Source organism: Helicoverpa zea, chromosome 16 (assembly GCF_022581195.2).
Source record: "Helicoverpa zea isolate HzStark_Cry1AcR chromosome 16, ilHelZeax1.1, whole genome shotgun sequence".
Classification (NCBI taxonomy): domain Eukaryota; kingdom Metazoa; phylum Arthropoda; class Insecta; order Lepidoptera; family Noctuidae; genus Helicoverpa; species Helicoverpa zea.
The window spans coordinates 8,753,273-8,825,361 of NC_061467.1; the positions used below are offsets into that span (position 1 = coordinate 8,753,273).

The 72,089-nt window shown below is 36.2% G+C and overlaps 10 protein-coding genes and 1 pseudogene across 10 annotated transcripts; 3 read left to right on the forward strand and 8 right to left on the reverse strand.

The window, feature by feature from the left end:
• Nucleotides 1–5,116: 5,116 nt before the first annotated feature.
• On the reverse strand, nt 5,117–6,059 carry LOC124637775 (17-beta-hydroxysteroid dehydrogenase 14-like). Its single transcript, XM_047174419.1, has one exon. It carries the CDS (start codon nt 6,004–6,006, stop codon nt 5,218–5,220), a length of 789 nt encoding a protein of 262 aa, XP_047030375.1. The 5' UTR covers nt 6,007–6,059; the 3' UTR covers nt 5,117–5,217.
• Nucleotides 6,060–11,459: 5,400 nt separating this feature from the next.
• LOC124637461 (17-beta-hydroxysteroid dehydrogenase 14-like) lies at nt 11,460–12,381 on the reverse strand. Its single transcript, XM_047173960.1, has one exon. The coding sequence runs from the start codon at nt 12,338–12,340 to the stop codon at nt 11,549–11,551; it is 792 nt and encodes a 263-aa protein (XP_047029916.1). The 5' UTR covers nt 12,341–12,381; the 3' UTR covers nt 11,460–11,548.
• Nucleotides 12,382–14,066: 1,685 nt separating this feature from the next.
• Nucleotides 14,067–15,188, reverse strand: LOC124637523 (uncharacterized oxidoreductase YxbG-like). The gene is made up of 2 exons (XM_047174039.1): nt 15,151–15,188; nt 14,067–14,873 (listed from the first exon to the last, which is right to left on the reverse strand). The coding sequence occupies exons 1-2, from the start codon at nt 15,186–15,188 to the stop codon at nt 14,225–14,227; spliced, it is 687 nt and encodes a 228-aa protein (XP_047029995.1). The 3' UTR covers nt 14,067–14,224.
• Nucleotides 15,189–17,180: 1,992 nt separating this feature from the next.
• Nucleotides 17,181–18,106, reverse strand: LOC124637788 (17-beta-hydroxysteroid dehydrogenase 14-like). Its single transcript, XM_047174441.1, has one exon. It carries the CDS (start codon nt 18,060–18,062, stop codon nt 17,274–17,276), a length of 789 nt encoding a protein of 262 aa, XP_047030397.1. The 5' UTR covers nt 18,063–18,106; the 3' UTR covers nt 17,181–17,273.
• Nucleotides 18,107–21,566: 3,460 nt separating this feature from the next.
• Nucleotides 21,567–22,392, reverse strand: LOC124637512 (annotated as a pseudogene).
• Nucleotides 22,393–22,497: 105 nt separating this feature from the next.
• On the forward strand, nt 22,498–23,531 carry LOC124637513. The gene has a single exon (XM_047174027.1). The coding sequence runs from the start codon at nt 22,639–22,641 to the stop codon at nt 23,377–23,379; it is 741 nt and encodes a 246-aa protein (XP_047029983.1). The 5' UTR covers nt 22,498–22,638; the 3' UTR covers nt 23,380–23,531.
• Nucleotides 23,532–28,267: 4,736 nt separating this feature from the next.
• On the forward strand, nt 28,268–29,231 carry LOC124637510 (17-beta-hydroxysteroid dehydrogenase 14-like). The gene has a single exon (XM_047174025.1). The coding sequence runs from the start codon at nt 28,346–28,348 to the stop codon at nt 29,117–29,119; it is 774 nt and encodes a 257-aa protein (XP_047029981.1). The 5' UTR covers nt 28,268–28,345; the 3' UTR covers nt 29,120–29,231.
• An 897-nt stretch (nt 29,232–30,128) lies between these two features.
• Nucleotides 30,129–31,076, reverse strand: LOC124637511 (17-beta-hydroxysteroid dehydrogenase 14-like). The gene has a single exon (XM_047174026.1). The coding sequence runs from the start codon at nt 31,012–31,014 to the stop codon at nt 30,247–30,249; it is 768 nt and encodes a 255-aa protein (XP_047029982.1). The 5' UTR covers nt 31,015–31,076; the 3' UTR covers nt 30,129–30,246.
• A 940-nt stretch (nt 31,077–32,016) lies between these two features.
• LOC124637402 (17-beta-hydroxysteroid dehydrogenase 14-like) lies at nt 32,017–32,851 on the reverse strand. The gene has a single exon (XM_047173835.1). The coding sequence runs from the start codon at nt 32,797–32,799 to the stop codon at nt 32,032–32,034; it is 768 nt and encodes a 255-aa protein (XP_047029791.1). The 5' UTR covers nt 32,800–32,851; the 3' UTR covers nt 32,017–32,031.
• Nucleotides 32,017–34,377, reverse strand: LOC124637403 (uncharacterized oxidoreductase TM_0325-like). The gene has a single exon (XM_047173836.1). It carries the CDS (start codon nt 34,323–34,325, stop codon nt 33,576–33,578), a length of 750 nt encoding a protein of 249 aa, XP_047029792.1. The 5' UTR covers nt 34,326–34,377; the 3' UTR covers nt 32,017–33,575.
• A 295-nt stretch (nt 34,378–34,672) lies between these two features.
• Nucleotides 34,673–37,299, forward strand: LOC124637404 (uncharacterized oxidoreductase TM_0325-like). The gene has a single exon (XM_047173837.1). The coding sequence runs from the start codon at nt 34,931–34,933 to the stop codon at nt 35,678–35,680; it is 750 nt and encodes a 249-aa protein (XP_047029793.1). The 5' UTR covers nt 34,673–34,930; the 3' UTR covers nt 35,681–37,299.
• The last annotated feature ends 34,790 nt before the right edge of the window (nt 37,300–72,089 follow it).

Genomic DNA, 72,089 nt, shown 5'->3' on the forward strand with positions numbered 1-72,089 from the left:
TTCCAAGCAATATAAACTCCATGGTACAGTATAGCGTGCGGATTGCAATCACTGATTGATCTCAACTCCATGCACCAGATATTTCTGGTTGACTAAGTACACACATATTAACTTAGTTGTATTAGTTTCGTAAAGTTCTGCTCTGCGAAACTTCAATGTGAATTCCTGGGGAACCTTGAGTGAGAATGCTGGTATGGATTTGAAAGCAAATTATAGTGCGGTTGACGAAAGTAAATGGGATAGGTACGGTGGGTGACTTTTGGTACGGTGGGTAGGGTCGAATGGTCATATTTAAAGAGTTCATTTGAGTAAAAGTAAAATTGTTTCTAAGATAGAGAATGAAACGACCCCTAGGTAAAATTTTATTGCTATCTGGATGACATCAAGCATTTAAAAATCTAGTGACGAATATTTTGAAACCAGTCATGAGTGAGACTGCGGAAAACAGCTCTTACAATCATAAAATAAAACCAGCGCAAGGAGAAACTTGTAAAAAAATAACAAGAGGCTACACAAAACATTTTAACAATTCACCTCAGCACGAACCAAGTCTACAGTTCTCAAACAAACTGATTAAATTATTTTCTGCAAACATTTGTTTCAGCAAAAATAAAATACATTTTTAACGAATCAGACGGATAATGAATTTGTCATTTCAAAGCCCTACGGACACTTTAATTGGGCTGTATAAAACTTGAGCAAAGTTTTTATTGCGTCTCTCCTAATCAAAATTTTGCCACCCAAAGCCGAGTTTTATTAGAGCGAATCTTCAGCTATCTTTAAGACTCATGACTTTTTGTAATTCTGGTGTTATAATATTAAAAACTTCGCCTTTGATTTAAACTTTCTCAGTTTCGTTAATAAAGGTGGAGGGTTTTTTATTTTTTTTTAAGTTGAAGTTCGAGTCTGTTCTGCGTAATCCGGGACAGGTGCCCGGATTCAGTTTGTGTTAAGCTGACGTTACTTTATTTGATCCTAGATTTTGTAGTAAACTTTATTCTTGTAGTCTAATCCTGGCCACCTGGGATTCAAAGTAAGTACGTTACTTACGACACTTCCCTGTTCATAAAGTTCTGCTTCTGCTTTCAACTGCGTTAGTATTTTATGCCCATAAACAGAGTCTTCAATATTATGTCTAGTAATGTCAGAATTTACATATTAATTGTTTTTTTATATGTATAAAGTACCGTTACTTTATGTAGGTACATAAAAATAGAGACTTTTACACATGGACGAACAAAAATAAGTAAAACGACTAGCTCCATGAGAACAAGAATAAATGAACTTTTGTACATTTATTTACCAAAATAACTTAATTTTATTTACTGGCAACGTCAAGTTGCCCTTTAATTGTTTCGCGAAAAAACTTAACTACGCGCCTTTTATCTTTTGCGGTTCATAAAGATTTAACCAAAAAAGTTACTGCATACATTTAGACACCCAAATTACTTGAGTCTGGAAAATATAAATAAAAATTACGTTGTTCAAAAAGTGTTACTTTGTATAATGTTCTTTGGTAGTAATTAAGTGTATGAATATTTTTTATTAAGAAAAGTATTGAATAGTTATGTAAAATAGAAGTATTGAACTTTTTTGTACAAAAACATATACCAATGTTAGTGTAGAATGTTACCGTTGTTTTGACGAAAAACCCATTTTACTCTTTGACAGGCAAATATTTTGCAGTTACAGAATTTTCGCGAGTTCGGTTATGCTAGACATATTCTAGTTTCGAGGTAATTGGCACGACCTGAAATCCTTTTTTTATTGTTACTTTTGCTGTAGTAGTTTTTACACAAACCTGTGTTACGTTAACTGTTATTCATTTATTTTATTTGCCTCGCGGTTTCAGCCAGCCATATACGTACCCAAAAGCTTCGTATAATCATTTTCATCATTGACCTATAGTTTTTTTCGGTGGTTAAGGCGCGAGAATTTTGTCAAATAGTCTATGATACATAATAGTACAATTAAATAACGAGCAAAATAACAATTTATTTTTATTTGTTAACCATCACTTTATTCTGGGAAAAAACAATAGTTCCCAGTTTCACAGGATTACAGACAAACGTTAGAATATGCATTGTGTGATCACCAGAGACTGCGTTGTGAGGTTCGTATGTTTTCGATAGGGGATTTTCGTCGAAACACCGTTTGGCACACAGGGAGGTAAAATCAAACGAACTGGGCTCGGATCTGCCGTTTGATTTTGTGGAACTCAAAAAACCACCGCCATTGTGCAACGTTGTGTGAAATTGTGGGATTCGTGTGGGTTTGTTAATTTATACGATAGGTACTGTCGGTTATACCTTTGCGAGAAAGACTGCTGAAAAAAGGTGCGTAATTTTTTTACTGGATAATGCATGTGCATTATTGTGCATGCTGTATGTATAATATGATGTCACGTTTTCATTCTCCAACTATTTCAAAAAAGGTACGGACTTATATAGTAGGTATGCAATGGGTACCAATCATTTACAATGCTTATAAAGTTCAATAGCACAAAAACAAATTGTATTTCGAAAGCCCTTTTCGTTTGAATTTCTAAACAAATTTTATTTGATTATTCCATAAACATAACAAACAAAATCCATTTTAATTAACTTCAATGCAGCGAGGTCATTCGCAAGCTATTGTAAGTTCTACAATTATTTGTATTACAAAAGCATTTCAAACCTAAAACGTTCTTTTCACAATTTCAATCGGAATTTAGGAAATTAGATAGACTTACTTTACTTAATAAATTACGTTTCCAAATCATTGGGTAGGTAGATCGATTATCATAATCGAGTGATTAGCTGGAATCGATACCTATACCTAGTTATACGTGGTGCGAAATAATTTTGGTATAGGTTTAGGTATTACCTTAATTAATACCTTGATGAGTCAGTGTTGGACTTATGTTTTAGTTATATTTTTTGGTGGATGGGCAGGAAGACAAGACGAAATGGCTGAAAATAATGTTACTTGTGAGATGACGTCTTGAAGAGAAGTATGGAAGAAAACCAGATCTATAATAGACGTTGGGCTAAAGACAGAAGAATTATGATAGCATGTAGGTAGTAGTTAAGTATCTCGCAAATACGACAAAGTTACAAATACATTATATACATACACGACATGTAAAGTTCGTAAGTAGTTATAGGAAAAGGGATAAATATCTGTCACCTCTTCCGCGATAACTACTTACAAAAAGTGGTGAAATAGGGCAAATAAATTCATCATGATTTGCATTTTTTGTCGATTTCCTTCTGTAACATTACCAAGTGTATCACAGTACCAAAAATTATGTTACAATTTACTAACAACGGGCAACATGTGACCAATCCCCCAAATATAATGTGCAATAATCATTAATTTCGTAACCAACGTCTTAACCATAACAGTAAGTAATATCTTAGATAGTACACTATCCGATAATAGGACATTTGTATCAAATTAATGTTCTGTTTCAACCCTTTATGGGGGTAGAAGCCATATATTGGTTTATGGGCACATTATCGTAAGGAGATTTCATTCTGGCCTTTAGCCTAATGCCAATATGGAAAGGAATTTGCTTGAGTAATTTTTTTATTGCGTATTAATGTGGCAAATTGGTAGAGTTGAATGAGATATTTATGATACATTTGATATTTTCTAGAAACATTATCAGGAAATAGGATTCTTTGAATTATTAAAAACGAGCGTAATTGTTGCATTATTCTGATCAATTATCTCTTAGGTAAATAGAAAATCGATTAAAAATAACAATCTCGGCTTCATTATGGTAATTTAAAAAGTGAAATTATCCTCATATGGATATACTTTTTACATCAAAGTCTAAAACAAATGCCAACGAAAAATACTCACAAGCGAATAAATGACCCAAACAAAGTAAATTAACTCTATACTCCTATCCTTATACACATGGGCTCTAAATTAATTGTTCCCAAATGATCCTATTTTCCTTGCCTTTAAAATTACCCGACTGAAATTCCCATCTTGGGGCTCACGAGACCCAATTTTTGTTGCCAAGGGTTCCCAAGAGCCTACTGAAGGTCAAACCATTGAATTGGCCACAAAGGGTTGTGGGCTAAAATTAGAATTGGTATACCTACTTAAATTAAGCAGAAATATTTTTGTTAAATTCTTTAAGTTAAACTTTATATTCTAAACTCCAGAAAAAAATCTTCTGCCTAGTCTTTTCCCAACTTAGTTGAGGTCGGCTTCCAGTCTAAAGAAATGCAGCTGAGAATCAGTGTTCTATAAGGAGCGTCTGCCTATCTGACCTCCGCAACCCAGTACTTCGGGCAACACAATTCCTCTATGTAAAACTGGTGGTCAGTCTCCAGAAAAAAATTACTTCCTATAAAAAAAAATACGACTTGTACAGTGACTGTTACCATGTTACACAGCTAACAAAATAATAGGTGCAGTCGTGAAGAGCAATCTCAACTGTGGCTGCAAACAACGCATCAAAGTTGTGACGACTTTTATTTGCAACGCATAAAAGTTATGCAATATTATAGCGTTGCCAGGTTGTGAGCACTTGTGTACGCGACTGTATTCCGTTTAATGATCATTTTTTACTAGATGTTACCGTAATTATACATGTTTTTAATACCTGTCTAGGTAAAAATTTGAATCGCTCTCCGTAATGTCTACTAATGTTTTGTTTCTCTAATCGGGTATTCAGGTCAATCATGTACTTGTGAATAAGTCAAAGCCGGACCGATCGTTCATGAGATTAAACAAAGCTTGGCAAATCGGTTGTGGATGACCATCTTTTCATGACAAGTTCTTCCGTGTTTAGGAAGGCACGATAAACTGGCGAATCCAGGCTGCAATTAGAACATCTTTGTCAGTCGTTACAAATAGTCAGAAGCTAGAAAGTCTGACAACCAATCTTCCCAGGAGCCGACCGCACGTGCAGCGACTACATGGATCCCGGATAAAAAAAAATATTTTAATATTTTTAAACATACTATAAATGCAGATAATAGTATATACTCTTACTGAATCTGAATCACACATTTTCTTTTCGCACTGCTTAAAAAATATCCTGTTTAAATGGCTCACGTGGACGACTTCATGGGTGAATAATAACTCGAGGAAGAAGAAAACGAAAAACACTCAATTAACGGAAACTTAATTTATTTATTATAAAAATAAAGCCCAATTTGATGCAGCCGTTCGTTCTAAAGTCATCGTTATTTTGTAAAAAAATATTCAGCCTTGCTAGTTAGAACTAGGATCTAACTTTTCAAACGGTATAGATCCTAGCAAAGCACCGTTGTCACTCACATAACTAGAACCAGTAATCGCTCTAGCTTTGTCACTCGCCAAAAATAACACTATATCACCAATTTCTTCAGGAATCGAAATCCTTTTGAGAGGCATCGTTTGCCCCATTTGTTCGTACATAGCTGCTTGCTGTTCCTTCGTTGCGCCCAAGTTTTCGATTATATCAGTCGCAACAGGTCCTGGGTTGACGGTATTTACGCGTACACCGCTTGATGCCAGCTCAAGTGCCACAGCTCTAGTAAAGTGATCCAGACCCGCCTTCGCTGCGCAGTATGCAAACATGTCCTTCGAAAACGCTTTGAAGGCAGCAACGCTTGATATGTTCACGATATTCCCTTTTGTCTTCACAAGGTGAGGAGCAGCAAGATGAGTTAAGTAAACCACTGAGCGGAGGTTTGTAGTCATTACCTTGTCAAATACAGCCATTGCGTCTTCAGATTGAATACCGGCTGGATTTGCGATGCCAGCATTGTTCACTAAAATATCGATTTTGCCAAATACTCTCAAAGTCTCATCAATAATTCTTTTAACGTCTTCTTCTTTAGTAACGTCAGCTGCGAGTACTAATGGTTTGCCACATTTCTTAGCGACGTTGTTCAGTTTCTCCTGGTTTCTTCCTACTAAAGTGACCTTAGCACCTTCTTCTGCGAATTGAACAGCAATGGCTGCTCCAATACCAGAGCTGCTGCCAGTCACAATAACAACCTTGTTTTGAAAACTCATGTTGATAATTTAGTTACTGAGTCAGTACTGTTATATTGTGATTCTTGTGCAGGATTATATAGCATTATTTGTTATCTAGATAGACAATCACTGACAACAAAAGTCACAGTCATGAATGTTAGGCATGTTATATCTATGACATGAGTATTTCTAAGATAATATTAGATAAGTATGTTAGTACAGAATCGGTTTTGTGCCCAGAGGATTCCGTAAGTTTACTCACTCTTTTACGATATACATCAATATGAAGTTAATATTATATATTCTCATGTAAGTATGTACCAAAGTGAGACAGATTTTTCCTTTTTGTTTTGTTTCACATGATTCAAGTCTAGTTGACGATTAGTGGACACAATGTGAGCAAGGATCTCTAACAGTGAAATGGTTATCGTAAGTAGTTCATTATTTTGTGTAGGTACTCTTATCTAATCTATGAATTTATGATTTGTTTTTGTCTAAACTCAATAAGATACTTGAATTGTCACAACTGAAGCTTCAATACTACATAGATCGTATTATTTAACCGTTGTTTTATAATTTGTATTAAATCATAACATTTAACTGCCTCGTTGGTCTTGTCGGTATGGTATGGTAGTTGGTGATTGATACGTTCGTTCATCGAGCACGTAAATGTCGGTCCTGCGCCTGATCTCTTTCCGATGATGTCGGATTTCTATCCCATCAGGCTTTGAGAGTAAAGGAATAGAGCTTGCACTTGTGTCTGCGTTAATGCTTGTTTACTATAATTTGTGTCGCAGCTGGCTGATCTCAATCAAATGGTGATGAAAAATCCGCTAGAACGGAATTATTTTGTAAGATTTATCTATATCAGAAGAATTTTATTTGCCTGCACAGCTTGAATGGTGGTAGTGCGAGGGCCTTGAGCCCATTTATCGTGTATTAACTATAACTAACCCTAACATCCTCGGCAGTACCTAACTACGGGTAGTCAGATGTCAGAAAGTCAGAGACTAGTCTTAGTAAAGAGTATTGGGTTTCCCGGGTTGAGGACCTCAGATAGGCAGTCGCTCCTTGTAAAACACTGGAACTCAGTTGCATCCGGTGAGACTGGAAGCCGACCCCAACATAGTTGGGAAAATGCTGTTGAGAGGATGATGATTCAAGTCTTGTTGACGAGTGGCGGACATACATATGTGGACAAGGATCTCTAAAACTGTGGAATGGTTATCGTAAGTAGTGCATTATTTTGTGTAGGTACATAAAATATGTATATCTAATCTATGATGAGCTAAATCATAATTGATATTAATTACCTATCTATACTATACCAAATGCCAACAAATATTATATGTATATGTACCTTAAGCAAGAATAAACTTGAATTTTGACACATCCCTAAATAAAATATAATACCAAAATCTTTAGATATGAAATTATGTATTTTATATCAAAAGAGACTGAAAGTGACACCTGGGTTTGCCTAACCTTTAACTTTAAAAGAGGCTTCTAAAATTATAATTAAATTACACTTTAAAGTATTTTGAGGCATTTAAAATGAGTTTCACTTTATCCAATAAGTATGCTTTTAGGTCTTCTAAGTACGTAATTAGGTAATCAAGCAAAAGTCAAGTGCTAAGGTCATTAGGGTATAAAATGTCAAAGGTTTCGATCCTTTAAGTAATTAAACCTATAGCTTATGATTAATTTGCAGCCACACGCTGTTGGAATGATATCCCTCCACCATTGCGACGCCTGAAATCAAAGTTACCATTCAAATACCTACTTAAAAAACATTTATTAAGGGAACAAACTGGCTGATACGCATGGTAACTGTTTGTATTGTCACTTACCTACGGGGTCATGGCGTACATGCGCTGGTGTAGGGATTTCCTGAGGCGTGGGATGCATTGGAGGCACACTTGTAGCAGAAGCGTGGCTCCTGATCGTTGAGCAATCTTGGAGGAGGGGCTGTGTCGGCTCATATTGCTCCAAATATCCTTCATCTGTGTTCTTTGTTATGTCCTCATATATTTTTATGTACCTGTGATATCAATTCATTACGATTTTAATGTTAATTCTAAATTTAATTAAATCATTATTATTCCTTACTTTTTATATTCCCTAATTTAACTAAAATGTTGTTTTTTAATTAAAGTTGAATGCTGCTTACTACGTACTATTCGCAATCCACGTGTAACTTCTACTCACCCACCGTCATGACAAAGCATATTTTATAACACCTCGCACGATCCCAAACTGGGATAAGATAAAACTTAGTCACTCGTTGCTCAAGATACTTATCTCGTATGATACATACACACTATACAATATTTTGTAAAGCATATTACCCTCTTATAATAAAGTACGAAAGCGTCGGTCGCCATTAAAAATACATTTTTATTTTCAGTAGCTGAAATAGTTTTTGACAGATGTTTAAGTTACAGCACTGACCTCTATGGTTTACAGGCATAGATAATTAATGGCGCGACCACATGTATTTTGATCATATGGAGTAAACTAATTATATTCTATTATATTCTTCAAAGAAACACTATTTATTTAATATATATTTAAACACAATTTATTTAACACATATTCGCATAATCACCCGTTGGACGCCATAACGTTAGTTTCGGCTGTCGCTGAAAATCAGCGCTGGGACTTTGTCTCGCACGGGGTCGCAGCATCATGCTGAGCGAGGGCCGTATTGCGTGGTTGTGACGCATACTACCCCCTCATGTTTGTTTTCTTTCTATTTTAGCCCTTTTTTGTTTTATTTATTATATTGATTGTTTATGTAGGTACTTATGTATGCGTCCTCAATTACGTAATTAAATGTATTTTCTTTCTTTCTTTCTTTCTTTCTATCATAATGTCTACTGAAATTACTATTAAATTATTTGCTGTTTAGGTATTTATGTAGATAATAGTTATAAATGGTTCTATCACTTGAGTTTCATTACAGTTTTCCTTCATTTGACAGCTCATATATTAACAAAAATTAAGGCTTGATAGTAGTGGTAGTTTGTTTAATATAGGCATGATAAAAGTATTAGACTTTTGTTTAGGGTCGGCGCAACATGTCTTCTTTTTCCATAATTCTCTGTTTGATGTCATCTCACTATACTTCGGCCGTTCAGAGAATGCGTTCCTGACACCTATCAGTTAGTCACGACTAGTGATGGGCACAACATAACACTGAGTTCGTTACCGTTCCTTCAAAATGAACCGCCGCATTATTTTAAGATTATTTTCGTTTTAAATTGGCGGAATCATTTGTTTTATATTTTAGTTATTTAAGTGGAAACCAAAAAAAGGTAATATTCATATAATAAAATTGTTTTATTTATTCTTTGTTACAAGTACATTGAATTGAATGTGCGAACAGAATATTAATCAGACTCCGATTTGCTTGAGGAGGTGGTGTCTTCATCATCATCTTCGCCTACATGTATAATTATATTATTATCAATAACAGAATCAATCCTGATATCTCGGTCTAACAAAAGCCGGGTAATCAAATAAAAACAGATCGAAAACACTTGAAAAACGTGGTCTATGCGCACGAAACGACAACGGACGACTGTTTTAGCGTCACAAAATGGCGGCCCATAACGCCATTTGGGGTTACCATTTTTAATCTAAGTATAAAAATGCGGTTTGGTCATAGTTTTATTTTTATATTTCATAAAAGTTATAATTAAGTCTTATAGTCCATTATTTTCCAATTCTTAAAAAGAAAATCAAAACGTATTATTTTATATTATAACTGTATAAGAACAGATTACGATACTTGCCTGTTATTTTTAGCACAGCACTACAAAATATAAACCGCTGACATAACCTTGTAATAGCGCAGTATAGATTTAGAAAAATATTGTTTACCAAGTTATTTGACACTCAGTTTGGCACAAAATTATAACATTCATTGATTATTGATATAATAATGTTGTTTTAATGCTCCTCAATTATTAAAACGGTAAACAACCAGCAAAAATATTTTTATCGTAACTGCAACGCCATTGCAAAGTTACGTCGTCAGTTCAATCGCGACGTGTCAGGAACGCATTCTCTGAATGGCCGAACTATAATAACATTATTTTCAGCTATAGGTAGGTATTGTTTTTTACACAATCCGTCCTACAGGTGATGTCAAAAAGTGTAGTACCTAAGCAAAAGAGAACTATATAATATTTTGAAGGGCCGTCAATCGTTAATTTTGAAGACACGAAAAATTTTTTTTTCAAAGTAAGTATGCATTTAATAATCCTTAGCATTTTTTTCCTAATATTTTTATCTGACAACTCGAAGCCATCGCTTCCAGTCGATTAGAAATCTGCGTGCATTCAGGTCAGAGAACACTCAGGTACAGTCGAGCACAAAACCAGATCGTGCTCGAATTGTTATTAAATGGCAAGCTTTCATTGTTTGTTCGTTAGTTTGCAGAAGTTTAGAAAACAGACTCGGTTACATTTCTCTGATTTCTATAGTATAGTGATTTGTAATTAAACGACGATAATAAATAGCTTGTGTAGCTAATTGTTGTTGTTTCACATACATAAAATATAAAGAATTCTTTTTTTTATGTATAAAAATTCTACATGTTTTCTCGGCTTTTGCTATTTTTTCTTATACTTAACTCTATGTTCAAGAAACTTTAACACTCAATCAAAATGAGCTATAACTTCTAACTGTACTACATAAAAACTTATTTAGACTTTAAGTACTTATTTGATATTTTGTGACTGATTCTATAAACTTATTAGAGTGCATTCTTTTAACACAATGTAATGTAAAATAGTGATTGCTTTTAAGCCCAGATACCTACATAATACATACCTACCATTTCTTTTCCAAAGAGCTCATTATATTATTATGGACAGATTGCCTCGACTTTTTTATTAACTCTATTCATTATTATTTTCGAATATAATATTGTAAGAGATCGATTTTCTGTTCTCATTAATAAAACAGACATACTTCTTGAATACAAAATATGACACTGAGAGCGAAATAATAATATAAACTCAATCAACACCTACAAAGTATATTTGTAGAACTAAAGCAAGCTATCATTTCCAGTCGATTTAAAATCTACGTGGATCCAGGTCACTGTGTTCAGGTACAGTCGAGTCCTAACCTAGAGCGCCGTGAACATGATTACCATTAACGTTTTGTCGTGAATTGTACCACCTCTTTTCATTTTTAAGGCAAAATTAATAGAGGTAGATGAACCAGTGGGGATGGTGTTTAGAACTGGACCATTTGTTATATATTTTTTTAAAGACTAAAACTAAAAAGTCGTTAAGGGCAGTCAGAAAGCAAAAAGTCTGACATAAAGTCCTACCAAGGAGGTTGCCTGGATAACTGCGTTATCGAGATCAGATAGGGAGCCGCTCCATGTAAAACACTGGTTCTCAACTGCCTGCAGTTAGACTGGCATCCGACCCCAAATTTATTGGGAAAACGAACGAAAAAAAAAACCAAAAACACTCGATCAACGGAAATATAATTTATTTATCATAAAAACAAAGCCCGATTTCGTGAAGTCGTTCTAAAGTCATAGTGATTCTGTGAAAAATTAGTTAGCCTTGTTAAGCTCTAAGGTTTCCACCCCCGCAGATCCTAGCATGGCACCATTGTCACTCACAAAATTAGAACCAGTAATCGCTCTAGCCTTCTCACTCGCCAAAAATAGCACTAGATCACCAATTTCTTCTGGAATCGAGACCCTTTTGAGAGGCATCGTTTGTCCCACTCCTTTGAAAAAAGCTGCTTGCTGTTCCCTTGTTGCTCCCATGTTTTCGAATACATCAGTCAGAACAGGTCCTGGATTGATGGTATTTACGCGAACACCGCTTGATGCTAGCTCAAGTGCCGCAGCTCTAGTAAAGTGATCCAGAGCCGCCTTCGATGCACAGTATGCAAACGCGTCCTTTGAAATTGCTTTGAAGGCAGCAACGCTTGATATATTCACGATATTCCCTTTTGTCTTCACAAGGTGAGGAGCAGCAAGATGAGTTAAGTAAACCGCTGAGCGGAGGTTTGTAGTCATTACCTTGTCAAATACTGCCATTGCGTGTTCAGATTGAATACTGGCCGGATCTCCGATGCCAGCATTATTTACTAGAATATCGATTTTGCCAAATGCTCTCAAAGTCTCGTCCACAATTCTTTTAGCGTCTTCATCTTTAGAAACGTCAGCAACGAGCACTAATGGTTTTCCACATTTCTTAGCGACATTGTTCAGTTTTTCCTGTTTTCTTCCCACTATAGCGACCTTAGCGCCTTCTTCTGCGAATTGGACAGCGATGGCTGCTCCAATACCAGAGCTGCTGCCAGTCACAATAACCACTTTGTCTTGGAAACTCATGTTGATAATTCACCAGTTACTAATCCAGTACTGTTATATTGCCATTCTTATACGGGATTAAATAGCATTGATTGTTATCTTAAATGACAATCACTTAGCCCAAAAGTCAGAGTCATGAAAGTTAGGCAAGTTATATCTCTATGATTTAATTGTTTTAAGATAGCATTAAATATGCCAGCTACTACAGAATCGTTTTTGTGCCGAGGATTCCGTAATATCACACATTCTGTTACCATGTCGTTTTATCTTTTCATTTCTATGTATCAAAGATAGACAATACTTATTTCATATTGTATTACATCACATGATTCAATTCTACTTGAAAAGAAAGTCGTGGTGGTCTAGTGGTTAAAGAACTACCTCTCAAGTATGAGCGCGTGAGTTCCATTCCAAGTCAAGCAAGTACCAATGCAACATTTCCAAGTTTGTATTTCCTTTCTAAGTACATCTTGGACACCAGTGACTGTGTTTCTTAAAACATACTTGGCAGTAGCTACTTGTAGTCAGAAGCCCGAAAATCTGATAACCTGTCTTAAATTGCTCGGGAAACTGGGTTGAGGAGGTCAGATAGGCAGTCGTTCCTTGTAAAACACTGCCACTTAGTTGCATCCGGTTAAACTGGAAGCCGATCCCAACATAGTTGGGAAAGGGTTCTTGAAAAAAGGGCAATTCAAGTCTTGTTGACGAGTGGCGGCGCAATGTGGACAAGGATCTCTAAAACCGTGAAATGGTTATCGTAAGTAGCGCATTATTGTGTGTAAGCAAAAATCTAATCTATGATGATCTAATTCATAATTTATTTGTACTTAAACTCAATTGAATAGTCACAATTAAAGCATCAATATTTATATTATCATATATCATCTTTAGTTGCTGTTTGATAGTAAGTATCTATTTAAGTGCCTCGTTGGTCTTGATGTCGCATATTGTGACTGCTGTGCGCGGGTCAATCGGACCGTATTTCGGTCCGATTTGCGGGGTTCAGAAACTTTCACAAGGCAGCCCGGAACCTGGAAGTTGGTGATTGATACACCCGTGCATCGGAGAGCACGTTAATCATAGTCCTGCACCTGATCTCTCTTTGGTCGTGTAGGATTGTCGTCTCATCAACTATGAGAGTGTAGGAATAGAGAGCAGTGTCTGCGCAATTGCTTATGTCGTCCTTAACCTTCCTAAAAATGTATTTTATTCAATTATTAAGTACTTATGAACAAAATACATTTTTGCTAGATGATGATAGCAAGTAGCAAGTTGCAAGGTTTACCTTCAATCAAAAGATTGAAGATGACACTGACCATATCTTGAAAGTAAAATACCTGTACCTCTAATAATAATCGTTTAAATATAACTGCTTTCGCCTGCATAGCATAATGATAGTACGAGGACCAGAGAGAAGTTTTTTTTTGTGTATGAGCTATACAAGGTAAGGCTGACGCATGGAGAACAATATGTCTAGCGGAGATGCCATAACACAAAATCACCTAAGTATCGCGCGAAAATTAGGGTGTTCGGGGGATGAGGAACCAGACCATAAAAAAAACAATCAACCAAGACCATTCTTTGTTAGATTGGTTTTGATTTGACTTTAACTGATTACGCCTACCGTACATTACCAGACCTACATAATATAGTCTATTCATCATCATCACCTTAGCCATAGAACGTCTCAGCCATAGTCTACAAAGCAACGGATAGTAAATTATTATGAGGTTAATCAATAAGTAAATGCATTTTTTAATTATCGTTTATTATAAAAATAATGTTAAGAGAGAACACACAACATGACCCAGCCGAGTGCAAACATAAAATATTAATACAAACATTGTTTGGTTTGAAAACGTGTAGACTGACTTTAATTGAAAATTGAAAGAATTTCTGCTTTATTCATTCATTCTTTAAAGAATCTCCTCCGCCTGATGATGACATGCCATTGTCACTCACAAAATTAGAGCCAGTTATTGCTACAGATTTTTCACTCGCCAAAAATAACACAAGATCAGCAATTTCTTCAGGAACCGAAACCCTTTTAAGAGGCGTTGAATCTCCTAGCTGTTTGAAAAAAACCTCTTGTTCTTCTTTTGTTCGTCCCATGTTTTGAACAATATCAGTCAGGACTGGTCCTGGATTAATGACATTAACGCGAACACCGCTTGATGCCAGTTCAAGCGCAACAGCTCTAGTGAAATGATCCAGACCAGCTTTTGCTGTGCTGTATGCGAAAGCCTCCTTAGACAAAATTCGAATTGCGGCAATGCTTGAGATGTTCACAATATTCCCCTTTGTCTTGATAAGGTGTGGAGTAGCTAGATGACTTAAGTAAACCACTGAACGAAGGTTCGTAGACATAATCTTGTCAAAAAGTACCATCGGTTGCTTAGATTGAATCCCTTCAAATCCACCGACACCAGCGTTATTTACTAATACATCAATTTTGCTATAAACTTTGACAGTCTCATCAACGATTCTTTTGGCCTCTTCATCTTTAGTGACGTCAGCAACGAGCACTAATGGTTTGCCACATTTCTTACTAAACCTTATGATTAATTTATTTAAAGATCATAATGTCTACTGTAAATAAGTATTATAAAATCGGCTGTTTAGATATTTATGTACAGCCAAATAATAACACAAATATAAACTCAATCAACACCTACAAAGTACATATATTTGTAGAACTAAAGCAAGCCATCATTTCCAGTCGATTTAAAATCTACGTGGATCCAGGTCACCGTATTCAGGTAACAGTCGAGTACAAATCTAGAGCGGCGTGAACATGATTGCCATTAACGTTTTGTCGTGAATTGTACTACCTCTTGTACTGCTGGCTGGCTGGTGCTGCTGGCTCCATCGATCAGCGCCCTCAAAACGCTATTGTCGGTGTGTGAGCGTTATGCGGAGGCCCATGGACTTAGATATAATGCAAAGAAGAGCGAGTGTCTGCTGTTCAAGGCAGGCACTAAAAGCTGTGATGTACCACCTATTACACTTGTAGGGACTGCTTTAGAGTGGGTCACTTCTTTTAAATATCTGCGGCACTGGGTCACTGCTACGCAGACTGATAATAATGACATTGAAAGGGAACGTAGGGCGCTGTCAGTCAGGAGCAATATGTTGATCCGTAGGTTTGCAAAGTGCTCAAGGGATGTCAAGAATACTCTGTTCAGAGCGTACTGCACATCTCTCTACACTTGCAGCCTATGGGTCGACTATACGCAGAGGGCCTACAGCGCCTTACGAATCCAATTCAATAACGCATACAGGGCACTATTGAGATTGCCGCGACACTGCAGTGCATCAGGGATGTTTGCGGAGGCGCGTATTGATGACTTTCACGCTATCATCCGAAAGAGAATCGCATCCCTGATGTGTCGGGTGCGGGGCAGCGCTAACAGTCTCTTGAGGACTGTGGCAGATCGGACTGATGGCCTCATATTAAAACACTGGACAAAGACGCAAGTGTTGTCTACAAACCGTGCCCAGAAGTAGTGTTGAGTTGTGTACGTTTTAATGAATTGTATTTTGTGTATTTGTTATGACATGATTATATAAAATTTTAATTAATGTGTTGCCTAAATGTATGTGTGTATGTACTAATACTAGATTATAAGCTGTGCATGTCTTAACTAACAATAATGGATTGTTTTTATCTGAATTAAAATTGATTATTATTATTATTTTTGGGTATACATTTTTGTATCTCGGTATAAACTACCGGGTTTTTAGATTAGCACGGGCCGAAGCCAAGTACTAACCTATGTGAATGATGAAGGGAGATGTGCTGGATTGTTAGGTGTGTTTTGAAGTCTTTGTTGTGTGTCTGTTGGGATTGATATAGTTGTCTGGGTTTCACTGTCATTTTGTAAACATTTTATAACGATTCGGCAAGTGTTCAAGATGGCAGCCTTCTGGAGGGTTCGATAGGTGGTCGGTGCTAAGTCCAGTGTTTTCAGCGACTGATGCAGTTGCTTTGGAATTACACCAGTCGTTGAAAGCACTATGGGAATAATTGAGACACTGCCCAATCGCCACATACGGCACATTTCAATTTTAAGGTCGGTGTATTTTGATAGTTTTTCTGAAATGGTGTGTTGCAGGTTATGTGTGTTCGGTACAGCAATATCTATGATTTGAGCGGTTTTGTTAATTTTATCTAGCAAGGTGATGTCCGGTCTGTTATAATGTACTGTCCTATCAGTGAGGATGGCGCGATCGAAGTATAATTTATGGGTGTTGTTTTCAAGAACTATTTGGGGATTGTATTTATAGTAGGGTACTGATGGTGGGGGAATTAATTTGTATTTTATTGCAAGTTTTTGATGTATGATGTTAGCAATCTGATCGTGTCTGTGTTTATAGTCGGTCTGCACTATTGCTTTGCATGCTCCGGTAATGTGCTGGATATTTTCAGAGGCACTGCTGCATTTTCTACAGATATCAGTCGGGATGGCGGCTCGCATGATATGCTTCTGATAGTTGCGTGTTTCGATAACTTGGTCCTGGATGGCTAACATGAACCCTTCAGTCTCAGGGAAGAGTTAGTCTCAGTTTTGCTGGTAACAAATATTATTATTTTCATTTTTAAGGCAAAATGAATAGAGGTAGATGAACCAGTGGAGATGATGATGATTAGAAGAAGATTTTTTTAAAGACTAAAACTAAAACGTCGTTAAGGGTAGTGAGAAGGCAAAAAGACAGACATAAAGTCCTACCAAGGAGGTTGCCTGGATAACTGCGTTGTGGAGGTCTGATAGGCAGAACACTGGTTCCCAGCTGCCTGCAGTTAGGCTAGCATCCGACCCCAAATATATTGGGAAAACGAACAAAAAAAAAAACAAAAACACTCGATCAACGGAAATATAATTTATTTATTATAAAAACAAAGCCCGATTTCGTGCAGTCGTTCTTAAGTCATAGTAATTCTGTGAAAAATTATTTACGCTTGCTTAGGCTCTAACATTTCCAGAAGTACAGCTGATAGCATAGCACCATTGTCACACACAAAATTAGAACCAGTAATCGCTCTAGCTTTGTCACTCGCCAAAAATAACACTAGATCACCAATTTCTTCTGGGATTGAGACCCTTTTGAGAGGCATTGTATTCTCAAATTCTTTGAAAAAAGCTGCTCGCTGTTCCTTCGTTTTTCCAATGTTTTCCATTAAGTCAGTCACAACAGGTCCTGGATTGATGGTATTTACGCGAACACCGCTTGATGCTAGCTCAAGTGCCACAGCTCTAGTAAAGTGATCCAGACCCGCCTTCGCTGCACTGTATGCAAACATGTCCTTCGAAAATATTCGGCAGGCAGCAACGCTTGATATGTTCACAATATTCCCTTTTGTCTTCACAAGGTGAGGAGCAGCAAGATGAGTTAAGTAAACCGCTGAGCGGAGGTTTGTAGTCATTACCTTGTCAAATACTGCCATTGCGTCTTCAGATTGAATACGGGCTGGATTTGCGATGCCAGCATTGTTCACTAGAATATCGAGTTTGCCAAATACTCTCAAAGTCTCATCAATAATTCTTTTAATGTCTTCTTCTTTAGTAACGTCAGCTACGAGTACTAAAGGTTTGCCACATTTCTTAGCGACATTGTTCAGTTTCTCCTGGTTTCTTCCTACTATAGCGACCTTAGCGCCTTCTTCTGCGAATTTGATGGCGATGGCTGCTCCAATACCAGAGCTGCTGCCAGTCACAATAACAACCTTGTTTTGAAAACTCATGTTGATAATTTAGTTACTGAGTCAGTAATGTTATATTGTCATTCTTGTGCAGGATTATATATAGCATTATTTGCTATCTAGATAGACAGTCACTTACAACAAAAGTCACACAATGTCAAGAGTATTTTTAAGATAACAATAAATATGTTACTACAGAATCGTTTTTGTGCCCAGAGGATTCCGTAACTTCACTCACTCTTTTACGATATACATCGATATGCAGTTAATATTACATATTCTCGTATTATTATGTACCAAAGTAAGACAGTTTATTTCGTTCATTGACGATTGGTGGACACAATGTGGACAAGGATCTCTAAAAACAGTGATAAGTTGTTCATTATATTGTGTAGGTACTCAGACTCATAATCTTATCTATGAATTTATGATTGTATTTATCTAAACTCAATAAGATATATCTGGATAAATATGAGAACAGCCACCGTGGCTATGTATAAAATATGTTTTCATCCCACCACCGGAAAGAGTAGTTTTACCCTTTGATATCTGAGCGCAAAAGCCGTTTTTATCCTCTAGAGCGGCAAAGTGATATGAATTTAGCATAACATTGTGTGCAAATACTCCATTTGTGACAATCTTGATAAGACTTTTCAAACAAATACTGCTTAAAATAATTATACAATTAATTAAGTAATTTTTATTATTGTTTTTACATAGATTGTTAACCTCGTTTCATTTTTAAACTGAGTTTTCAAATAAATGAACCTTAATAGGTACTTCTTTTTAATTTGATACTTATATGCATGTGCGCGCCATTTTGTTTTTTTTGCAATTAGTAATTTCTTCGATGAAGTGGGAAGAAATTATTATTTTTTATTGTTTTGCGGTCGATTTCTTTTTAATTTTATATTTTACGGATGTAATTGTTGCCATTACACAACGTTTTGATGACAAATATTTTTTTAAGCTACCAACATTCAGGTAGTGCTGAGAAATTAGTATGTTTTTTATGTCATTATCTGTTCATTACTTAAGCAACGTTTATAGATATAAAAAATATTAATCACTACTTAAGGCTTAAGTAGTAATTAGTTAAAACAATGCTTAGAAGATGATTACTTGATTTTTGTAAGTAAGGCTGTTAATTCATAATTTATTTGTACTCAATTGAATAGTCACAATTAAAGCATCAATATTTATATTATCGTACATCATATTTAGTTGCTGTTTGATAAATAAGTTTCTATTTAAGTGCCTCGTTGGTCATGATTTCGTATATTGTGACTGCTGTGCGCGGGTCAATCGGACTGAAATAGCTTTGTGGGGTTTAGAAACTTTCACAAGGCAGCCCGGAGCCTGGAAGTTGGTGAATCAATCACCCGTGCATTTGAGAGCACGTTTATGATTGTCCTGCACCTGATGTGTCGGATTGTCGTCCCATCAACTATGAGAGTAAAGGAATAGAGAGCACACTCGTGTCTGCGCAATAAAATTGCTTATGCACTATATTATGTTCTTTCCCATTATTAAGATCTTATGAATAAAATTATTTTTTGCTAGATACATATATAGCAAGTTGCAACGCGTACCATCGATTGCTTAGATTGAATTCCTTCAAATCCACCGACACCAGCGTTATTTACCAATACATCAATTTTGCCATAAACTTTGACCGTCTCATCAACGATTCTTTTGGCGTCTTCGTCTTTCGTGACGTCAGCAACGAGCACTAATGGTTTGCCACATTTCTTAGCGACGTTGTTCAGTTTCTCTTGGTTTCTTCCTACTAAAGTGACCTTAGCGCCTTCTTCTGCGAATTTAATGGCAATGGCTGCTCCAATACCAGAGCTGCAGCCAGTCACAATAACCACTTTGCCTTTAAAACTCATGTTGAATTACCTTAAACCCTATTCTTGTACCACTAATAAGACAATACTGTAATATATTTTTTCTTGGATCAGCATATAAATAGGCTTACACAGACAATCTTATCTTCATAATATTGATCGGGGATGACAAAAATAATAATTAAGATAATGCAAAAACGTCATTCATTTGCAAACCAGCCACACACGAAGGATTCCGTACCTCCTTTTATCCATACCTATTTTTGATTAGTTAGGCTATCGTCTGTTGTACTTGAAAGAACGTGTGGAAATCTTGATTCCTTATTTATTAATTGCACCCTTCGGCGGGATGTGGGTGAATACAGTGAAAATTCTCCGTGCCCTAACAAAATATAACCTTTCTCATCAAGCGATAGTATTGCATGCTAACAGTGAAATATTTATCACAACTTAATTAGTTCAATAGTTTGGGAGCATTTAGGGAAAACAATCAAATAAATAATATCAGTCTAGGTTATCAAAAATGGGTCTGGTTGGAAAAAATATTCCCATAGTGATGAAAAGAACCTTTTAATACATATCTCTAACAAAGGAACAAATTAAAAGTCATCCTTCCGTTTGCTTGATTTTATCAGCTGTTGTTATATAACTAATTATTATCTATCGCTTGTGGGTTTTCCACTGCAAGACAGGTATATAGTTGTAGATTTTCATACCAATCTCATTCGACGCCAGTAACGGTAATAAGTCCTAGTAGCCAAGTAGTCGCATCTCTGTCTCGCATAAATAACTTTTTGAGTCAGGGAAGTAACAATTTATGTTTAAAATCTACAGTACCTAATATAAAAAAGGAAATATTTATTGTTTGCTTGTAAAGGACTCCCAAAGGTACCGGGTTGAATTTTTTTCACTATTAAGTCGTGGTGGCCTATTGGGTAAAGAGCCACCTCTCAAGTATGTGTGCGTGGGTTCGATTTGAGGTCAGGCAAGTACGAATGCAATTATTCTAAGTTTGTATGTACTTTATGAGTATATCTTGGGCACCAAGGACTGTGTTTCGGATGGCAAGTTAAACTGTAGGTCCCGGCTGTCATTGAACATCCTTGGCAGTCGTTACGGTAGTAAGTCAGAAGTCGACACCAGTCTAACCAAGGGGTATCGGGTTGTCCGGGTAACTGGGTTGAGGAGGTCAGATAGGCAGTCGCTCCTTGTAAAGCACTGGTACTCAGCTGAATCCGGTTAGACTGGAAGCTGACCCCAACATAGTTGGGAAAAAGCTTAACTTTTTTAAGTGAGCCATCCGAGGTAAGGCTGACGCATGGAGAACAAAATGACTGGTGGATAAATGAATGCCATAATAGAAAATCACCTAAGAAAGTAGCGCGCCTTAGAGGGAATCTGGGGGATGAGGAATCCGACTATTAAATAAAAAAAAAAAACAAACAACCAAGATCTACTACAGATTGGTTTTGATTTGACTTTAAATGTTCACGCCTACCTACCGTATATTACTAGACCAATGTAATATAATCTAGTACGGAACGGATAGTAAATTATTAAAAGGTTAATCAATAAGTAGATACATTTTTTAATTATCGTTTATTATAAAAAGTTATGGTAAGAGTAGACACTAGGTCACACGTAGGTCATATTGAAAACGTGTACACTAACTTTAATAATGATGAGTAACTTGGACTTTGAAAGAATTTCTATTTTATTCATTCATTCTTGAAGGAATCTCCTCCACCTGATAATAACATGCCATTGTCACTCACAAATTTAGAGCCAGTAATTGCTACAGATTTTTCACTCGCCAAAAATAACACAAGATCAGCAATTTCTTCAGGAACCGAAACCCTTTTAAGAGGCGTTGAATCTCCTAGCTGTTTGAACAAAGCCTCTTGTTCTTCTTTTGTTCGTCCCATGTTTTCAACAATATCAGTCAAAACGATTCCTGGATTAATGACATTAACGCGAACACCACTTGATGCCAGTTCAAGCGCAACAGCTCTAGTGAAATGATCCAGACCAGCTTTTGCTGTGCTGTATGCGAAAGCTTCCTTAGACAAAATCCGAATTGCAGCAATGCTTGAGATGTTCCCCTTTGTCTTGATAAGGTGTGGAGTAGCTAGATGAGTTAAGTAAACCACTGAAATAAGGTGCGTAGACATTATCTTGTCAAAAAGTATCATCAAAAAGTACCATCGGTTGCTTAGATTGAATCCCTTCAAATCCACCGAAACCAGCGTTATTTAGTTTAGTTTCATCAACGATTCTTTTGGCGTCATCATCTTTAGTGACGTCAGCAACGAGCACCAATGGTTTGCCACATTTTTTAGCGATGTTGTTCAGTTTCTCCTGGTTTCTTCCTACTAAAGTGACCTTAGCGCCTTCTTCTGCGAATTTAATGGCAATGGCTGCTCCAATACCAGAGCTGCTGCCGGTCACAATAACCACTTTGCCTTTAAAACTCATGTTGAATTAATTATTGTACCACTAATAAGACAATACTGTAATATATTTTTTCTTGGATCAGCATATATACTGAGGGTAGTTGCTAAGTAAACAGCCAAATAAAGTTGCTCCATAAATAAAATTGTAATAAAATATAATTACTGAAGATAAAGTGAAAATTAATGTTCAGAACTACAGCTTAGACAGAGCTACCTGCTGGCAAGTGTTTTCTCTTTTCCATTTCTTCAGTATCACTATTTACATCGCAAGATTTATTCCTACACTTAACTGACTACATAATACACCACAAGATAATGGATTCCATCACCAACACTCTCACTGGTCTCATGGATAGCTTTAATAAGAGGATGGCAGAGTTTGAAGCACAGTTGCAGAAGGCACCAGCAGAACCATCCCACCCAAACTTGACTGCAGAATTTCAAGCCTTCAGAGTCTTCATAACTCAGGCTGTCACTAGCTTGCAGCAACAGGTGGAATTGCTTGCAAGAAGCATTGACTCCATGGAGATGCGTGGTCGGAGAGGCATCTTGTTGCTTCATGGTGTCCCCGAGGCGAAGGATGAAGATGCAGCACAGGTGGTGGTGGATGTTGTCAAGGACCGCTTGAAGATGACTGACTTCACACTAGCTGACATCAAGAGGAGTCACCGGATGGGACGGTCATCTACTGCCTCAAGATCACGGCCTATATTATTCAAACTTAGGGATGTTGCTGTCCGTGACAACATTTGGTTCAACAAAACCCAATTAAAAGGTGCCGGTATCACCATCTCGGAGTTCCTGACCAAGTCGAGGCATGACCTGTTCATGGCTGCACGAAAGAGCCTCGGGGTGACTAAGTGCTGGACGAGAGACGGGTGCGTTTATGTTCTTGCACCCGATGGGTCGCGGCATCGTATTACAACTGCTGCAGAGTTAAGTGCATTATTGCCGCAAAATGCCACGGAGTCCCCGAAGGAGCCTGCGACCGTCTACGCTCCACGGAAGCCCGTCATCACAAGTAGGCCCAAACGTGCTGCTGCATACAAAAAGTGAATTGTTCGTCACTAATGTATCGAGTCCGGGTAGTATTACTTTTATTTTTTATATTTTTCCACAATTGGCACACCCACCTAGTCATTTTCTTTCCTTCTACAAATGTAAATTGTAAATAAACAAGTGGGTAGTGGTAGTATTCTAGTCTTGTCAGATTGACAGCAAACAGCTGCTGTCACACTCAGGCGACAGGTATTCTCGTTCCAGTCACTGACATATAAGTAAAACCTGTCAATTGTATTTACTGCTGTTATTCTCGGTGACTTAATGCCCGGACTAAGGATTTATTATTAAAATAAAATAGTGTTGTTCCTAGTTTTTTAGTTAGTTTTAAGTTTTAGAAAAACATAGTTATTTGCGATTGTATGAATATATAATATCTATCTAGCACGGCCGGCAGGTGGACTATTTATCTGTCCCCTTTTAGTAGTTTTTTTAATTTTATTTATATATATTTCTATTTAATACAGTTTTTATTTATTTTTTACATTTTATGTCTTCTCATGACAATAGCAGCGAATCGGACACGTTCTTTTCAGCCAGTAGTATCGATGACAGTTTTGCAAGCTTACCTTCACTTTCAGACACGCTAACTGCACAGTTTTCTGATGTTCCTAGGAATTTTAATGCCGTACACATAAACGCTCAGAGCATTCCGGCACATTTCCCTGATATGCTGGCAAGTTTTGACTGTAAGAATGTTCATGCAATTCTTGTCTCCGAGTCGTGGCTCAAGCCTTGTCTCCCGACAGCGGCTTATTCTCTCCCAGGTTTCCAGCTGGTGAGAAATGACCGCGCAGGTGGGGCCGGTGGTGGTGTTGCCATATATCTTCGCTCATACATTTCTTTTAAAATCGTAGATATGTCAGCGCAGCCACCTCCTCCCAACGCTGGGGAGCATCTTTTTCTGGAACTAACTATGTGCCACACTAAAGTTCTACTAGGAGTCTATTACTGTCCCTCACTACGCATTAACTTCTTTTCCTCTTTAGAACACATTTTAGAAAATTTTGTACTTTCTTACAGTCATGTTATTATCATGGGTGATTTCAACACCTGTCTTCTTAAAAATGATTCTCGATCTGCATCCCTTAATTCTATCATTAATTCTAGCAATCTATCAATACTTCCTCTTAATGCAACACACCATTTCCCTCATTCTACCCCCTCTCTTCTTGATTTAATTTTTGTATCTTCTTTTGATCACGTCGCTAAGCATGGTCAGTGTTCGGCTGATGCATTTTCTTACCATGATCTTATCTATATTTCTTATAAAATTCGTCCTCCCAAAGCAAAGGCAAGAATTCTTCTGCAGCGCAATTTTAATGGCATGGATCTTGAAAACCTTCGTGCGGACGCAACTAACATGGACTGGACGTCTGTTGAGAATTCCGAGTCAGTCGACGAAAAAGTGGAAATATTTACTTCACGTCTAGTAGCTCTCTACGACATTCACGCTCCCATTCGCGCTGTTAAAGTAAGACACCTGCCATCACCATGGCTCACGAGAGAAATAAAGCAGATAATGGCGAGGAAGGTGTCAGCTAAGTCGAGGTGCAAAGCTCGTTCTACTTCGGCAAATTGGGAGAAATTTGTAGAAGCACGAAATCGCTGCAACAAGGTGTGTAGAATTGCACAACGCCAACATTTTCATACGTCAGTTGAAAACGAGGATCCAGCTAAGGTCTGGAGATTTCTACGGTCAATGGGGATTGGAAAATCACGTACTGATAAAATTTCTCAAGATGTAAATATAAATTCATTGAATCAACATTTCTCATCTTCGTCCAACTTTAATAGGACAACCAAATCTAACACTTTAAACTATCTGTCTTGTCTTCCAACCCCTGACCATCCACCTTTTGTCTTTAATCAATTTGCTGCTTGTGATGTTAAGAAGAGCATTGCATCCATCACTTCCGATGCTGTTGGAAGTGACTGTGTCAGCCGTAAAATGATCCTCCCTATCCTGGACGAAATCCTTCCCGTCATCTGTCACATCCTTAACTATTCCATATTTAGTGGTGTCTTTCCTGATGCTTGGAAAGAGGCCCAAATTACCCCCTTACCAAAAAAATCCAATCCCACATCCTTTTCCGAGTATCGCCCTATATCTATATTACCATTCCTATCCAAAGTCCTGGAGCGTCTTATTCACAACCAGTTAAGTTCATTCCTTTCCAAGAATAGACTTCTTAATCCTTTCCAATCCGGTTTTCGTCCTGGTCACAGTACAGTAACAGCCTTGGTCAATATTACGGATGACATCAGGCTGGGCATGGAAGATGGGAAGTTAACGGTACTGGCGCTGCTGGACTTCAGCAATGCCTTTAATACCGTTGATTTTGACATTTTGCTTGGTATTCTTCGCTCTCTTAACATATCTCCAACGGCCATTGATTGGTTTCATAGTTACCTGTACGGGCGCCGGCAACGTATTCGCATTGAAGATAAATACTTTAATACGATTTTTGATCAGTTAGACTATCATCTGTTGCACGTGGAAGAACGTATTCCACATAGCTAAAACTAAATATGTATACAAATAAAAAAGTATGTATGTGTGCAAATAAAAATCTTAATCCCATATTTATTACTAGCGGTTTCCCGCGATTTCGGCCACATTCCGTGGAAACTTCTGTTTCAGTTTCCCGTACCCGTACAAAATATAGCCTTTCTCACCAAGCGCCAAGTAGTAGCACCTGCCTCCCATGTTCAAGTCTGCGAGTCAGATTAACGACTAATTAAAATGAAAATTAGTGATATGTTATTACTTTCTTACCAGGATGTCCATGACTAGCGGTGAAAATAAATATCAGGGCCGACCTAATTCCTGGTTCCTAATGCCATGCGCAAGAGTGGTCCTTAGTCATTTTGAATTCTCTGTCAGGCAATCAATCCATCTTTTCCTCGGTTTATCTCTGCCTCCTAATACAAAACCGTCATTCCGTCGTACACTTTTGTATCTACATTTTTTATGGTTTACTTAATTCACTTTCAGAATATGACTTTTTTATGTAAAGCAAATATATTAATTGCTTATTGCGTAGCAAAATTTGTCTGTCATCATGTACTTTTTCCTTGAACAACGGCATATTTTCGAACAGGTTGTAACATGCCCCGTAATTTTGCCAAATCATACTAGATTGCTAGCCACGGATTTCTTATCTAGACACACGGGGCAGTGTGTCCGCCAAGTTCGAGAAAAAAAGCGACACACCGGCCGTGGGTTATATTACACGAACCATTTCGGGCCAAATTCGACCCTTCTGTAACTCAAAATTTATTTTATTTACGCATATCAAATTTCTAGTATCTGTTGAGACCCCGTCACTTATCTAAAATACAAAATTTCATTAATATACCTATTGTAGGTCTTGAGATATTGACGTCAGAAAATCGCTATTTTTACTATACACTCACTGACTGACTGACTGACTCACTCATCAAAAACCTAGACCACTTCCAATGGTCGTATTGACTTGAAATTTGGCATGGAGGTAGGTCTTTATGTCAAGGTAAAGGGAAAAATCTGAAAATGGCCAAGTGTGAGTCGGTTTCAAAATAATGAAGGTGTTTTATACCCGGTGTAAATTTATACCCCTAAGGAACTAAAACGAACTAAATTTATCTATATTTATATAATATATCTTCGAATGGTCGTACCGATCTGAAATTCGTTACAAAGGTTTGTATTTAGTCAAAGTAAGTAAAAATCTGAAAACGGCCAAGTGTGAATCACTTTCGAAAATAACGAATGTGTAACTTTGATCCACGAACATAATATATGATAACATGTCACGTCAGTCAGTTGGTAAATTTAGTCCATTTAGTTAATCTAGTTCATTTCTTTGTAAGAAACATAGTACATATTAAAAAATCTGAAAGATAGTATAAATGAGACATTTCTTTAACTAACTTCATCATAAGAAAAAAATAAAATAAACAACCTTACAAAAATAAATGAAATCCCACCCAAGACAAAAATGTGAAAGACTGCCAAGTTCGATAATATGGGAATGCTTCGCCTATGAAAGAAGTGAGATCTGAATAAGTACCAAGCTCCATACACATACCTCAGTTAAAAATAGTTACTTTTTAATGATGTTACTTGGCAAGTTTTAATAGAAAATTAAATACTTGATTCATGCGTTTAGTAGGTTTATAACAAGGTGTGTGAAAACTTGCCAAGTAACATCATTAAAAAGTAACTATTTTTAACTGAGGTATGTGTATGGAACTTGGTACTTATTCAGATCTCACTTCTTTTATAGGCGAAGCATTCCCATATTATCGAACTTGGCAGTCTTTCACATTTTTGTTTTGGGTGGGATTTATATTTCAGCAACATTTAAAATATTGAGTAGGTACTAAGTAATGATTCATACCGAAATCAATGTATGTATTTAGGGTTCCTCTGTACATAAAAAGAACGTTTGTCCTTCGAGCATCAAGACCGTTTTCTTTGAAACTCGTGAATTTATACATTTTGGAAGTGTATAAGTAGATTTGTTAGTAAGTTCTTCGGTAAATATGTATGTATGAATTTTGTGGCGCCCTCAACGCGCTAGTTCGACCCGTTCTGTTTAAGATTTTTAAATTTAGATTTCCACGGAAATCCTCTATACACTACTTATATTTGTCGCCCTTCATAACCCTGTTACGTAGTCAACTGTAACAGAGGTGAACATTATATCCATCAATATAAACTTCTTCTATTTCAAAAATAATGAAAGTAGCTACGGGATCTTTTATCTAAGGTTAGTTCACATTTAAGCAATTTTGCTGGATCATATTTCAAAACAATAAAAAAGCAACGTATTATATTTCGATAAACGATAAATATTGATAAATATTTAGACGATAAGATTTTACGTCTATTTATATCCAAATCCATATTCAGTTTTCATAAATTTAACTTAGTAGTAAATCAGTACTGAACTGTACAGCTCAGTGGATTTTCACGATGAGTTTTCAAGACAAAGTGGTTATTGTGACTGGCAGCAGCTCTGGTATTGGAGCGGCCATTGCCATTAAATTCGCAGAAGAAGGCGCTAAGGTCGCCATAGTAGGAAGAAACCAGGAGAAACTGAACAACGTCGCTAAGAAATGTGGCAAACCATTAGTGCTCGTTGCTGACGTTACTAAAGATGAAGATAATAAAAGAATTGTTGATGAAACTGTGAGAGTGTTTGGAAAACTTGATATTCTAGTTAACAATGCTGGAGTAGCTAATTCTGGCTCTATTCAAGCCGAGGACGCGATGGCAACATTTGACAAGGTAATGACTACAAACCTCCGCTCAGCGGTTTACTTAACTTATCTTGCCGCTCCTCACCTTGTGAAGACAAAAGGGAATATCGTGAACATATCAAGCGTTGTCGCATTCCGAGTGATTACGAAGGAAATGTTTGCATACTGTACATCGAAGGCAGCTCTGGATCATTTCAGTAGAGCTGTTGCACTTGAGCTGGCATCAAGTGGTGTTCGTGTAAATATCGTCAATCCAGGACCTGTGCACACAGATGCTTTCGTGAATTTGGGTGCAACAAAGGAACAAGAAGTAGCTATTCTGAAACAGTTAGGAGATGCTATGCCTCTAAAAAGAGTTTCAGTTCCTGAGGAGATTGCTGATCTAGTATTATTTTTGGCCAGTGAAAAGGCCAAAGCTATTACTGGCTCTAATTTTGTGACTGACAATGGCGCATCGGTAGGATCTACGTCTCTCTCTCTTGACTAAAATATTTCCAACATTCACTTACTTCCTATTTGATATCCTCCTCCAAGGATCAATTAGTATAACACTTATTCAAGTTTTATTTTTGTCCAGACATAAATTATGAATAAGTAACATATCATGTCTTTTATTGTGTTTAATCCTATCCAATATGTATACTATATGTCCAACATGAAACTATTTATCTTTAAAAAAATATACATTTATTTATAAATGTAAATGCATCATGTAAATTAATTTTTGCACAAAATTGACCAATTTAGAATAGTACCTTGTCATTTGCCTCTATCGATTCTTCTTTTTTACCCGACTGCCAAAGAAGGAGGGTAATGTTTTTTTATTATTATTTTTGTTATGTATAGTTTGGTTTGGTTTAATTTGAGTTCTTTTTAATTTAAGCGTTGTGCGCACCTGTAATTAACTTATTTACGCAGGACTTATCATAATTGTAAACTTATATATGCGAAAGTATTTGTAAATAAGTTGTTGGCGTGCCTTATAAATAAATTTATAAATAAATAGTCTTTAAGAAGGAAAATAACGCAGTGGGCATTTTTTTGTTAAGACTGGATAAGATGTTTGATATTGTTTTGCTTTAGCAAACTTTGCTCTTATGAACTATTGTGCTCGTTTCAATTTTCTAAAATAGCTTTTTTATGGGAAGTCATCAAATGACACCCGCTGGTATGTGGTGTCAGGGAGTATCACTTTTAATGACTAAAGCCCACCATGTTCCTTCTTCAGCCCTTTGTGCCCAAAAGCAGCGGTAATTCTTTCGAATAATCCCGCAGCCCCGGCAGTCTTTTGTCTTATAAAACATGGTCAAAGCGAAGCGAATGATTTTTATAAAAACCGATGCTTGGCTGAACGATGAGACTCTAGATCTTCAATAATACATGAACACATAGCAACAAAATCTAATTGAGGAAAATTAGAACATAAATTGATTTTTTTGTAATGAAGATAACGTCTTTGATAAGATACATACACATCAATCTAAAAGAAAAACAAGTTTTTGATTGTATATCACAGGCTTTTATTTCCCAACAATATTCATTATCAGATATTACAATCCAGTAATGTCATTCGCCTAGTTACAAAAGTAAAATAAGATCAGCGATTTAGATTATTTAAAAGGTGCCTTTATTTTCCAACAACACACCGTTATCAGAAACATACGAAGATCCAGTTATAGCCTTTGCCTTGTCAGACGCTACAAACAAAACAAGATCAGCAATTTCTTCAGGATCAGAAATTCTGTTCAATGCTGTCATATCCGTCATACGTTTGAATGTAGCTGCTTGCTGTTCTTTTGTTGCGCCCAAATTTTCGATTATATCAGTCACAACAGGTCCTGGATTAACGGTATTTACGCGAACACCGCTTGATGCTAACTCAAGTGCAACCGCTCTACTGAAATGATCCAGGGCTGCCTTTGATGTGCAATACGGAAAAGCTTCCTTAGAAAATACTCGAAATGCTACAGCGCTTGATATGTTCACGATATTTCCTTTTGTCTTCACAAGGTGAGGAGCGGCAAGATGAGTTAAGTAAACCACAGAACGAAGATTGGTCGATATAACTTTATCAAATACGGCCATTGCATGTTCAGCCTTAATACCGGTTGCATTTGCAATACCTGCGTTGTTTACTAAAATATCCAGTTTTCCGAAAACTCTTAAAGTCTCATCCACAATTCTCTTGGCATCTTCATCTTTAGTAACGTCAGCAACGAGCACTAATGGTTTGCCACATTTCTTAGCGACATTGTTCAGTTTCTCCTGGTTTCTTCCTACTATAGCGACCTTAGCGCCTTCTTCTGCGAATTTAATGGCGATGGCAGCTCCAATACCAGAGCTGCTGCCAGTCACAATAACCACTTTGTCTTGAAAACTCATGTTGTTTATTCACCAAATATCGTTTTATTACTGCAGTTTTGACAATATGTCACCTGCTATAAATAATGACGAAACCGATAATCTAATCAATCATTTATATTTGTAACCTTTTAATAACTAGATAATCTTAAGTGACAAAGCGAAGTGTGATGTAATTGACGCAACATTTTTTGTAAGTTTTAAGACCAAGCAGATTATGGATAATGTAATGTAACGTTTTGTTTCCGTTATAATTCATAACAACATCATGAGCCTTTCTAATTTTTCATCGCAGGACGCGGGCTACTCCTGGTGAAGCTGACTGTTAACCTTTATTTTGCTTAGAACATTACAAGTTACATACTTTTGAGACGCCTTGAAGTCTTTTCACATTGACGGTTACACTATTTGGTACAAACGGTTCGTATGTACCAAATTATATATAACGAAATAAGCCCATCTTTAGATTAGCAACAATGAGCTCGCTCTATTTTTAGGGTTCCGTACCCAAAGGGTAAAACGGGACCCTATTGTTTTCGCTCCTCTGTCCGTCCGTCCGTCTGTCACCAGGCTGTATCTCATGAACCGTGATAGTTAGAGAGCTGAAATTTTCACAGATGATGTATTTTTGTTGCCGTTATAACAACAAATACTGAAAACTAAAATCATAAAATATTTTGGAGGACTACTCCCATACGACAAACGTGATTTTTTTGTCCGTTTTATAAATAATGGTACGGAACCCATCGTGCGCGAGTCCGACTCGCACTTGGCCGGTTTTTTTTTATTATTTTATCAATGAAGATACTACGAAGATCAAATTAACTACTTTCGTTAGTGTGGACGTCACTAATTTGTTTTTATTGCTTAAAAAGTACATCATTAGAAATCTAATATTTGTTGATAAAAAAGACTTTTTAAAGGTATGCAAAACAGTTCGAGCATCTTTCCTCTTCTACCAGTTAGAAAAGTGTTATGGGATATATCAGAGTTTTATTTCAGATAGGCAAAATTAAACAAGAATAAAAATGAAATTATTTATTGTAGTCCTTTACTATCTACCAACACTCCGTTATCGGTTACAAACGTCGATCCAGTTATCGCTTTGGCCTTATCTGAAGCCAAAAACAAAACAAGGTCACCTATTTCTTCAGGCTCAGAAATCCTGTTCAAGGCTGTCAAATTCTGCATACGTTTGAACCCAGCTTCTACCTGTTCCTTCGATGCACCCATATTTTCTATAATGTCAGTCAACACAGGTCCTGGATTGACGGTATTTACGCGGACACCGCTTGATGCGAGCTCAAGTGCAATAGCTCTGCTGAAATGATCCAGAGCTGCTTTCGATGTGCTGTATGCGAAAGACTCTTTAGAAAATACTCTTAATGCAGCAACGCTTGAGATGTTGATAATATTTCCTTTTGTCTTCACAAGATGAGGAGCAGCAAGATGAGTTATGTAAACCACTGAGCGGAGGTTTGTGGCCATTACCTTGTCAAATACTGCCATTGCGTGCTCAGCTTGAATACTGGCTGATCCACCGATACCAGCGTTATTCACTAAGATATCAATTTTGCCATAAACTTTAACCGTCTCATCAACGATTCTTTTGGCGTCTTCATCTTTAGTGACGTCAGCAACGAGCACTAATGGTTTGCCACATTTCTTAGCGACGTTGTTCAGTTTCTCCTGGTTTCTTCCTACTATAGCAACCTTAGCGCCTTCTTCTGCGAATTGAACAGCAATGGCTGCTCCAATACCAGAGCTGCTGCCAGTCACAATAACCACTTTGTCTTGGAAACTCATTTTGTTACTCGTATTTCAAAACTCAGTCTAACACTGGAGAGAACAAATTATGAAACCTAGTTTAAATAATATGATAAAGCCGACTATCTAATCATAAAAAAAAAATATTAATCAGCAATGTAAGTTGGGACGAGCGGAGATTTAAAGATAAAATCATTACTGAACGACTAGGTATAGTAGCAGTTATCAGTCTTTATCTGAAAATACGTAATGGATAATACTCAACGAATGCAAAAATTACATGCCTAGGGAAGAAAAAGGTTGCTGAGTGGCAAAGTGAAAAAAATATAAATATTGTATTATGGACCGTACTGATTGTTTTAAACATTGTAAATTGTTGTAAATAATATCATCAGGTGTTCCACCTAGGTAGGTGCAGTCGGCGAGAGACTAGAGATACTAATAATAACAGATAAGATAGTTGTGAAGCACATAACTGTTGAATTTGTTTTAATATGCGTAGTCACGATGATATTAGTATTACTCTTTTTGTATGGTGCAACTTCGACAGAAGTTACTTTTTTTTGAGAAAATCCCTATACCTACGTAATAGCCGGGAATGTGCTCCTCTAAAATACTTTAGGATTAAAATGCAACAATGCTAAGCCGGGGAAGGACCGACCGAGTTATCTATATTCTTCTACTTATGAATACTATATTTTATTTTCTTAAATAAAAAACATGCCCTAAGAGTTAATATTTTATTATAGGACTTAAAACGAGTCACTGTTCTATATAAATATTTTGTAAACATTTGTTGTTATTAAATCCGTAGCTTACAATAACATCCCATTATCACTAACATATGACGAACCAGTAATTGCCTTAGCCTTATCGCTAGCTAGGAACAAAACAAGATCACCTATTTCTTCAGAATCAGATATTCTTTTCAGTGCCGTCATGTCTTCCATGTGTTTAAATGTAGCTGCTTGATCTGTCTCTGATAGACCCATATTTTCAATAATATCAGTTTTCACGGGTCCAGGATTAACAGTATTCACACGAACACCGCTCGACGCAAGTTCTAGTGCCACAGCTCTACTGAAATGATCTAAGGCAGCCTTCGACGCGGAATATGCAAAGACCTCCGGCATAAGAATTTTTAACGCAGCTACACTCGATATGTTCACAATATTACCTTTTGTTTTTACAAGGTGTGGAGCAGCGAGATGAGTTAAATAAACTGGTGCACGAAGATTTGTATTCATTACTTTATCAAAGATTTCCATGGCATTATCAGCTGTAATGGAACTACCTCCACCGATGCCAGCATTGTTTACCAAAACATCCAGTTTGCCAAATACTTTCACAGTTTCATCTACAATTCTTTTAGCGTCTTCTTCTTTAGTGACGTCAGCGACGAGCATTAATGGTTTGCCACATTTCTTAGCGACGTTGTTCAGTTTCTCCTGGTTTCTTCCTACTATAGCGACCTTAGCGCCTTCTTCTGCGAATTTAATGGCAATGGCAGCTCCAATACCAGAGCTGCTGCCAGTCACAATAACCACTTTATTTAGAAAACTCATCGTCAGTATCCACCGGATAAAGTTCAGTAGGTACTAAATTAAACTCATCCATGTACTTATATTTAACATTGACTATCTTATCTCTCTGAAGTCGTCCATGATAAAAATAAAAAACGCAAATAAAGAAGATAATTAAAGTGTGTGACGTTCAGTGAGCAAAGGTCAGATCGAACCAGATTTCCGGGACCAGTAAACGTTAATTATAACTTATTGCAGATTAAATCTGATAGATACTAAAATATCATCGGTATTATGTCTCAATGTCTCAATAAATCAAATAAAGAGTTGAGAATTGTCTGAAATGTTTAATGATGATAGTGCATTGAAAATAATTGTTCGATTTGAAGAACCTTATATTAATCAAAAGGACAATTTAACATGATCATATTATACTACTATTATTAATGTTTTGCTGGTTCCGGAAATCTGGTTCGATCCGACCTTCGCCTGCTAAATGTCACGTAACTTTCATTATCTTCTTTGTCAGCGTTTTTGTTTTATTTTTATCATAGACTACTTCATAGATTAGATAGAAAATGTTAAATATAAGTCCAAAGACGAAAAAAATTTAGTAACTACTCAACTTGACCCGGTGGATACTGACGATGAGTTTTCAAAATAAAGTGGTTATTGTGACTGGCAGCAGCTCTGGTATTGGAGCTGCCATCGCCATCAAATTCGCAGAAGAAGGCGCTAAGGTCGTTATAGTGGGAAGAAACCAGGAGAAACTGAACAACGTCGCTAAGAAATGTGGCAAACCATTAATGCTCGTCGCTGACGTCACTAAAGAAGAAGACGCTAAAAGAATTGTAGATGAAACTGTGAAAGTATTTGGCAAACTGGATGTTTTGGTAAACAATGCTGGCATTGGTAGAACTAGCACCATTACAGCTGATAATGCCATGGAAATCTTTGATAAAGTAATGAGTACAAACCTTCGTGCACCAGTTTATTTAACTCATGTCGCTGCTCCACACCTTGTAAAAACAAAAGGTAATATTGTGAACATATCGAGTGTGGCTGCGTTGAGAATTATTATGCCAGAGGTCTTTGCATACTCCGCGTCGAAGGCTGCCTTAGATCATTTCAGTAGAGCTGTAGCACTTGAACTTGCATCGAGCGGTGTTCGTGTGAATACTGTTAATCCTGGACCCGTGAAAACTGAAATTATTGAAAATATGGGTGCATCACAGGAAGAACAAGCAGCTAGATTCAAACACATGGAAGACAGGACGGCACTGAAAAGAATATCTGATTCTGAAGAAATAGCTGATCTTGTTTTGTTCGTGGCTAGCGATAAGGCTAAGGCAATTACTGGTTCGTCATATGTTAGTGATAATGGGATGTTATTGTAAGCTACGGGTTTAATGACAATTAATTTTTCAAGAATTTTGTGTATTGCTATTCTTTATAATTACGGTTTGATAGCAAATTATAGCTTACTATAGGTCAAAACTGAAAAAAGTCGTGGTGGCTTACTGGGTAAAGAACCAACCTCTCAAGATGACCTCCAAGAGGACGTGGGTTTGCTTCCAGGTCAGGCAAGTACCGATGCAACTTTTCTAAGTTTGTATGTACTTTCTAAGTATACTTATTTATTTATTTATACTTTATGTACAAAATAGGTACATTGGCGGACTTAATGCCTCAAGGCATTCTCTACCAGTTAACCATCGGGTTAAAGGGAGAAAATAAATAGGTAGTACAATAAAAAAAAGAGAAAGTCATGAATCGATATGAATAAAAACATGATACAATACATAAATACTCAATACATAATAATATATATATATATATATTATACATACAACATAAAAATAAAATATAAAATCAATAAGAGTGACGACGACTCAATTAGGTAAAGAGTTTAAATAATGATGGTGAACTTTACGCTGAAAGGAATACTTACTGGGTGCCTTTTTTATGTCAAGGGGAAGAGCGTTCCAGAGTTTAATTGCTGATACAGCAAAAGAATTAGCCATAAATCCGGTGCGGTGACATGGAATTTCGAGCAACAAATTCTCAGAGGAACGCAGGTTACGGCTATGAGAACTGCCCAATAACTTAAAATAATTTTGAAGATAATCAGGAGCACAGGGATCGTTAAGAATAGAGAAGATCATACAGAGAGATCTAAGGGATCTTCTATAACGAATAGGCAGCCATTTAAGCTGAGAACGAAAAGAGGAAACGTGATCATATTTACGAAGGCCGAAAATAAAGCGTATGCAGTTACTGAGAAGACGATCCATTTTGTTGAGAAGTTCTTGAGATACTCGGATAGTAACAAATCTTGAGACATCCGAGCATATCTTGGACACCAATGACTGTGTTTCGGATGGCACGTTAAACTGTAGGTCCCGGCTGTCATTGAACATCCTTGGCAGCCGTTACGTGTAGTCAGAAGACAATAAGTCTGACACCAGTCTAAGCAAAGGGTATTGGGTTGCCCGGGTAACTCGGTTGAGGAGGTCAGATAGGGCAGTCGCTCCTTGTACAACATTGGTACTCAACTGCCTCCGGTTAGACTGGAAGCCGACCCCAACATAGTTGAGAAAAAAGGCTCTGAAGATGATTGATCAAAACTGATAGTTACTATCGGTAACGGTATTCTGTTTATCTTAGTAAATTACATAGATAACTTAGAAATGTTTAATGATGTTAGTACCTTGAAAATAATTATTCGATTTGAAGAACCTCTTGAACAAAAGTACCTACTATTTACCGTGACTATAATATACCTACTATTATTAATAGCCATTAAAACATGATTATAAAGAATAGCAACGCGGAAAATATTGATAATTTTCCAAGCGTAAACACTCGACAATTGGAAATTGTAGCATCTGCTGTGAAGCATAAATTTTATGATATTAGTCGTGTGACTCATTTTGTAACCCAAATTGAGAATTTATATTTGTATGACGAAATGGAAACTAATAAATACTTACTAAACTGGCAGATTGAACCTGTTTGAACTTGTTTTATTTGCTTAATCAGCTCTGATCACGTTTAGATTACCTGAGGAAGATAAAAAATATTGTAATAAAAAAATACCCTACTTACACATGTACCTATTACATTGAAGTTTGTCTCTGATATTTCGTTCATTGTTCAAATGCTTGTTAGTGACCTTTACAAAATTCCCATACCTAGTCAGATATTTTCTCCTTTCGTTTTGACACAGCTGCGTCATAATTGTTCCGATTCAAAACGTCACTACGCCACTACACACAGGAGCAACAAGCATGAAGTGACGGTAAATTGGACGCGAAATATCCGTTTTTCCAAATCCAATTAATGTATGCGAACATGCGATGTTCGATACCGAACGTAGTTACATCGATACCGTCCGATTTATCGATGTATCGAATTCTGGTTTTAATTAAACTAACAGACACAGGAATTTGGAAATCGAATATTCAAGAAACAATATCTGCGTTGCTAGAGGATATCTGAGGTGCAAGTTTCGAAATGTAGGATCAGTCACGTTGATATTTTGATCTAAATGTGACGCGATTATAGTTTGAGATATGTTTCGAGAACCCTTTAACTTTCAAAATGTTGAAACTATCGTTTTGAATTGTAATTGTTGTGAAAGGAAACTACTAGCGGTATTTAACTTATTTGAGAATTAAGGAAAAAGAAAAATCATAAGGAGAAAAAGTTTTCAAAATTACAATCGACAAACTATTCTTAACTAGCTGTAATCTTCCCAATAGCTTTTAAGTACCTACATCAATAACAAACATACAAAACTATTTTTTTTATTCTAAATTATACATAAATAGTTATTTCGTCTGGTCTTGGTCCTTATTTTCTAACTTACGTAGTCAAATTAAATTCAATATTGTTTTTCATGTTTTATCTCCCAAACAAAAGGCAAATAATGTGAATACGCCAATCGCATTGAACGGGTTAATCGACACTAGTACCCAATAAACATTTCGCGCGCCAATGAGCACGCGGTTCATCAATAGCATTTATTGTTAACCAGTACTGCATTTTCGTACAAACAATAATAATTGTTAGAGTACCCGAAACACTGCAAACTTTTAGTCGGCTGATAGTTTGTTTGGGCACATCAATCAGTATGAAGTTTAGTGCGCATATTACAAAGATCAGATATTTAGCCGACTGAAAAGTTTGATTAGAATCATTTGTTTTCAAATAAAATTCTTTACAAACATTGGGTCAACTGTCGGCCGACTGTTTAGTCTCCAGTGTGCACCTTTTATTATCGGCATAGCAACTGTCTAGCTGACCTCCTCATCCCAGTTACCCATGCAACCTGACACCGCTTGGTAAGACTGGTTAGATTTTCTGGCTTCTACCAAAACGTTTGACGTTACGGATAGGAAAAACGCGTTTACACAAGCGTATTTAACAATAGTTATAAGTCTTTATTGTAATTAATAACAGAACGGATCTTGGTTTATCTGAATAAATGAATTATTTTTTTATTAAATTTTACTTACAATATTTTTTATCTTCCTCAGGTAATCTAAACGTGATCAGAGCTGATTAAGCAAATAAAACAAGTTCAAACAGGTTCAATCTGCCAGTTTAGTAAGTATTTATTAGTTTCCATTTCGTCATACAAATATAAATTCTCAATTTGGGTTACAAAATGAGTCACACGACTAATATCATAAAATTTATGCTTCATAGCAGATGCTACAATTTCCAATTGTCGAGTGTTTACGCTTGGAAAATTATCAATATTTTCCGCGTTGCTATTCTTTATAATTATGTTTTAATCGTCCGAGCCTTTTCCCAATCATGTTGGGGTCGGCTTCCAGTCTAACCGGATTCAGCTGAGTACCAGTGCTTTACAAGAAGCGACTGCCTATCTGACCTCCTCAACCCAGTAACCCGGGCAACCCGATACCCCTTGGTTAGACTGGTGTCAGACTTTCTGGCTTCTGACTACCCGTAACGACTGCCAAGGATGTTCACTGACAGCCGGGACCTACAGTTTAACGTGCCATCCGAAACACAGTCAATGGTGTCTAAGATATACTTAGAAAGTACATACAAACTTAGAAAAGTTGCATTGGTACTTGCCTGACCTGGGATCGAACCCGTGCCCTCATACTTGAGGTTGGTCCTTTACCCACTAAGCCACCACGACTTTATATATTTATTGTGTTATGTTGATTAAGGTTAATTTAAATACAACTTTAAAAACAAGTTGTTAAAGTGAGTTTTCATTTAATGGAACCGCGTAAACAAATCTTCCTGCATCAAACTTATTAACTGTCATAATATCTGAATCAAAGTAATGTTTAGTGATCACCATTTCAAATAGGTACAATAATAAAACATTCACAAATTCCTTTTCCAAAGACGCTGACAAAAAACATCCCAAGCCTAAGCTGTGTAAACATCTTACTACACGAACTGGTTATCTCCTAAATCGGCCATCTTGTCGGCAACCCGTCCACTGCTAACGTTGTTGATAAAATATTATTTTTCGCACTATTTACCAACAACGCACCCGCGTCCTATAAACTCTTTAGTAACTCGTTGACCTGTTAAAAAGGTAGTTTTATTTTTCCTGTTGCCTTTTTTATGTGAAAGGTAAGTAGTAGCCTCGCCTCGAAAGTGGGGAGGATTTTTATAAAAACACATTACCTCTCTCTGGATTTTTTATTCTGCACCGTTGGTAATCTGACAACAGAACACTCTTGGGTTTATCGTTTAGCTTAGTTTCTCGTCTTTTCAATTAAGTCCCCTTACTAGAAAGAGCCTAATGATTAGGTATTCTAAATATCCATATATACCTATCTTATGGCAAAGGCGATATGTGTAGGCACCGCTCGTTAAAAATCGTTTCTAAATGCAAACACCTTCTATCTCATAATTTTATCCGCCAATTTAAACAAAACGTACGAACTTATTCATTGAATGTTTCATAAGAAACTTCTCATATCTCCGCTGTGTTTGACGAGCGATGTACGAGGTTGTTTTATATATTTAAGAGTAAATGTTTACCCCATTTTATTTTTTAAGAATCAAACTGGGACGTGGACGCGGTTGAGCAATGGAGTAATAGGAGGGGGTGTTAAATATTGCGGCGTAATACTAGTACAAGGTTATATTAAGACAAAATGCTATAACAGGTATAAAATACTGTAATAATATTCTTACACAAGACAATGCTTTTGACCTTCTCAAGTTTCGTCAACTTTAAGCATTTGCATTTGACTCTAAATACTAAAAAAACACGAGTACGAAAATCGAAAAGACCTTTTTGTGATCCTCAAACGCACTGCTCACTTCAATGTATAATAATAAAGTCTGTGAAATTTCGAATTACGGTTTACATTTTTTGATCGAATAAATATTTAAGTATACATCGATTAAGTTTACAAACGATATCGAAATTGAATACTTTGTGTGAACGTCATTTGAGACCCAAGAGGTCACGTCTGTCACATAAAGTTCACTTGAAAGGGCTGTTAAGGGCAGACGATGACTCATTGATATTTGTGATAGATAATATGCTGTTATCATATGGCCTTAACTATGAAGGCGATACACGTTTTAGAGTTAATTGATAGAAGCTTGATTGATTAAAAGCGTATTATTAAAGTTAAGAAGGAGAAATATTCCATATATGAGATTTCAGTGGCTACGACATGGGCGCACGCAATCACAAATTCTGGGCTTGGCATCCAAGATTTTTTGAGCACTAATTCTTAAATTGAGTTTACCTTTCAAGGATCTTCAGCAAAACGGTTTATCATGTCTTCCATCAAAGATTTTTTCTTAATATGATAGGGTTTTTACCACGTGTCTAGTAAAATAAATAAATGCGATTTAATATTACCTAACTTACTTATTCCAAACGAACTACCGACAAACTTTAACTTGCAATAAACGAAAGCAAAATAAAAAACAAAACCAACAATCTTTGTACCAATAACGATACATCACGATAACCAAAAGAGAGCAAAAAGACGTATTGCCTAGACCAGCTACAAATATACCGTGAACCTCCCAACAATTTCTATTATTCCTTCCACCAGTTTTCCGTTCAGTGCAAAGTCACGAACCATGAGGCCAATGAGCAGGTAGTACAACAGAGATATTACTTCGTACCTTTAAGTATTGTATTGTAAGGGTATGTAGGGGAAAACATAGGTGAGTAAATAAGGGAGTACATGGTATATGATATAGGTGTATGGAAATTTAAGAGTGCAAAAAATAGTCCAGGAGAAGGTGATTCATTTAGGTCACGATCCTCAGCATTTATTGTATAGGGGCGGTCCATAAGGTACCCATAAGGTGACCAAAAAGAAGAAGTGTGATATCTGCAGTACACACTGCGGTGGATCCGCCACAGAAGGGTAAAATATATACCCCTAAAAGAGATAAATAAAACAGACGATACTCCGCGTAGATACTGTATTTTTACGTTGTAATGCGTCACCACAATGGCACCACGTTAAACCTCTGTAACATACATACTCGAAGCCACAGGTAAAACAAGGCCACCCTATACGGCATTATAAAAAATATCGAGCATCCCCGATGGCATTTTTATTACACCGCAAAATAATGACGGTCGCCTTTCGTGGACTACCATTTTCAAACCGGAATATATTTTAGTACAAACGCTTATAAATGGAGAATTGTGAATAATGTTATATAGAGATTATCGGTAAAGGCTTGAAATATGGTCTAATAGACTTGGTTTTTAACGGATTTGCTTGAATCGAATTGAATAAAGCGGTTGACGTGGGTTTTTTAGGTGGATTTCGGGGAACCTCTTTCTTATTTCTTTAAAGTACAATAATTGCAGGACTTTGGTATCAGGATTTTAACTGTGCTGACCCCTGAGGCCTTTTTCCAGCAGTGGACATCTTTCGGCTTAAACGACTACTTCATTATGTGAAATATCAATTTTACACTAATGATAAAATACAGTATAAAGTTATTATATTCTTGACCTTCAAATATGCGACTCGAAACACACCACTTCACAATCACGGGGTACTATCAAACGCTGTGTTATAAATATATTTTTATTTAGACTTCAATGTTGCCTTGAATGCACTTGAAACTTCAAGCATAGTGCAATCTGGTCTAAACATAACAACGAAGATAAAATACTGAATTATTGTGAAGAAGTGGCATATTGTTACATTTTATTACACAACATTTTGACATCTTTATACCGTACGGACGTGTTACCACCAATGAAGGTTGGTACATCTGAATGACGATTCTTAAAAGCAACTTTAACCGGAAGTTTAGGACTGTATATTCTGTGACAGTAAAATATGGATCAATGTTTATTTACATCTTTTATTGGCTATAATCTTTGGTTGTATACGAATATAAAAATTAATCTGAGAACTATTTCAAAATCTTGCTAAAAATAGCATAAACATTCCTAAATACAACATACGTTTTACCCTAACTTCTAAAACGTATCAGGGTGCTTACATAAAGAAACAGGTTGCCGGTACAGACAAACCTGTACGGGTAGGTACCGATCAGTGCAGGTATAATATTTCAATACAATCCTATTCACTCACTTATAAAGAAACAGGTAAGTTACAACCTGTTTCTTTATGTAAGCACCCTCACTCTCTAAACATGTTCTATCAAAGCTAATATTGTCAAAAAATATTATGCACAGTTAATCAGCAGTATGTAAGTACAGTCGAGCACAACTATTCTGCAGCATACGCCTGTAATGTTTTATTCAAAGCATGTAACGACTGCCACTGACGGGTTGAAGATGTCGCCGACGCTCCCATAGTAATATTTAATGCGAAAGAGGGACATAGCACAATAAGATTTTATGTTTTTGTTGCCGGCTGTACTCGTATAGTGGTGTACTGGGGGCTTTACGCTATCGCATAGGAATGTCGTATTTTTTACGGACTTCGAAAAGGTTAACTTTTATTTCAACTGATAAAGGCGTAAAGTGAAAAAAGTAAATGAAAAAATCATGGATCAAACAATTAGCGGCTTTTCTCGAGGTTAAAAATAAAATAAACTGAAGGTAGTCTGCGTCCATTCTCAGACTCTAGACTAGGCGCATACCACCTACTACCTATGCCATGTGCAAAATTACTATAAAGTCAAGTTTAAACTATGTCATGATAAATATTCTTTACCAGGAATAAGACGTAAACCTGCTTTACACCACCAGTATTTCTATTTAAGCTTGTAGAACATTTGTACGCCGATGACAATGTTCCGGCAAGAAATTCGCTTATTCCTCTAGTTTACAACTAGACTGTAACTTTAATTAATATGTTCTTGCTGTATTGTGCTGTTGTTTTGTGAATAACTATGATTTAGTAATTTGTGTGTTTATAGGTGGTTGTAGTAGGAACCAAAGTTAGCGGTGGTTAGCAACTAACGCACGTGTCTTCGTAATTCTTAATGCGTAGTGATTTTATCGATGTTCCGCGCTACCATTAATTTAGGATTGTACTGAAAAAATAACAGAAGTGTTTGCTTGTTTCGGTTTTCGTGGATTGATTTGACTTTTTGAAGATTTTTTTTTCGAGCAATGTTTATTCTCACTTATAATGAAGTTAATTCTAATGTAACAGAATTTAAAAAATGCTATAGCTAAATAAAAATAAATATGTTTTTAAAATAATTGATCGATAAAAAAATGACGTTTCATGATAATGAAACCTTGGAATGTAATTTTTCTGTAAATACATGAGTTTCAATTAGCAATTTTTCATTATAGGGTACATTTTTCCTCATCGTTATGAAAGGGAACTGAATAATAATTATTCCGCGATGTTTTCAGTGAATTTTGTATTCTGGTTTCTTTGAAATTGTATTGAATGCATTTTATTACCCATATTTTAAAGAATTCGCTATTGTCAGCTACCCTACCACCGTGCTTTGAAATCAGTAAATAAAAGTCTAAAATGAACACTTTGATCATGCTATATATATATATTTTAGTTCTTACAGTGCTTTCATAGTGCTAGCGGTTTTTCTGGGCGTAAAATAAGCCTTTTCCTAGCTATATAATACATTTTACATATTACTACAAAATCAAGGCCTAAATCATTGCGTTAAAATTATAAATAGTATGACATCCTTCCTCACAAAATAATTGACACGAATGTTCTTAAATAACTAAATTAGTCCTCCTCGAATCCAAAGAACAAAATCCCCCATTTATAATGTCGGCTAAAAGAAAAACAGTGTATTGTAAGGGAAACAAGGCGACTTAGTAACGCGGTATCAATTATTTAGCGATGGATAAATTGGGCCTGGCGCGTGACGTTTACGCCTACTGCGTATTTGTGAACCAGGGACGGATTTGGGCTTTTTCTATATTTCTTTAGTTATATATATTTTGTTATACAGAAACATTGATAAGATATTAAAATATTTCAAAGACACTGTTTTTTTTAAATAAAAATATACCATTAGGTTTATAACTATAATGTTTCCTGTTGCAGATCAAAGATATTTTTACCCATATATCTGCATTGTTTTTGAAACATAAAAGTGGCAGAAATCGTTGTAAATCTATTTTAAATCTCTCTTAGTACCTACACCAGTACCTTAGAAACATTATCGCACTAAAATAATCATTAGGTAAATTAAAGGTCAACGTCCTAAACTCCTGTCAAAATACATATAGTAAAAACGTTAGCCTGTACTACGTTTATCTGTTAACGTGAAATATATTTATTGCTTCCGGTACAACGAGGTTTATTTTTCCGTTTCTCGGGGACATTTTTATGGCATACCTGTTTTTACGATTTATTAGTAGCTACTATTAAATGTTACTAATATTTAGTTTGTATCAAGCTGAATTACATTGTATATGGAAAGTTTTTTTTTTTACTGAATAAAAAATTATATGCTTAGGACCATTGTTTTTATAGATAAAGCAAGGAATACTTGTATAGAAAATATTATGCAATAGTTACGTAAATAAAAATTCACGTTCTTTTTCCACTTTCAGGGAATAAAATGAAATATATTTATGTAAAAATAAAATTCTCCAAATCCATCCCATTGCATAATCGCGTAGTTCACTGGAGGAACAAACTGCTTGTAGCTTCCGCGGCTGTATAATGGACTTTACAACGAAATTCTAATACTACACGACAAAAAACATATTATACAGCGACATAGACGAGGATTGAAGTAAAATACTTCTGTATTAATATTAAAAAGAGGTAAACTTTGTGATTTTGTGATGCTGTAGTGGTAATCCCCTGATCGAAGAGACGATGACTTTTTTTGGTAAAACTCAGTAACTTATGTTTATTTAGTATTTAGCCCATTTATCGAGTAATATTTTCAAGGTATTTTCTAATTTTATGGTTTGACCATGGTATTAAATAATTCATCATCCGCCGAGCCTTTTCCCAATCGTGTTGGGGTCGGCTTCCAGTCTAACCGGACTCAGCTGAGGATGGTGTTAAATAATTATAATGTAATTTATTATCCAGCTCAAGCAACCATACTAAAAAACCCACATTAATTCCCTTCAATTGTAAAGTAATTCAAAACGCAACACCAGCGAATCTAATCCAAGAAATATTTAAAACAAATACCGAAGCTTAAGTGCAAAAATAATTTATAGCACAAACATAAATAGCTAGTCGTGCGTGTTGGCAAAGGAAATGAAAGGAAAGGTGCGGACGAGTGGAGTGAGAGCGCTTAGCCTCCAGCGATGTGCTATCTATGACCACACGAAGCTACACTTGCTGTTTCTGTAGATGGCTTGTTTTTTATTTCTAATAGGCTACAACTCATTCAGGAACATAAAATACATTGATGATAGTGGCATAGGTTAGTTTAAGTAAGTTTTTTTTCGCCCAACAGTCGGTAGGTTTCGATTAGGTAGTTTTTTTTGCAAAATGATAATATAGTGAGGGCAGACAAACAGAGTAACAACAAAACCTTTAAATAATGTTTTTTTTATTTTTTATTATAGAAGTATTTAAAAATGTAAAGAATAAATGCGATGGTGAATTTATCTAAGTAACTACTTCAAAATTGAGGTAAATTAATGGCTTTGTGCATGTGTGACGTAATTAATAAAGTCCAAGGATTTTGAACAAAATTATGTATTTAATCTTGAAATTTCACATTTGATGAAATAAAAGGAAATGAAGGCTGAGGTGTGGACTAGTGAAGTGAGAGCGCATTGCCTACGGCGATGTGCTATCTATGACCACACGAGATGCTAAGGTGTGAGAATGTAACTTGTTTTCTGTAGATGGCTTGTTTGTTTTTTCAGATAGGCCAAGTCCCATGTAAGAATACATTGATGATAGTTGCATAGGTTACGTAAGTATCCATTTTTTTTTCCAAAATTAAAGACTGATGTAGACGAACGGGGTTAGAACAAAACCATTTTTTTACTGTAATGTTTTTTTATCACACATTTTAAATATTATTATAGTTCGGCCATTCAGAGAATGCGTTCCTGACACGTCGCGATTGAACTGACGACGTAACTTTGCAATGGCGTTGCAGTTACGATAAAAATATTTTTGCTGGTTGTTTACCGTTTTAACAATTGAGGAGCATTAAAACAACATTATTATATCAATAATCAATGAATGTTATTACGTCGTCAGTTCAATCGCGACGTGTCAGGAACGCATTCTCTGAATGGCCGAACTATAGAGTAGGTATTTAGAAATGTTAAGAATACCTATATCGCACCTTTAAAATCAAAGGGTCACTTCTGCATGTTTTTCAACTTTACAGGAAGAGCATTTTTAGTTTTTTTTTGACGTATTTCTTTTATAACTTTGTACTGTTTCAGAGTGTTAAGGCCATTCTTATAGTGTTAAATCGACAGTTTATCCACGGACAATCTTGAATATTAAAAAATAAATACAAGAAGGGGTTTTTGAAAAACAAGCCGTAAGCTGAGGGAAGGCTACAAAAGTGACGTTTTGGTACAATGAAAAGAAAAGTTTTATGCCATAATGTCATTTAAGCAAGAAAGTGACATTATGTTTCCACATTATGTTGCAAACAAATACAAAGATTTAGAAACCAAACCGTGATTCTTGTCTATAAGTGACATTAATACTGCAAGTAATATGTAAACAAAAAGTCATTACTAATCGTAGGGCCTCTCCGTCACAAATGCGCAAGGGCACACGTTGGCTTTCAAAACACTACTGACAAGATGAGTCGTTACGTTTCAAGCAAACTGACCAAAAAGGCGAAAAACCGTAACGACCTACCCTTCCTAAAAACAATGTTTCTCATGCAATTTTCACCGTTCTTGCTGAGGTTATAAAGTCGATTATCGCGGTTTTTTCTGCATATTTAAGTCGTTTTCACAAAAAATTGCAGAAGTGACCCTTTGGTTTTAAAGGTGCGATATGCGATTGTAACAAATGTACCTACTTCAAAATTGCGTAAAATTAATGGCGAAATATTTTTTTAAATATGAATCGAAAAAATGTCAACATAATTATGTATTTAATTTTGTAATTTCAGATTTGGTGAAATTATTGTGAAATAAAGTATAAAATGCTTATAATAACCAATTTAGTATCATAATGAATTGCTTTTATTGAATTATTTTGCAAGATGTGGTGACTTGCACTTAAGAAATTACCTACACATTTTTGAAATTAAGATCTTATCTAAGGTGTAAATAAGGCTTAGTATTACATGAAACATGATGAACATAGATACATTTGTTATCATTGATCAGTGTGAAAAAGGCACGTGCGTAAGCGATCGTTTGATTTAAATGAATAGATAGTTATTTATTTTCAAATATCATTTTCCTTAAATAAACCTTGTCGTAATTAATAAAAAATAAAAAATACGCTTTTTAATGTTTTATTTTTACGTAAATTTATTTAATATAGCGGCATAAACCACTCTCTACTTTTCACTCAAAACACGTGTTGACGACCGCTATATACAAGGTTAATTATTTATTATATTAAACAAACAAATGAGCATAGTTTGGGGTTAGTAAGTTTTAAGTTAGGTTATGGCATTTGTTTTCAGTAGTAAAACTTTTTCATTTGTTTTATTTCTGGTATATCGTTCTTCTTCTTCTTCTTCCCAGCAAAAACACATAGGAAGTGAAGGGCGGGCGTTTTGGGGACTGTCTTTTGTTTCTGACGTTCTAAAAGTGCTGATTTATCAGCGTAATTTGAATAAACGTTTTTGAGTTTGAGTTTTGAACTAGATTCTGTGGGACTTTACTATTGAAAATCTATAAGGTATTTGTTGGCTATTTCTTATTTTTTTTGTCGATGCACGATTGACGCAATGGCATTTGAATTATACGATTAAAAAGATAAATGACAATGTATTCTCCAGGAGATAACATCAGTGGTATTTTTAGATACAATCGCAATATAATGATAAAAGTATTTATTTGTTATATCTCTATTGTTTATTGTTATTGAATCAATGATGATTCGACAACAATCATTAATTCTGCCAAATAAGAAAAGTTAATATCTTTAGCTTACCAACTTAATTCCTAGTGGAACCGTTTCCTTTAGAGAAAATACTCCATTTTCAACTCTAGGCTGTTTACTTAGAGTCGAATTTAAGTTAGTTAATACTTTCCAATCCTCAGGGGTACGCATACAAATAAATAAATATAATGCAATATAATACAATAAATTATTTTAGTACTTAAGTACGTAGTAGTAGTAGTAGTAGTAGTAGAATTACAATCTAATATAATATTTAGTTTTATTATTTTTGAGTAACACGAGTCATAATCGAAAATCGTTTTTAACTTTAAAACTGTTAGGTACATTTGACTACTGAACTGATTTAAATGAAATATTACACACTACGGCTACAGTTCCATCCAAGAAAGACGGTTGCCAACTTTATTTCCGGGTGCGGAAAGTACCTACATAGTTCCCTCAGGTGGGTGAAACTGAGGAATACGGCTAGTAACATGAATATAGCTTAAAATTCTACATAGAAAGGAGCCCAGGTTAATCACCTCATACCCAACGTGACAACACGTCAATTGACTAATTTAGACTTGAACCAAACACGCATACTTATTGAATTATCAATAAATTCCGTCAATTGTCGTGTTTGCCGCGCGAATTTCCCGCGCAAACATTCGGGCGGGGCGGCAAATATAACAAAATCTAGTTTGAATCGAACCCCGATACTTGCCATCCAATATTTGCATGTTCACCGGAATACCGTGTTTGGGAATTCATGGAACTGTAATATTTGTTCAGTAAACGTTGTCGCTTTTACTTCAATATTGTGTAAGTTTTCACTGTTTACTTTCACTAAGGTCCTATATCTTTCTGAAGGTTATTCGGTAATGAAAAATCGCCTTAGATAGTCTTGTTTGATAAATATAATCTGCGAATCCATGTCTAACAAATATAGTCAATCTTTAGGTGTCAAATACCTACTCAATACCTAAAGAACAATGTCAGGTTTCGGCCCACCCAATCAACTTTTAAAACGAAATTCTCACGGACACAAAGTTCTTTACTACAACAATTTAAATATAAAATACTAACTTCTTATAAAATATTTAATTGTTACCTAGAACTTTTCCAAAAAAAATATCATTTTAATAAGTAATTATTTTGTTTATCGAGTTCAGGTTTTTCGTTTTAATAATTTGGAATAATTTGGTTTTGAGAAGTTCAATGCAAAAGTGGAAAACATAGAAAAGCATCTGACATTAAACTACACAAAAACTGTAAGAATTTTCACTGTACATATCTAATTGATACACTGACTTGACAGACTTCCTAAACACCTAATATTATGACATTTTTTCTTTATCGATTATAATTGCATCATTACAATCATATTTGTACGCTGTTTAATAACGGCAAAACATGATGATTCTTATTTATTATACCTTTAACACCTTGTATACTCATGTTTTACAAATAAAATATCTTTTATCTTTATCTTTTATCTTGTACATGAAATATTTTTATTGAGCCTAAGCAAAATTATTATTTTGCATTTTGGAGAAAAGCTGTTATAAGTACACTTATAGAAAAACAAATAAAACAAGAACTTCCCGGTTCAAAAGTCAAATAGAACATTTACCTACGTCATTGTTGGTTTTAGAAACATTAGGCAAACTAGGGTTCTATAGAATAATCTAGAAAAACATGGTTCCTAGCACTTCTTTCACTTAGCTAACCCACTTCACTGTCAGACTATACAAATATATCGGACCCTAGTTTCTAGTTCAGTGATTACAAGTAAAAACGTACCCAAAGAAGTAAATCATTTCAGGAACCCTTTCCGAGTTTTCTTACAACCTTTGCGTGCTATATCAGGCAGGTAAATATGTATGAACAAATTATTTTTTCAATATTTTATGGGCATACTTAATATTTACAGGAAAAAACTCTTTTGTGAAAAGGTCCATAACTGTCTATAAGACAAAATTACCTACATAAACCTACCTATATCAAGTGACTAGCTTCTGCCAGCGGTTTCAACCGCATCCCGTGGGAACCTCTACACGAACCCGGATAAAAAGTAGCCTATAGCCTTCCTCGATATTTGGGCTATCTAACAATGAAAGACTTTTTCGAATCAGACCATTAGTTCCTGAGATTAGCGCGTTCAAGCAAACAAACAAACAAACTCTTCAGCTTTATAATATTAGTAGGTACCTATAGATTTGTAACTTCTAAATAATGTAATGGGGCAACCATCTTTAATTTTTATTTTGGCGAACTACACAGCTGGCTCAGTAAATAAAAATGCATGACAGACACAGATAGGCTGGGAATACATGAACATGATCCTTTTACCTGTCACGACACATAGGTAGGTATTACCAAAAAAGGATATGTGAAAATATACATTTCAAAGCCTGCATTGCCACCTAACAAAGTCAGGCTAGTACGTAACTGCCAGATAGTAAAATAATCGGAACAAGTGGTATGTGCAAAGTACCTACTCATAAACAAATAATTGTGTCAAATCGTGTTGCAATAATTGTTGTGTGGATGCGCAATTACGATAGGTACTTGAAGTCACAGTTGAAAGACTGTCCTTTGAGTATAATGCTAACTCACAGTTTTCATGGTGAATGCCTTAAGCTGGCAACATCTAATAAAAATAGTACTTGTAACGGCTTAGTGTTAACAAATCGCTCCTTATCTGCAAGAACTCATAATTTTCAAAGCAGTTTAAAATAATCCCACTTTCAAGTTATATATATTTGTCTACAAAGTAGTACATTTTTTACCACAGATATTCAGTGAAATGTCAGTTCAAACTGTTTGTAATTAAATGTCACGTTTGTTTTGCTCTTAAGTTTTAAACTTGTTATTACAGCAGCGAGTTCTTCTGACCTATAAACTTTAATGGAACGAGCATCTAGAATTCTATATTTTATAAAAATAAAATATATTGTTTATTAAAAACAGCTAGTTTTTAGTTTTTAAGTCCTCACTTTGAAGCAGCTTTCAAAAAACTCTTGTTAAGGGCGTTTCCATATTTTATAGAGGTACATTGCATATTTTATATTCTGGTCTACAGGTTCTTAAGGAGACCTTACCTATATATTATTATGCAATCAGCACTTGACTACCCTCTGTATGCAAAGTGGCCTATCAACAGGGGCAATAAATAAATTAATTATTAATACTTAAACCCACCAAAATATGGCACGTATCCTTCAAAACGACATCCAATTAACCACACTATCATAATTCATCGGCAAAATTAATCGATTCCCGCTTAATGACTTTATCCAGCTCTAATATTTAAGTCGGCCATATTGGGGCCAGGGTAAACTTTGGCTAACGTGAACACAATAGTAGTGGAGTGGTTATGAAGAGCGTTATGAACCCCATTATAATGCTTGGAGTCCACGCGATGACAGGTTGACGGTCGGGTCAATATTTGGAGTGGTTTTACATGTTTTTGTAGCAGTAAAAGGGTTAGGGTTTGTAGTTTTTTTATGTTATGGGCTAGGGTTTGGTTGTGGCAGTATCTATTGTAGTAAGCCTTCAAAATAAAAAAAAATATGTGTGAGTTGCTGCGTTATTATTCGTTTATCTCAAACCCTTAAGCCTACATGTGACATTGCATCGTTCACTTATATATAAATTAAAAATTAACACTTTTGCACTTTAATTCCATGGTCATGAAACTATTACAATTCAAATTCTAAACGCTCAGATCTATGACCAAACATATTACAGAGGGAATAATTTTATTTCAAATCTCATTTGAGAAGCATGAACTTTCTAGAAATTCCGACTATAGGTACCATTGGTTATTTCGCAGAAAACTCCCGAGAGGTGTCTGGGCAGTTACATATCGCAGCCGAAAATCTAAAGATAGTACGTTCACATATTCTATTGGAATTCACAGCTACATTCACGATTTCTGTATTGAAGGAGTGTCCTCAAGGGATCCTTTCATCAGTACATGAATATCCTCACTATATTTTAGAATTGGGACATGCAGCTTGAAATACATTTTTATTTGAGGGCGGTTCTTTCTCCGAATCCACTCGTTACTTAAATAGGTAGATATCAAAATCATTAAGATATGACAATACAGCATTGTCATTGTTGCGAGACATCCTGTAGTTTGTCAATCCTCAATGGGCACTCGTAAACTTCAATAACAAAGTTATCATAATTATGCATGTACGGTACTCCAATACAAACTAGTAATAGTGATATTTAGAGTGCTACAATTTACTTGCGGAACAAGATATGACAAAAACAATAAACAAGAAGACATTTCAAGTCCTCAACTCAGTTATCTTTTCAGGAATTACATACAAGAAACTTAACCATTTCTATTTACTTCTATAACACTAGATAAATACAGCCCACAAGTATCAATATCCTCCGAGCCTTTTTCCCAATCATGTTGGGGTCGGCTTCCAGTCTAACCGGATTCAGCTGAGTACCAGTGCTTTACAAGAAGCGACTGCCTATCTGACCTCCTCAACCCAGTTACCTGGGCAACCCGATACCCCTTGGTTAGACTGGTGTCAGACTTACTGGCTTCTGACTACCCGTAACGACTGCCAAGGATGTTCAATGACAGCCGGGACCTACAGTTTAACGTGCCATCCGAAACACAGTCAATGATGTCTAAGATATACTTAGAAAGTACATACAAACTTAGAAAAGTTGCATTGGTACTTGCCTGACCTGGGATCGAACCCGCGCCCTCATACTTGAGAGGTTGGTCCTTTACCCACTAGGCCACCACGACTACCCACAAGTATAAACTACAAATAAACACATCGACATACACTATTGACATTTACTTACTAATAGGTACACAGACAAACACCTATGGTTTACAAACAACTGTAGCCATAGAAAATAAAACAATCAAAACTAAAAATAAATAATAGTTTGTCGGTTTATTTGTTGTTTCACTTTCTCAATAAAACGGCTCAATAATAATGTCTATATAACAATGACGTACGGACATTTTTTAAAGATATTTAATCGAGTTTTACCCGAGTCCTGGGGAAACTTCTTCCCGTACCCAAATAAAATCTAGCCTATAGGTCTAGCTTTCCAACAGTGAAACATTTTTGCAAATTGGTTCAGTAGTTTCAATACACAGACAAAAAAATATTTCCTCTTTATAATATTAGTATAGATTACCTACCCTTAAAACGCGAGCAAACCCACGACAAACACTTAGTTATCTAAACCATTTACCTCCGAAGTAACATCGTGCGTTATTTCAGCAAAATGACAACCCAAATCTCGGTTTATTGTTTCAAACGCTATTATTTAGCAGATTAGAGCCCGCTATGGGATCCAGTCGCTTAGAGATTTCAATTTGCTAGCTATAATACACCCTACGACGGAGATATAACAGATTAAGAGGGTGCAGACTTCTGACTGAAAAGTCGGCCGACATTTGACCCGATAGCAACTTTTTTTGAAGTCAAAGTCAAAAAGTTTTTTTAAAAGTAGGTAGGTTAGCATTTTTTCACATCAAAATTACAAAATTACCCGCCCAAAATAACGCTCTTTAGTTATGGCTGGAAAGAAGAAGTGGTAAAGAACAAACTTTCCAGCAACACAGCTGTCTGTTATAGTTTAATTACTAAATAAACCAACACAATACTCTTTAAATTATATTTACAAATATCAAACACCGAATATCTTGAGTCCAATCAAAGTTTTCAATCCTTCTGACACCGGCTAAATACCTGATCTTTGTAATGCGCGTACTATCATTCATCTTTATACTGATTTTGTAAGCCCAAACAAACTATCGGCCGACTAAACGTTTGCAGTTTGCGGGGGTTCTAAGAGAGATAATGTGGTTTAGAACCCTGGTGAAAGGTGATTCGGGTGTATGGTTTTAATGGTGAAAAATTCATTTAAACGTATGCTTAGTGTGAATGTAGATGAGTTCTAGGCTTTTGTTTCTCTTGTGGGCAAACTTAGGCTTTAAAACCCAAATTGTAATGAGAATGAGCCTAAACCTTTTGAGCTTTATGAAAAGCTTATGATCTCTCCAGTAAAGAGCTAAGAAGGAAGAAAGGAATAGCTAATGCTCAATCAATAAACCTGACAATCATAAAAAAAAACTCACAATTATTTTGTTTCCCCATTTTAATAACTGTCAAGAAAATTCCAGCAAGAAAATATTGTATTCATTTTTTATTTTCATAAAGCAAGCGGATCTTATCGTTCAATATGCAATTGATACTCCAACATTTATTTACTCATCAAATAAGAAAACAATAACAAGCAATTTGTAACAAATATTGAAATCAAAGAGTTTCATTATCAATTTTCCAATCGATACACATCGAATAATAATCGTAAAAACAATCGAGAAGCATCGAGACAATATCTCGATGGCCTTTCAATTTCGAATAATTATTCGAAAATAGGTCGGCGGATGGAGGATTTATTTCACAGGAAATTAACTTTGAACAAAAATGGAGGCTTTGACAAAAAGTTTGAGAAAAATGTACTGTCATGCCTGATCATGTCAAGTTGATCATTATGATGGATCCGGGACCTTGTTGCGAACCAAACATTATTTATGAAGACTCGAAAAGTATTTTTTGTCAAAACCTGTATGAATATGCGTACCTGTTCTTTTTGACTTGATGTAGTTATTGTTAGTTATATGGAAATTGAATAAAAATTCAACCACAGTGTGGGAAATAAAACTATTTAAATAATAACATAAATTTATAAATTGCTATGAATGAAAGATTTGTTTAATTCTAGATTTAAACTTGTTTAACTCCCAGTCAACATCTGAAATCATACATATAAAGGTAAAAATATAGATCTACATTTTTCTACCCATAAAAAACACATGAAACCTGAACGTGGTGATTCCCCATAAAATAAATTCATACATTTTATTTAACATTCAAATGCCTGGCTAATTTCTATGCACTGTCACGTAGCTCCCATTTCTGTGTAGAGAAGAAATCAGTGGTTCAACTAGATAGCTCGCGATTTTGCAGTAACTGCCGATTCAATGGTATTTCATGAATAATATTTAGCATTTTTTTGTGAATATTTTTGGAAAACTAACGCTAATTAATACTGTTTTATTAGGTTATTTTTTATGTAACTAATTAGGTAAGTACATTATGGAATCTAATGTAACTATCCAGATCGATCTTCCAAGGATCGCAACGTCATGAAAATTAGCAGCTGTGTGTAGCTCTGTTGATATATATAGCTCTGTAGATAATACGGTATAGTTGCACTGATCCGTTGCAGCGTTGATAGAGGTGGAACATTTATGAACTGGAACTTCATGACGGAACATCGCATTATAGTTGTGTTTGGGCTTATAAAAAAATCGTGTTTGACTAGTTTTTTTTTTTAATTATTGATTTATTTGATTGAATCAATTAATGCTATGCTAGCACTAATGAAGCGAGCATTCAAACAATCAATAGCTTACTTTGGGGCTAACCGACCGTGATTTTTGTGCCTATTTTGTTTTTTTAGTATTCTATAAGCTTTTTAGCAATCGGGCAAACCAACGTGATATTACACAGTTATTGTGTTACACAATTTGTTTGAAAGCTACATATGATATTCTACGAATAGACAGGGGTATTACTTCGCTTTGAAATGTTTTATTTCAATTCACATACGTGGATTTACTTGGGATCCTGTATCAAAAAGCCCAATACCACTATAACCTTACAGATTTTTTTTTATTTTGCGAGAGCCAGTGAGCACAAGTAAATGCACATTGTCTTTGCATACGTAAGCTCGGGAGCGCTTAGTAGTATTAGTAGGAAGTCTAATGTGCATAATACGTTTACACACACTAGTATTGCTCACCCGCTCTCTGAAAGAAAAACTTCTACACCTATCTACATTCCACATTATTTTTTTATTTCAACATCAAATGCAATTACCTTTATCCATACCTAACACAATAACCTATCCGACATTGAAAACTTTTTTACATTTACTTTTTATACTCCACAGATATGGCTGCCTTCACCGCGATCCTGAATATTGCATACCTGTCAAGCGAAATAACGTAAACTATATTAAAAATGGCTTTGCATTTCACAGACTCGTTTACTAAGGAAATTATTAAAAGCAAGGAAATACTGCGATTATGTTTCCAAATGGAGAATTGAACGAGAGTTATTGCTTTGAAATAGGTACTGTAAGTGAAGCCATTTTGATTCAATATTGGTTCAAATGTTAACGATTGATCATTCTAATTAGTTCAATTTATAGGAGCCTGGCCTTAATCTACAATGGGCTTATTCATTTTTATATCGAGACGGTTTAATGGTTTATCAAAAGTGCATTATTATACACATACCTAATATTTAGAAGTCAAACGTGTACAATTTCGTTGAATGGTCCAATTTTTTCACTATATTTAGTTTAGCTAACTTTTGTCCAGGTTAGATAAATGATAGCAGTTTGAAACTCTTAGGTAAATGTTTAAGAAAGATTCTTTACATTACCACTTGAATTTTGTTTGGAACAAAAGTGTTCGTATAGATATACAAATAGTTTTCATTTCCTTAAGTTACTTGCATATCGTTACTTGGGGTGTGGTCCAAACTGAAAATATAAACTGTCAAAAGTTACAAAAAGGCATAATGTTTAATGACTAGTTCATATTTTTAAAAATTATATTAAATTAGAATTAAATTAAAAATGATTACTATATAGTTGAGTAAATGAATACAAACCAAACACAAATAGTAACGAGAAAGTTTGAATATTAAATTCAATTTAATTTATCGTATTGCTATTACAAAGAATATGTTTCATAATGACGGCACTTGGAAAGCGGGAAAAAAATCTTCTCATCAATATTTTTACTGGATTGTCATGAAATCCTTTTTGTATCCACAATTTCGTTTAAACACACATTATATAATATGTGCACACATATGTTTATACATACGTATGACTAGAAGCTAGTATTTGAAGTTCTGTCATATGTAAAATTGTGACGACACCGAATTTCGGGAGTATCAAAGTTTGTTTACATGAGTCATTTCATGCGACATTCGTGCCGAAATACAGTTGAATTTTAAATATTTTCGTGTGAAATGAAACTTTGCTTTTTGGAGTTTTGTAGCATAAAATGCATTGCAAATGTAAGCACGAGGAGTCACTCTCAACTGCAGGTAAATAAAAAACATGATAGTGTTTTTTTTTCTGAGTGAAATTTTGCCTTTGGCTTTCTGCAAGGGGTCATTTTTTGTGTGTTGAAAGTGTAGTGAGATTTGTCAGCTTCAATGCTTTTATTATGGGTCTCCATAATTTTGTTTAGCTTCTTCTTGGCGGTCTTTACGGGTAGAAAGTCTGATGAGATGTCATATAGGCAGTCGCTCCTTGTAAAACAGATAGCTGCATTTGGTTAAACTGGAAGCCAAGCCCAGGGTGATGTTGTTGTAATAAAAAAAAAATTAGCCAACTATCAGTTAATCGTAACCTCTTAACACTTGTACCATCCCACAGCCCCGTACTTCGAACAATAGCGTGACGACAGAGCTCGGCCGTTTTTCCTTGGATAACAATACTATGCAGTACGCCCGTACCCGCTCAATGTAAACTTTCGCAATAAGACCTGACTGAAGCGAACGTATTGCCCAAACAACGCGATCAACAAATTCCCCTGAATGAAGAATTTTTTGAAAATAACTTTAAGAGTCGCGTGACTATAGAGTCCTGGTATTTTTTGTGTGTCCCATTTTTTTATTAGGTCAAAATGTATAATTAAATTATATGAACAAATTGAGATAAGACAATATGACCAAATCTGACCCCAGGCTAGAATCTTACATAGAATGAAAAAAACCTGCAAGCATATACGTATATATTTTTATATGCATCGGGACGACATGTACCTACAATGATTTCTACGAAGTCAAATAGACTTGGAGTAGAGAAACTCAGTAGCACTCTACAAAAAGCCCAGTAATATTAGGTTTTGCATTACCAACGCCTGATGAGGCATGTTCGGGGTTGAAAACTGTACATAGAGTTGAATAATTTAACATTATATAAGTTCTATTCAATAAATCTTCCTTGAACTATAGATGAATAAAACATTGTCTGTTCCCAAGCAACTGTCGGGAACAGCTGGTCTAAATTACAAATAGTTGAACCTACAATAGTACTGTTGAACGGATCATTATAATCTAGACGTTTCGATTGGCGCCGACACTCTCGACACTGCTGACATTGTCGACATTGCCGACACATTTCCCTGGGTATAACTTTGAAGATCTGCTAGTGAAACGGTTAGTTCTGAACCTCAATTACTGGGGGTCGAAATCGTGTGAAGTTCCCTGTTAGGGAGACATGTTTGTAATGGTAATTTGGGCAGACATCATCTCCCGAAGCTTTTCCCGAATTTTTGTAGATGGATATAATCTATGCGCTAGGAGAATTTTACCGATTACTTACTATAAACTAGCTGTTTTGAGGCGGTTTCTTTCCCGCAGTCCCAAAGGAACTTCTGCCCGTACCCTGATCAAATATAACCTCAGTTACTCGGAAAAAGTATAGCTTTCCGGCAGTGAAAGAGTTTTTCAAATCTAAAAATATTGATGCCTTTAAGTTACAAACAAAGAATTGTTTGCTCTATTACATTTACTAGTACAAATATTGAGAGCAGACACAGTAAACTTCGACAAGGGTTTTAGGCTCACTGTATATTTCGCAAATAAAAAATCAAATCCAGTCCAAAAAGGCATTCTTTCCAACTGTGTACACTGTGTAGATTTATTTTGACGCAGTACTGAAAAAAAATCCAGATAGGATAAGTACTTTCAATCGTAGCATCCGAAAGGCCTGGAAACTAAAACAAAGAAACATCGTTGGATTCTGCAATCCTAAAATCTACGTTAGTCCTCTTGTTTGAAGTGAGTCCTACTTTTTTTTTGTCAGCATTCCTGCTATGAATCTCTCCGAAAATCTAGTACGAATCTAACTGTACCTATTCTTCATAGTTTTATGAAATCTCGTTTTCTTTTATCATCGTAGAAGCTGTATACGATGTTTCCAAAAATTTGATGATAAAAAGTGAGAGCTACAAAATAAACTATTAACATACTTTCAAAAAAGGTGGTTCGCAATTCTACTATACTATTTATCTCATATTTTTTATTAAAAAAAGCTTATCAAAATTAGTTATTTCATATTTTGACAATTACTCCTGTAACTTTTGAACCTATCTCTCTCTATAAATTTCCCATAGATCTTAAACCATCTTAAGTCTCTTTAAGATTACAAAAATCATGTTAAAAGCCACACAATTATTTCGAAGCGTATCTGAAAATACGGGCCATTTCACAATCAACTCAATTGAAGATTAACCCGTCCCGCGGTTTAAACTTTTTTGCAATAAAAACTATTAGAAGGATGTCCATAAAGGTTTTAGCCCTTTTTACCCTAACTACATTGTAACTATAGCAGGTATTTTTCCTGCAATTTTCTTAAAACAACTTCCTAAGTCCTTTTCATGAAGTTTCCAGGAGATTTGTAATAGTTATTCGATGCATTGTAGTTTGATTAGTTGTCCCACTTTTGGTATCGTTTCCACAAGATAACAGAATTGTATGCCAAATCCTAGAAATCAATTTACGTTGACTATCCACACCAATTTCAATGAAATGGAGACGACCCTTTTGTGACTCAAAATCCACAGTACAGAGAATTTTCTAAACCCTTTATGTAATGTACCGTTTTAAGTTACAAAGAAAATAATTTCAGGTGTTTAAATTTTTTCGAAACTCTAAGAAATAAAACTACTGTTGTGTGACCTATTTTCGTCGCTCGAGTTTCAAAGCGCCTGGAACCGCAAAAGTAGCGGTACTTTACAACCCTTGACTCAAATGTTTGTACCAAATAGAAAGCTTTAATAAATTATGTTGTTCAAATAACTGCGAGAAACGTGCATTGTAAGTCTGCAAAAAGGTACTTTTGTTTTGTTTTATGCAACTACATACTATTTTGTTTATAAAATATAACCTACCCGGAATTGTGATTTGGTTTAAGTATCTTCCTAAAATTGGATGATTTACCTCCTTACTCTAGCATCATAACGATAGCATTTACAATACCATACGATGTTTATTAAGAAAAAAATATTGTCAGTAACTCAAATATTTCTAGAACTACAGTCCATTGAATAAAAAATAGGTTACAGTTAATGATCAAGCTACTATTGAAAGTTCTAAAGCTGTGGCTTCTGGTCGGAGATCGATGATACTGTCAAACTATGCAGAGATAGTGAATTTGTCTAGCTTGTTCTAGCACTAAATCTGAAACTAACATATTATATAGGTATGTGTGACTATAAAAGAGTTGTTACCAAATGTTAAATGTTTGGGATACTCGTTTTACGACTTGAAATTGTATAATTTTAATTACAGAACTATTTAACAATTAAACAGCTATAAAGTAGAGACATAATGTTCATACATGTGTGTGGTCATTCTTTTGTTTATAGCAAAATTTGATCCAAATTGTTTATGTGTTACTAAGGGTTTTACAGAATTTTTCAGCATTTTCTTGATCTTGGTGCATAGCAAACTCTTTGTGCTTAGAAACAAAACTTTATTTAAAATCCGAAAGTTATTTTGCAAATGGTAAATCCTTGTTCAATCTTTCATGAAGTTGCATTATCTTAATTCCTTTAAACTCACAATCACCCTCAAAACATTTAAAAGAAATTCAACCCCTCGAAGAACTTCACCCTCTTGTCATCACATTAAGAATAATGGTGATGACGATGAAAATCTGTGTACACATTTGTGCTATGACTACAATTCCAACAAATACAAATACAAAATTGTGTTGGTGTTAATTGCGGTACGAGCGAAGTAAGACCGCCATTATCTGCTCACAGTTCAACGCTTCGCGCGTAAATTGGCGCGAAGTTGTTGCAACAAAGACTAGTTTGATATACAGCTGTGTGATAATGTTCTGGTAATTAGTGACTGTGCCGTCGTAGTGGTAATTAAATTGTTTTGAATTGTTTATTTTTAATGTCTGACAAATGAATAGTTTCATCTTTCTGTCTGTATTTGTTAGCGTCTGTTTTTTTTCGTCCATCTTTGTCATTATGGCGGTTACCAAATACATCACTTAAAATAACAACTTATTAGGAAGTTTTCAGCTATTTATGTTTTAGGTAGAAATAATTCTTACTTATCGGTATTCGGGGAATAGTGTGTAGATATTCGATCCGACATATCGTGAACGCAACCAAATATCGAACACCGAATATTCGTTGCAAGCCTAGTTTTAGCTTCTACATGGCTACATAGGCTTAAACTTTGAGATACTCTGTATTGAAAATCGTTGCCAGGAATTCTGTGATTCTAGAACCCTGAGAGTTTGTTGTGTTTGAAAAATATACGGTATAAAAATAATATTTCTGCAGTATGACATTACAAAGTAAATAATAATTATATACTACTACTAAGTCATATTATGTTTATCACACCTATGGGTATTACCTATATTATGTTTATAACTTAGCGTTTTAAATACTTATTTAAATTATTATTAGGTACCTATTAGGTATATTAAAGCAGAAAAATGACCAAAAACCACTATAGCCAGACTTGGTCAATAAGTTGCAATTACTGAAAATTAGCTCCTGTAACTATCATACCTGCAACAGGCCCCAAGGCATCTTATTACCCTGAAACACAGCAACGCATTGCTAGCCCATTATATATGGCATTACACTGGTCTTTGATTAACGTAGATCGATGAACGGAATCAGCACAATTTGACACTCGACGTGGACAGCCTGTGATTAGGCAGGCAGATTGTATTGAGTAGGTCCTTAGATAAATCTATTATCCTGTCTGTGAATATTGATTGGCAACTGTCATTATCAGGTCATGGATGTAATGAGGATATAATACATCCACGGTATTTTTTTAACAACCACTTGTATGATGTCTACGGATTCTTATAGGTAATGCAATTCGTCAGACACCAGCCGTCTGGCATAATGTTGAACTGGACCTATTTGGCGCAACTTCTTGTTACTTTTATATTTTTCTTTAATTATTCTTTCTTTCTTTCTGTCTAATTTTATAAAAACCTTATCACATGTCGATTAAAAAAAACTTCTTATTAAAAGCCAATATTTATCAATCAGGTCAGGCTACTTAAATTCATGAGATCTTTTTCCGAAAAATCATTTTACCCTAATTTCCATTCTTTCTCCTGCCCTGTTCCCAAATTTTACTTGGGGTCGGCGCAATATGTCATTTTCTTCCATTTTCCCCTGTCACTCGTCATACTGACACCCTAATTTCCATTATCACAATAAAATTAACACTGACACAGTTTTAAATCCAGATACCAACCAGATTAACACTCGTTTAAATCCGGAAGCCTACCCCACTTTCACATCACACAACTTTCAAATAATTCCAATGTATCAAAAAATGTTCCAATTCCTACATATTCGCTGCATTATCATGGATATCAAGCCACTGGGGAGGCAATCTCTCGGATCGCTGCAGCCGCATGCACCTGACATCTGCATTACAGAATTTACGGGACAAATATTACACGGCACGGTTTTTTCCGATTTCATTCGATCAAATTGCTTTGTCATTGGAAATTGGGAAACTGTTTTAAATGAACAAAAGTGTTGGAACGAGAGGTCGTTGATGACAAATTCCAATTGGTTTTTTTGAACGGTTTAAATTACGGTTTTTGTCACTCTCTTGCGAAATTATTTTAGGGAGAACGGTGGTGTTGTGAAGACAAAAACATGCAATAACTGTGCAATATCGCTTTGGCGCTCGATACGTTAAATTGGTCCAGATTCAACGAAAGGAAGCATAGTGAATTGATGCGATCATCAATTCAATCTTTCATCATCAATTCTGAAACTACTTATTTGACTAGTAAACATCCACTGAAATACAGTGTACCAAAGTTTCATATATCTAAAACATGAATCCACTTTTTATTTTTTTATTTTATCTATTTTATTTATATCGCCGACAACGCTTTGAAACAAGTCCGCAACACTGATACAATCACAAATCCCATCGGTGCATTTTCACAACCAGGCAACTGCATTTTATTATTTCACGGAGGCCGCTATTGAATTAGAACGCAACGAAGCGATTGGCGGCACTCGACAATTGTAAAGCGAACGAATCGAACACCACAATGTCCATTGTCGCACAGATAGACTCCAGCTTTCTGTCGTGGTGAATAACCGTCGATGTATTGTGTAGTTAGAGATGGGAACGCGCGCGAGTCCTTCCATTGTTTCGCGAACGTCAACACTTCCCGCTGTAAATGAATGCAGAACTGGGACGTTTATTGTCGTTTAGATTGTCGACGGTTTTTGCGAAATGCAAATGTAACAAAAAATCTAGCATAACGGGTTTATAAGCGAAACTTAACTTTAGGTTAATACGTAATATGGACTTTGAGCAAATATGAGAGTTTGTTAAAAGTAGCCGTGCCTGTTTGTTCAACAATTTTGTTTTACGGGTATTTTGGGGAAGTGAAGTTGTGCATTGTGCAGCAGACGTATGCCGAAATATTTCCAGTCAAGTTATGTTGAGTTGGAGTTCCGTGAATGTTGTGTCAAAGGTAAACTGTGTTGCTTGTTAGACAACCATTTTAATGCAACTTCGTGGAGCGGAATGTAGTTGGAAGGACTGAAAAAACATCAATCATATTTTCAACTCTAGAGATTTAAGTGAAATGTAGGTGAAACATTTATGTGTATTTATGAAAAATAATAGTGATCTCGGAATTTAATGTCTACTTAAAACATCGAATGTATAACCCCAAAAGGCTGAAAACCCGTCAAAACAATAAAGAAAATTTTCCATTCTCTTCAGCCTACACAAACAAAAGATAACAAAAATGTAATACAGCTGTGTCTACAAAGTCCGTATCACAGATTTACGATGTTCAGTTACGCCATCGTTCACGGGCGGCGATAGCAAACATTTTGCGATTCCATCTTCGGCATAACAATTCGAGTATCGAGTATAAAGCGAATAGTAAACGGAGATCACAAAATAACCGAATCTGGCCTTTGACGAATTTAAAAAGATATATTTTTTCCCTTTCGTCGTCAGTGTTGTGTAAAGAAGCGGATTATATGGCGTTGTTTTTCTTGGTCTCGTTTTATTGTTGGCTTGTTGCGGCTTGTTTGATTTAAATCATGTTCTATCGATTTTATTTGAGTGAGCAATTTTATTTTTATGTGATAGGCAAAGCAGGAAACGGGTCGTTTTAATGGTGAGCCGTTTTTGCCCATGGACAGTCGTAATGCCAGTAAAGTCCGTGGTAGTATTTATATCCAGTCTAGTCTTCGACTTTCTAAAATGCTATTTGGCACTAAAAAGCAAAATAATCACTCGTTCTAAATATAGGGATAAGCGTAGAAGCATGTTTGATACACAGCGTTAGGCCAAACGTGAAAAGGCAGTTTAAACATTTATGGCCTTACTACAAAAACTTTAAGCCCTGTTTTACACTTGTCTAATAAAATTTTGGCTGCAAAATGAACCGTATGTCAACGTCATAATTTGTCATTTTTTTAGACAAGGCTTAAACTGACGTTTAAAAGTTTTTGTGGTAAGACGGTGTGGTGTCTATTTATAGATACTGTAGCAGCCTACGGATCAAATTGGATATTTAGGTAGCTATTAAGGTAGATCTGACTTTATTGAAAAATATTTTTATGAAAAGTTTCAAAGTATTTCTTTCCTAATAGTTTATTTAGGACTCAACATTAGGTAACATGTTTTCAACAGAAATAAATTACTTTTTAGTTTATAACTGAAAGAACTGGATTGAAGGAAATTCCTCAATATTCAAAGCTTAAAAATACATATTGTGTGTGTTGTATATAGCAAATAAAGTTAGTTAGATATTTGTATAGGACACGAGTGAAACTGCTGGTGGAAGCTAGTTAATTTTAACGCTCAGATTGTAATACATATGGCAGATTTTATTCATATTGTTTAAACACGTTATAATTTCACAAAAATAATAAAACAAACATTGATCGATATTACATTACAGTAGTTAACATAGCCAAGATTGGATCATCTCAAGTTGGAAGCTAAGTTGTATCGGATATAAGATCGGCTCCGATTAGATTTAAACTTACTTACTCAGGAAATTGTATTAGGTTCTCTGAATCAGTGCCTAACTTTGCCAAGATAGAAATGATCAATATTGGTTTATTTCTATGTTGGTATTGAACATTTAGGCTAAAACTATTTACACTAAAGATATTACTTACATTAGTACTTCCACTTAAGATATTAACTATCTCTATACATAATAACGCATGTTTTGACTGTTCATATTTTTGGCAATCGTATAAATGAGAAAGTAAGTCAGTCTGTATGTTCGCGCTATCATGCAAAAACTACAAAACTAGTTAAAATATATACATTATGTAGATACTACGGAAAAAAGACGTAGGCTACTCTTATTAGGGGAGAAGTTCTCTTAAAAGTGGATCCACAGGACGAAACTATGGGCAAGTTATAATAAATATTAGATTTATGACCTAATTCTGGGTTATATTTAGCTTAACATATTGCTACAAATTGTGGCACTAAATCAAAGCCCTAGGTCAGATTTTTATCAGTTTTAAAGTACCTTGTTGTGAAATAAATATTGCTGTAGCTAGTAGGTACTTGTGTTAACTACATAGTTATTTTAGGTAAATAAATATTACACGCTTACTTGATTTACTATTTACATTTACTTGTTTGAATTATTTAAAGCATCTATTTACCTATGCTAGAAATAGTTCACTTAATTGCTACCTACTAGCATTATCCTAAATGAACCTCTTGTTGCAATTGAGGAAAAAGTAGCCTGTCCGTTTTCATCTCTAACGTGTCTATCTAAAAATTACTGGACAAATTTAAATGAAATTTTAACCCCCTCCACTTTTTCCAGGGTGCGGAGAATAGTTTCTTCGGAAAGCAGATGGAACCGCAGTGAACGGCAAGTTAGAATAGAAAGGTGAAAGACTTCAGAGGAAAACGAACTCATTTAACCGAATTTTCCGCTTGAATTTTTAATGACCAAACTGCCTTACTTAAAGAAGTAAAAGTATAACGAAATAATCTCAGCAATTATTTATACAAGTTTAAACACCAATATCACGGTAAAACCCCATTAATAAAGGAGGGAATTGCCGCGTTATAAAGTGTATTATTCACGCAAATAACTTAATCGAAGGTACTAGAAATTTACATAATAACCACCTTTTCAACGTTTTGTTAGTTATTTTTCACTGACTTTGATCTTAATACTAGCCACTTACGTGTTAGGTTTGCGAAATATCGGGGCGTTTTATATTCTTACTTAGGCCCTTTTCACGTACATACGGTCACGGCACGGCATAATAATATTCTGCCTTACACGGCCCGGCAACCGTGCCGTGATACATGTAAATAGGGCCTTATACTTACAACGCGTCCAAGGTATATTATGAATCCTTTAATCTACTAATGAAAATCATTCAGTAATTTTTCAGTTTATCAGTAACAGACATTATAATGAAGCAATCATATTCATCATCAGCCTATCGCAGTCCACTGCTGGACATAGGCCTCTCCAAGTGCACGCCACTGAGATCTATTTTCGGCTTCTCGCATCCAGCTCCTGCCAGCCGTCTTGCGCAAGTCATCACTCCACCGTGCCTGAGGACGTCCTACACTACGTTTGCCGAGGCGTGGTCTCCACTCTAGAACTCGTTTACCCCAACGGTTATCGGTTCTTCGGCTAATATGGCCAGCCCACTGCCACTTCAGCTTGCTGATTCGGTAGGCTATGTCGATGACCTTGGTTCTCTGACGGATTACCTCATTTCTGATGCGATCCCTCAGAGAAACGCCGAGCATAGCTCTTTCCATAGCCCGCTGAGCGACTTTGAACTTGTGGACCAGCCGTACCGTCAGTGTCCACGTTTCGGCTCCGTAAGTCATGACAGGTAGGACGCACTGATTGAAGACTTTTGTCTTTAGGCACTGTGGGATCGACGATGTTAGGACTCGACGTAGCTTCCCAAATGCAGCCCAACCCAACTGAATTCTCCTATTCACCTCGTCCTCAAAGTTGTTTCTACCTAACTGCAATGTCTGCCCGAGGTATACATATTTCCGAACAACTTCGAGAACGGCGCCGTGTATCGCAATCGGTTCCGGTAGAACATGTTCATTGAACATGACCTTGGTTTTGTCCAAGTTCATCCGTAGGCCGATGCGTAGAGAAGATTCAGCCAGGTCGTTCAGCATCTGTTGTAGGTCCTGCAGCGTTTCCGCCATGATGACGATATCGTCAGCAAATCTCAAGTGAGAGATGTGTTCGCCATTGATGTTGATGCCGCGTCCTTTCCAGTTCAGCGTCTTGAACATATCCTCCATTGCATTAGTGAACAGTTTCGGGGAAATAACATCCCCTTGTCTCACTCCTCGATGCAACGGTATGGGCCTTGTTTGCTGATTCTGTACTTGGACGGACATTGTAGCGGCTTCGTAAAGACATCTCATCACTTGGATGTATCGCCAATCTACTTGACAACGCTGCAGGGACTCCAGAACAGACCAGATTTCAACCGAGTCAAAGGCCTTCTCATAGTCCACAAATGCTAGACACAGGGGCTGATTATACTCTTCGGTCTTCTGTATAATCTGCCGCACTGTGTGGATGTGGTCTATGGTGCCGTATCCGCTCCGAAACCCAGCCTGCTCCGGTGGTTGGAATTCGTCGAGTCTTCGCGCAAGTCGGTTCGTGATCACTCTTGAGAACAGCTTATATACGTGGCTTAGGAGGGAAATGGGTCGATAGTTCTTCAGCTGGGTTTTGTCTCCCTTTTTGAAGAACAGGACGACAACACTCCTACTCCACGCCTCTGGAGTTCTCCCTTCAAACAGGACGGCATTAAAAAGCTTCTGGAGCTCCCCCAGTACGGGCTTACCTCCTGCTTTTAAAAGCTCTGTTGTAATGCCATCCTCGCCAGGGGCTTTTCCATTTTTGAGCTGTCTCAGAGCGATCTCGATTTCGCCACTGCTGACTTCTGGCAGGTCTTCGGTGAAATGGCGTGTTAATGTGGCTCTAGAATCCTCATTTCCGGGATCAGGTCGAGATGCATGCGATGCGTATAACCGGCCATAGAAATTTTCCACTTCCGAAAGGACTGCCGGCACCGAAGAAACGACTTCTCCACTTGTTGTGGTCAGCTTCGTCAAGTGGCTTCTTCCAAGAGATTGTACGAACACCTTTGACCCCCGATTCAGCTCAATTGCTCTTTCAATGGCAAGAGTATTGGAGCACCGGAGGTCGCGTCGTACGTGCTTGTTGATCTCTTGGTTTAGAGCCCGCTTAGCTGACGAAGTGACAGGCGGGTTTTCACGTCGTTTCTTCATAAGCCCTAATGTCTCTTCCGAAAGCTTTGATTTCTTGCCCTTACGCTGCATGTTACAGAATCGCGAACCTTCCTCCCTGAGGATCCGAACCACATATTCATGGTTCTGGTTAACGTCTGTTGTGGTTTCCACGGCGGCAAATCGGTTCTCCAGATTTGACTGGAACGTTTCAGATCCTGTCATGGTTTGGAGCAGTGTTGGTCGGAGCCTGGCCTTCACCAGACGGAAACGTTCGGCCTTGAAGTTGATATTCAGAGAGCCTCGGACAAGTCGGTGATCGCTCCCGGTATTAAACCTATTGATCACGGAGACGTCTCTGAATATGTGCTTCTTGTTCGTCATGATGAAGTCAATCTCATTTTTAGTCATAGTGTCGGGGCTTTGCCACGTCCACTTCCTTTGGGGCTGCTTTTTGAAAAAGGAGTTCATCAAAAAGAGCCCCTCGCGTTCGAGGAAGTTGACGAGCATTTGCCCCCTATGATTCCTGCTTCCAAATCCATGGGATCCTACTGCCGATTCGCCGCAAATCTGTACTCCCACTTTAGCGTTAAAGTCCCCCATGACAACGGTGTAATGGGTCTTTGTAGTGAAGTGGAGGGCCCTTGATATATCATCAAACATATCCTCCACTTCATCGTCTGAATGTGTCGAGGTCGGTGCGTACACTTGCACTACCTTGAGGCTATACCTGTCGGTGAGCTTTATGATAAGGTACGCTACCCTGTTCGACACACTAGACGCCTCCACAACGTTATCAGCTAGGGACTTATTTACCAGAAACCCAACGCCACCTTGGGATTGTTGGTCTCCCTCTCGGAAGTACATTAGGTGACCTGATTCGAGGGTTATGGTGTCCTCCCCCTCTCTTCGAACTTCACATAACCCTAATATATGCCACCTAATCTTCCCAAGTTCCACCTCGAGTTGCGCCAGATGCGAGTCAAGCCGCAGCGTGCGGCCGTTGTACGTCGCAAGAGTAAGTTGTGTTTGGTGGCCTCCCGTAACCCGGAGATTCTTCGCACCCCCTGTCCCGCCGTAACCACGGTCGCCACCGTGACCGGGAATAGCGGGACTGCCGGGAACTAGGGGCCGTGGCTTTTTCGTTCTGCACATTGAGGAATTTAGCCTACTGCTATCACGCTGGCCAGACGGGTTGATAGAGGGTTTTTTTCGAGTTTTCCTTCTCTCGCACGGTGTTCGGTGCATTTTTGACTCCATTAGTCGACTTCTACGACACCCACTGGAAGAAGGGGGTAGCGACACATGTATTCTTAAGCCGTCGCTACACGGCAAATCATATTAACACTAAGTTATAAGAAATTCCTCATCTTAAAGACTCAGCATTTTCTGTATCTACGTAAAGTAGACAAAACAAAAAGGATAAAAATAGACGCAATAGGTCGCAGCTCTAGGCTATAAAATAAAAAGCATATTTATTTTAAGCTCTATTGCCTAGAGAATAGAGTCCATGGTATAAAAAGAAAAACTTCATGAAGTGATTTATCTCCTAGCGCCATTGCTAGTGGAGTAAGTTCTCATTTCTTGAGATCTTGGTAACTTTATGGAAGAAAAAGTGACTTCTTTATGTTCATTAAATATTGTGTACAGGGATGCTGACCAATATATTTTTATATTGTAAACATAACGATTAATTTAATGGTCAAATTACTAAGGGAACGTACGGGACAATGTCTCTTAGTTAGATGCTTTGACTCACGAAAGCGGGTGAGAGATACCTACTGGTGTGGGTTAAATTCACATTGTATTTATATGACTCGTCGACTCGACCATTACTGTAGTGCATCTGAGCTTATATATACAAAGACTAAGTGCATGTATATTTGTATGTATATTTACACACAAGTATGGTTCACCGTTTTACGTGAGCTCAAACATCTGATAGTATTTTAGATACTTATATCGACAGAAGTTTTTACAGCTTCTACATTGCTACCTAATTTTCAATTGTTCTTTTTGTGCATCTACGTGTGTGTTCTAGCTTCCTAACTAACAAGAATAGCATAAACACAACATTATTTCAAATGTTTACACAACCAAACGGAGAAGTTGCATTCAGTTTAGGAAGTTAGTGCTGTCTCCCACGAGTGGCCTCCCGGGAGCTTACTTGCCAACTAATAATTGTACTATGCTAGACCCTAACTTGTGGTTTAGGGTACTAAGCAATGGTAATACTGAGTTAATTAATAGTTTAGGGTATGTGCGTGTATTGTTGTTATTTTGAATAATACGGTACGAACGATAAGTGAACAAGTCAACGACCTGGGTAGTTTCCGCATTGGGTCAAAGTCAAAGTATTTTTTTTTTAATTTCAAATAGGCCTTTGCAGACTCGTATGAAACGTCACACTAGTTTCACGGTTTCAAGGTTTTAAATTAAAACGGTATTTAGCGTACCGGATATAAAGTAGCTTATAGGCTCCCTCGAAAGTGGCCTAATTAATATATTATTTCAGTCATTCTAGTAGGTACTGAGATTAGCGCGTTCCAGCATACAAACAGACAAAAACTTTTCAGCTTTATGGTATAAGGGTATGTATGTATCTCTATGTAATAATATCTAGGTAGATGAAGAACAATAAAGTCCCGTTTTACTCTTTGGGTACGGAACCCTAAAAAGAGCCAAGAAAGACCTCTGGATATATAATATTTCTATATTTCTTGAAACCCTAATTATTTACAAATAAAGTTCCCCTACATAGGAAGCAATGTTTACATCGATCACCTTGTAGAACATTACCGAAGCTCTTTGATACCAACATCCCGCAAATGCGGTATAACCAATTTTGTTAATGGAATCGCAAAGAGCATTGCATGCATTCACGTGTTCTAAAGACTAACGTATTGATA

Bases quoted from the DNA above. Each gene is read 5' to 3' on its own strand.
- LOC124637775 (XM_047174419.1), bottom strand. From the start codon at position 6,006: ATGAGTTTTCAAAACAAGGTTGTTATTGTGACTGGCAGCAGCTCTGGT.
- LOC124637461 (XM_047173960.1), bottom strand. From the start codon at position 12,340: ATGAGTTTCCAAGACAAAGTGGTTATTGTGACTGGCAGCAGCTCTGGT.
- LOC124637523 (XM_047174039.1), bottom strand. From the start codon at position 15,188: ATGGAGCCAGCAGCACCAGCCAGCCAGCAGTACAAGAG. The intron at 14,874-15,150 runs GTAGTACAATTC...ATTAATCATAAG, and splicing joins GCCAGCCAGCAGTACAAGAG to GTTTAGTAAGAAATGTGGCA.
- LOC124637788 (XM_047174441.1), bottom strand. From the start codon at position 18,062: ATGAGTTTTCAAAACAAGGTTGTTATTGTGACTGGCAGCAGCTCTGGT.
- LOC124637513 (XM_047174027.1), top strand. From the start codon at position 22,639: ATGGATTCCATCACCAACACTCTCACTGGTCTCATGGATAGCTTTAAT.
- LOC124637510 (XM_047174025.1), top strand. From the start codon at position 28,346: ATGAGTTTTCAAGACAAAGTGGTTATTGTGACTGGCAGCAGCTCTGGT.
- LOC124637511 (XM_047174026.1), bottom strand. From the start codon at position 31,014: ATGAGTTTTCAAGACAAAGTGGTTATTGTGACTGGCAGCAGCTCTGGT.
- LOC124637402 (XM_047173835.1), bottom strand. From the start codon at position 32,799: ATGAGTTTCCAAGACAAAGTGGTTATTGTGACTGGCAGCAGCTCTGGT.
- LOC124637403 (XM_047173836.1), bottom strand. From the start codon at position 34,325: ATGAGTTTTCTAAATAAAGTGGTTATTGTGACTGGCAGCAGCTCTGGT.
- LOC124637404 (XM_047173837.1), top strand. From the start codon at position 34,931: ATGAGTTTTCAAAATAAAGTGGTTATTGTGACTGGCAGCAGCTCTGGT.